Below are 72,089 nucleotides of genomic sequence, written 5' to 3' on the forward strand. Positions count from 1 at the left end.
GAAGTACAAACTGAGAAGAGGTAGAAGATCTCATCTGCAAAGAAATAGGAATAATAAGACTATCCTTACTTCAGAAGGTAGAGAGAGACTGAATAGGATGGCTCAACGAAACCTCTCCCGAACTTGTTAGGCCTTGTCGTTTCCCGGACACTTTGGACAGGACATCAGGAGATGACTGCTCTCCCCACAGTACAAATATAATCTATTTCTAAATCTTCTCCCACTTTCTTCGGCCGATAGGCGACTTCTTCCTTATTGCATAGGCTCCTCGGGAGGAAGTACGGGCGTCTGGAAATTAGGAGCCAGACGAACCAAAGTGCGACAAGATTGCTCCTTTTCAGAGTTACGTTCTTTGAAACGTAGATCAATCTTGACACAGAGGGATATGAGATCATCCAGGGAAGTGGGAAGTTCCTGTGAAACCAGCTCGTCCTTTATACAGTCTGAAAGCCCCTGCCAGAATGTAGCCATGAGAGCCTCGTTATTCCAACAGAGTTCTGAGGCCATAGTCCTAAATTGGACCAAATACTGGCCCACAGACTGGGTTCCCTGGGGTAGATGTAATAAATCGGTGGCAGCGTTAGATACCCACCCAGGTTCGTCGAAAATCTTCTTGAATGTAGACAGGAAGGTAGCATAATTGTGCAAAATGGGGTCATTTCTCCCCCACAAGGGGGAAGCCCAAGCCAACGCTTGACCGGACAAAAGTAAGATCACATAAGCCACTTTGGCTTTTTCAGAAAGGAAAATCCTTCGGCAGAAGCTCAAACTGAATGGAGCATTGGTTCAGGAATCCTCTACATAGTTTAGGGTCCCCATCAAATTTAGGGGGATTGGGTATGCGAAACTGAGAGATAATATCAGCGGCTGTGGGGGGGTGGTCAGGAGCAGAAACCAGGTATTCCGGATAGTATCCATCCGGGCAGATAAACTCTGGAGAAATTTTAGAAGCTGCTCTTGATTAGCCTCTTGTTTCTCCACTCTTCCTACCAAGTATTCCAAAAGATCCCTTGCCGCTGGATCCATGGTCAGAGCAAACGGTAACGCATAAGCTGGATCTGATACTAATCTTGATTGGCACTGGCTTACCTGAGGCGCAGAGTCTAATGAACTCCCCAGTGTTCACCAAGAACTTCCGCAAGGTGGGATGGGCTTAGCTGCCGGGAGCCGCAGGTTGCGGCCCTCTGGTTCGCTTCAAGATGTAGCATAGCGGAAAAGGAAGCAACTTGAGAACGTAGTCAGACAGCCGGGACCGGTACACTATAGAGCAACGCAGTACAGAATCAGCAGGAAAAATCAGCATGGTGGAAATCCAGGTTCGGTAAACATGCTGGCAGCAGAGGTACAAGACAGGACGCAATAGCAGAGTCAACAAGCCAGGTCAGGAGCACCAGAGAATGGTCAGCAAGCCGGGTCGGTACACAGGGGCAGGAGCAGAAGACTAGTCACTCAGGCAATACTGGAACACAGGAAAGAGTCAGGAACTGGAGAGCAAAAAGATTTTCGTAGAGAACTGGAGTCAGGAAGCACACACGTTGCTCTGAAACTTACCGAGTGTCAGAGTGAAGTTTCTATAGACAGGTAAGGACAGGTAAGTTCAAATTCCCCGCCCTGGGTTGTGATCATGTGACCGCCGATACCAGAAAGCGCGGCTTGCGACATGAGACGGGCTGCGCTGGAACGAGGGAGAGGTAAATTGATCTTCATGTGACTATCTACTATCAAACCAAACACACTATATGTATGCCCAGTCACAGGACTGATGTGTGTCTCCCAGTCCCAGGACACTGTATGCTATATGTATCCCCAGGCACAGGACACTGCATTCTATGTATCCCCAGTCACAGAACTGCTGTGTGTATCCCAGGCAGGGCCGTAAATAGGGCTGTGCGACAGGGGCGACCGCCCAGGGTGCAATGCTGAAGAAGGGGGGGGGGGGAATGGTGGCGCAATTTAAGAATATTTTAGGTTAATATGGTTAAAATTGAGGGCTAGGGGGGGGAGGCATTTGTCTTTCTCGCCCCAGGCGCTAGAATTCTAAGTTACTGCTATGTATATCCCCAGGGACAGGACACTGTATTCTATATGTATTCCCAGTCACAGAACTGCTGTGTATATCCCCAGGGACAGGACACCGTATGCATTCCCAGTAATAGGACTGCTATGTGCATCCCAGGCACAGGGCGCTGTATATGTGATTGCCCTAAGCATTAGTCTCTCGTATATCACACACCGAGAGCGCGCAGTGTGCCTGCACGTGCCCGCTCCCTAGCTCCGCCCATCCACGTCACCAGACAGGCCGGGGCAGACATGGCGGAGCGGAGGAGACTGAAGAAGCGTATTCAGGTAATTATGATCCGGGGGAAGGTTTCTCTCTCTAGGTTTGTCCGTGTGAACACTTGGGGCAGAGGTGACCTGCGTGCCCGGGCTGCCCTGTGTGGGCTGTAGATATGTGAGGTACAGTGCCCCTCTCACCATGGCGTACAGGAGGCCCAGCTCCTGGTCTGGGGATTACACCTCCTATAATAAGTGCGGACCCCTCTCTGTGACCAGCGGTGCCCTGTGCTAGGACCGGTGCCCCGCGCTAGGACTGGACCTGGATGTTGTCTTACAGCTGTGCCATCCGTGCAGTCCGCTTCCTGGAAACAGCTGGACCCGTTCTATGTGCGTGTAATGTAGGTGGTGTGGGACAGTGGCTCAGGGACATCCATCTCTGTGTTACTGTGCTAGAGAAGCTTATATAGGTGGGAGCAGTTATTACCTACACATTGCAAGTAAACAGCAATTCCAGGCTTGTCACTGCATTTAGGTACGGATTATGTTGTGGAGTATTTGACCCCAATATACAGATATATGCAGAAAATAAGTTATAGTGTATTGTTTGTAATAGTTATATGCTCAAAGTATGTGCTTTTGTTTTTACTCCATTGTACAATAGTGTTGCTCTCTTTGTGAACCTGATTAATGTTGCTGTAATGTTTTATTTAGCCATATTTGCTGTGGTCCGGAACCCACATTTATCTCCAAGAAAACTTGAAGTATAGGGACTAATTTGAACAGTTCGGGAACTGGCTAAAGAGATATACATATCAAGAATATGTAACCATATCAAGAATTATACAAATTACTCAAAAATTTATATGTTTAGGTGTCGCATTTAAAAATGTCATCCATTTATTTCAAGCTCTGGGCTATTGATCATGTATATAATGAAAAGAATCATGATATGGATGTTTGTTGTCTGTTTACCTTTGAATTATGAGCTGCCTAAACATCATTGATAGCAAGGTGTGCTAAGCGAATGCCACGTCATAATCATGATGTAATTGTGAATGTTATAAGTAAAACATATTTCAGAGAATGGATTGACTGAAAAAGCGTTGTGATATACAGGGTCCGTAACTACACTCACTAGGGTGAATAAAAGTAAGATGCTCTGGAACTAACATGAACTTGAACCTCTGCTATCAAGATTGGGATTACATAACACTTTAGTTTTATTTATCATATAAAGTATGCAAAATCATACAGTATTATACCTCGGCTGCTCTTACCACTTTTAAATCTCATTGGGTGATGGGAAACATTAACAGATGAAGTAAATTATATTCCTGTCTTTTCCTGATAAAAATGAACTATACATTATTATTTTTTTGGGTGGTTTAAATGTACTGTCCAGTGTAAAACTATTTTCAGTAACATTTATTTATTATTAAACTGGAAGTAAAGTAATAAAACAAAACGCTGACATTTTTTTTTTAATGGATAATTCCCAATTTAATTTTAGGTTCTAAAATGTAACCCCCACACCTCTAAATGCCTGTTAGCTTAACTAGGTGAGGTGGGGGATCTTGAAATGTGGACAAAGGTGCGGCTTTGCTTTTTTAAACATTACACTGAAGAGGCAGAATTATCCTTTTAATCCTAAAACTTATGTATGAGATACCTCATGTTAGTGATGTCTCTAAGAAGTGGAGCATGCTAGATCCTATATGCTGGAAACAGATAAAATTGTATAATGCAATTTAAAAAAAAAGTGCATATTGGAAGTGAATCAGAGTTGTATTCATGTATTAAAGAGAACCTGTCGTCTGTGGTGAATGGTATTTATATAATGCTTTGTGCACATGTATAAAAGAACCTGGTCTCCCTTGTTGCGTCCTAAAGTTTACAGATTAGTTCTTTTATATAAGCCAATTTGTATATTAAGTATAGTGGTCACTGACTTTTCTTGAGTACCACTGTAGAGCTAGTTCCCTCGGTTCACCATCTCATTGAAGTTTTTCTCCAAAGTAGCAGTAAGCAGCTGATGCTTTTCAGCTTCTTAAGCAAACTCATGTGTACAATGCACTTACACCCAAGGGCACATCTGTCTTCTTAGATCCTTGCAATTTTATTTGGGCTAGTAGATAAGCACCCAACTGAATCATGTGAGAGAGAGAGAGCAGTTCAAACCTTAGATTGTTTAGCATTAAGTGATGCCAAGCATTTGATTGTGTTCTCTTTGGTTTGTTGGCCCCTCTCTTCATTTGTTCATTTGAACAGTAGAGCTTCAGCTCACTATGCAACCTCTCTCCCTCTCAGTAAGAAACCTGATTAAAATAATAGGAAGTAAAATGCTGGGATTTCTTATGAAGCAGAGTGGACTTTCTGCAAATGATTTGTTGTTATTGCTGGTTACTGTGCAAACATAGCAACCCCACCACCTCTCCGTCTTTGCCATGACAGGCAGACCTCAGAGGTGAGCAGCTGAAGATAGTTGGCTAGAGGGTAGGTATTTAAATTTTATTTTGAGATTATTTTATCTATCTATATATATATATATATATATATATATATATATATCTCTGTCCCATTGTTGAAACAAGTTCTTGTTATTAGTCTGTCCTAAAAAAAACAACCCTGAATTCAGATCCAAACTGGCCTTCAGGGCCATACATGTTAAAGTGCAAGGGGCATAGTTCGGTCCGACTAGCGGCTGCGCGTGTAAGTGTGTCAATACGGTACCGCAACACTGCGGATTTTCATTCGCAACCCTATAGAGTGTGAACGGAAATCCGCGTTGTTGCGGTACCATGGATTACCTTTGCGGGCCGTTCCAGAGCGTAGCCGCGATACCCACACTTTATTGACTATGCCCCCATATGTCGCTGAGTTTACTTTCTGGATTCAGTAATGTAACATTGATCCATATGCATGTGAATTTCTTGTGGAAAGACTTATTTTAGTTTATTTTTCTTTTGATTCTTCCATGCCCTGCTTGCATTCCTTGTATAATGGCTTTGGCTCCAGGATGCAAAATAAGTGGTAGTTTACCAGCTTCTTAACATTCTGGAGAATAAACCAGTAAGACAACCACTGTGAAACAAGAAGTTGCTCCTGTATGGTAGACCTCTCTCAGCTGTCCAGCAAATCCTGGTTCAGCTCTCCAGTCCATGTGGCTTCTATTTATGGCTGAATGGATAATTTTCTGGATTATATAGCACTGAAAATAACACTATAAACCTTGCTTTCTACACTTGGCATAATCTGCTTTGAGTGACATATTCCTCTGCATTGCTACAGAGGAAAGTAAGTAAACATTCACCATAATCTTGCCTTTGTAACATGGTTTCTGATATAGCAATTGCACTTGTTTACTTCAAAGACGAAACACCAGGTGCTGTAACACAGCATGTTTCCCTTATCATTTATTTATTTTTTAAGTTTTTCTTTTTTTAGCAGAATGTGTTGTGTAGTGAGGGCAACATCATAATTGCATGCAAAAAATATATAGCCCAATACAGAACAAGTTTCACATTAGAAAATGTTAAACGGTTATGCAAATACTTGTAAAACATATTTTTGAAACAAAATTTATTACAAATTTCTTTAACCATTACGTTTATTATCATCATCATTGTTTATTTATGTAGCACCACCATTCACATAAGTCCCTGTGCCATTGGAGCTTACATTCTAAATTCCCTATCACACCATTTTGTCAAGCCAATTTAGCACCCAGAAGGAATCCATACAAACTCCACACAGATAGGGCCCTGGTTGGAATCAAACCCATAGCTCCAGCACTGTGAGGCTCATATGCAGTTTGTGCTTGTCTGCATAAACATGCAGTATTAGTTCTGTATTAAATGCTGTGAGATAGTGTTTGTCATGTCTCATCTCTCTAGTACACTTTTAGGGGCTAATTTAAAAGTGCAATCCAAAATAATTATTTAGAAATGAAGGCATACAGTATAGCTCCATATCTATAATGCAGTGATCCTGGTTGTGGAAAAAGAGATGGCTTACAAAATGTAAATACTTGTTGCAACTGTGCAGTGTTTTTGGTTTTAAGATTTTTTTTCATGAACTTCCTGTTGCTCAGTTTTTGCATGCATTTTCTGTTCAGAAGGTCTGATAAATGTATATCTTTTTTGCAGTTGACATTAAAAGTAACAATCACACATAGGATGTTTGTTTTTCTTTTTAAGCAGCAAGTCCTATAGTTTGTCTTTTTTCTTAGTTGTCCTTCAAATCAATATCTCATTTTCAAAACCTCACTGGGAAGCAGACAAGTATGGCTGCCAGTGACACACACAGACTCAACTCTCAGCATGTCATGTCATGTCATGGTAGAGTGTGGAGAATGAGGGCCAGGATCTTACAGTGCGTAGGGCATGTAGAGCTCAGAGAGCTGTTCCAAGTCCTCTCTGCTCACTACATCATGTGCCATGTGTTTGTGGTTGCCATGGAAATTCATGCCACTGTATAACATTATAAATCATTAATAGCAGGCAGAAAAAATAAAGGGAAAATTGTAATTGTGAAGATTTCTTATAGTGTTTTTTTTTTTTTTAAAAACAAAATGAAACAACTCATTTTATTTTCATGGGATTGCTGCTTTAAATATGCCCTTATTAAAACCTTATTTTTGAATATTGGATACTTAGACAAGTTATTTTTCCTTTTGTTATGTGCTTGTAGGCATGTAGTGTTAGTATCTGCATACTGTAGATTTCAGCATTTTTGGTATGTTGTTGTAGCTTGTATATGCGAAGACTTGCTGGCCTTTGAGACATTTATGTGATCTTTGGCATCAGTAATGGCCTTTTCAGCCTAAGGGGTAGTTCACATATATGCGTTGTTCATTCATTGTTAGTATGCTTTGGATGCAAAATAAATAGAACAGATTGATTTCTATGGTACCATTCACATTGACAGTAAAGTGTTTTTTTGCTTTTTTTCATTGAAGTGTGCTGCATTTTTAATCAACAAGTTTTTTTAGTTTTTTTTATTAGTGAGTTGAAATGGTCAGGCTTAATGAATGCATGAAAAACATGCATATGTCCAAATATAAAGAGGAGGAGAACGGGGGATTAAAACCTCAGTCACACAAGTGATGCAAGTGTTTTAACCCTATCAGAGCTTCACATCATTCTCACAGATTTGAGTAGATCCTTCTGCGGTCCAAAAACTGTATGGTAAACCAAAGCAAAGTCCAGTTTATACATAACTGCTAGAGCTTTATTTAGAAAATAATAATAATAATAAATATATACACACACCGATCAGTCACAACATTAAAATCATATGCCTGATATTATGTAGGTCCCCCACATGCCGCCAAAACAGCTCTGACCTGTTGAGACATGGACTCCACAAGACCTCTGAATGTGGTATCTGTCACCAAGACATTAGCAGCAGATCCTTTAAGTCCAGTAAGTTGCAAGGTGGGGCCTCTATGGTCTGGATTTGTTTTTCAAGCACGATCGGATTGAGATCTGGGCAGTTTGGAGGCCAAGCCAACACCTTGAACTCTGTCATGTCCTCAAACCATTCCTAAACAATTTCTGCAGTGTGGCAGGGTGCATTATCATGCTGATAGAGGCCATTGTCATCAGGGAATACTGTTGCCATGAAGGGGTGTACTTTGTCTGCAACAATGTTTAGGTAGGTTGTACTTGTCAAAGTAACTTCCACATGAATGCCAGGATCCAAGGTTTCCCAGCAGGACATTGCCCAGTGCATCACACTACCTCCACTAGGTGTCTTCTTCCCATTGTTATCCTGGTGCCATCTCTACGCATACGCATCTGGCTGTACACATGATGTAAAAGAAAATATGATTCATCAGACCAGGCCACCTTCTTCCATTACTTCATGGTCCAGGTCTGGCACTCACGTGTTAACGTGTCCATTGTAGGCATTTTTGATGATGGACATGGGTCAGCATGGGCACTCTGCCCGGACTGCAGCTATGTAGTCCTATATGCAGCAAGCTGCGATGCACTATGTGTTCCGACCCCTTTTTATAATCCGGCGTTAATTTTTTCAATTTGTGCTACAGTAGCTCTTCTGTGGGATTGGAACTAGCCTTCTTTCCCCACATGCATCAGTGAGCTTAGGCAACCAGGATCCTGTCTCCGATTCACCAGTTGTCCTTCTTAGACCACTTTTGGTACGTACTAACCACTTCATACCTGGGAACACCCCACAAAACTTTCTGGTTTGAAGATGCTCTGACCCAGTCGTCTAGGCACCACAATTTGACCCTTGTCAAAGTCGCTCAGATCCTATGCTTGCCCATTTTTCCTGCTTCCAGCACATCAACTTCAAGAACTGTCGGTTCACTTGCTGCCTAATATATCCCACCCTATTGAATGGTGCCATTGTAACAAGATAATCAATGTTATTCACTTCACTTGTCAGTGGCTTTAATGTTGTGGCTGATCGGTTCATTTGTGTTTGTGTATATAAAATATATATATTTATTGTGCAAAGGTTTTTTAGGCAGCTGTGGCGAGCAGTACAATAATGATTGTCTGCAGGCCACAGTGAAGCACGGAGGAGGTTCCTTGCAAGTTTGCGGCTGCATTTCAGCAAATGGAGTTGGGGATTTGGTCAGCATTAATGGTGTCCTCAATGCTGAGAAATACATGCAGGTACTTATCCATCATGCAATGCCATCAGGGAGTCGTCTGATTGGCTCCAAATTTATGCTGTAGCTGGACAAAGGCCCAAAACATACATTCAATGCCATTAAGACCTATCTTCAGCATAAAGAAAAACAAGGAGTCCTGGAAGTGATTGTATGGCCTCCACAGAGCCCTGATCTAATCATCATCGAGTCTGTCTGGGATTACATGAAGAGACAGAAGGATTTGAGCAAGCTTACATCCACAGAAGATCTGTGGTTTGTTCTCCAAGAAGTATGGAACAACCTCCCTGGCGAGTTCCTTCAAAATCTGTGTGTATGTGTATATAATATATATATATATATTAGTGTGAACACATGGTCATTTATATCACATGATATGCGTCATTTGACACATAGGAGAGTATTGATTGTGTGCACACCTATTTCTGCAACTCTGAAAAATATTTACGACCATAGAGAGATCACAGGTATCATGTTTGTTTATTTATTGATTCCTATGAACTTTGTATTTCAGCGTTAAGTGAGGAGTAATATGTAACTGCCTCATTATGGATCATGTTCTGACCATGCAAATTACCATCTCAGGCTCTTTATTTTAGCTCCTCTTAAGTGTGTTTTATTTGTATTAACATTAGCATAAGTAAGTTTTGATTGTTTTACATGCATTTGTCAATATATTTCCTTTTATGGGCTTCTCAGTTTTTAATGTTGGCCACAATTCTTCTCTCTGAGGGCTTTATATAGTCAATTGGAAGATATTTGTAGCGTTAAAACAAAATCTACATGATTATAGACGTTGTGTTCTCTCACAGGAGGTAGGTGAGCCAACCAAAGATGAAAAGGCGATTGCAAAGTACCTACGTTTCAACTGTCCATCAAAATCGACCAACATGATGGGCCACAGAGTTGATTACTTTATTGGTAAGCTACATTATGTTTATGTATTATCGGGTTTCTTTGCAGTTAGTCATATTCACTTTTCTAAAATTTCTAAGGTATGCAAGTTAGTAAACGTTCAGTGTGTGCTGAACTAATATACATCCATATGCAGCATATGCACCGGTCCTGTGGTTGCATGTGTATGGCCAAATTTATGCTGCTACTGACCAGCTCCTTGATTGAATGTATTGCAGTGATTAGTCTGATCCGTTGCGCCTATCTCCATGTTTAACTGTCTCCCCCTCAGTTTGTAGCATTCACTCCCTCGGTCTCCCCTTCCTCCGTGGGTGACAACTTTCCTGCTCCAAGTGTGACTGCCCCATCCCTTTTGTTTAACCTCCCCTCTGTGCTACAGTGTCTCTCTCAACACGTGACCCTATCCCCTAGGGTCTCCAGCACCCCCTTCCACAAGTGACAGCCTCTCCGCTCAGCATACTCCCTCCTACCTTCAGATGGCACAGCCACTTCTTCTGTCTCCCCTCCACGTGTGACACTATCTCTGTCTACCCCTCACAAATACCTGCAGTGACAGCATCTAGCAATGTCTACCTCTCCCTCCACTCAGTGTGTAAAGACTTCTTTCTTTATCACCCACGTCTGCAAGTTTGTCAGCTACCCCCTCTGTCTTACTGTCCCTCCCTACACCAGTGACAGCCTCTTCCTCTGTGTTCCCCTCATCATGTGACCCCCTTCCTCTGTCTTCTACTTCTTTCCCTCCGTGACCGCTTCTCCCTATGACTTCCCTCCCGTCTGAGTGTGACAGCCACTCCCTCTCTCTCCTGCACCTCTGTATGTGACAGTGTATCCCTCTGTCTCCCCCTCCATATGTTACATCATTCATCTTCCCGTCCCCTACTCTGTATTGGTCCCTTAGTAATTTCTGTGCTGGGATTCTTGGATCCTATATCTGTATCATAGACCGTCATTTCTGCACACTATATATTGCACCTCTGTGATATCCAGAAGACTATAGTACATACTACAGAATATTACACAATTAATTAACCCAATGCCCTTACATAAACACACGTACATCCCACTAAAAAGTACACAATTTAATTAACAGGTAATAAGTCCTTTTTAAAATATCAGTGGTATTTTTAATAAAGTGATATCTTTATTAGGTTGTTAGTTGATATATGAATTTTTCTCCAGTTGTTTTTTTTTTCTTTTTCTTTAAACTTGTCAAACAGTAATACATTGTTCCATTTTTTTTACAGCTTCCAAAGCCGTGGATTGCCTTCTGGATTCAAAATGGGCAAAAGCAAAAAAAGGGGAAGAAGCTTTGTTCACAAATAGGGAGTCTGTGGTTGAGTTTTGCAACAGGTATGTTTAGTCATCAAAAAGAGTACATTAAGTGACTATATCAAAAGTTGCTCCAATCTCTTCTCCCTATTTTGATAAATCTTCATTACACCTTACAACACCCAGCTTGCTCAAGAGAGCTGTCAATGTGGTTGGGCAGTAGATTAAAACTCTGAACTATGACAGCATGAAGAGCAAAGTACTGTCAAATGCAGTGGACAGGAAATTCACATAGTCTGTCCTGGACAAAAAGGTTAGGCAAAATAACTTGTATCCTGCAAGCATGCACAATTGTTACAATGTATTAGTCAGTAAAAAATGGTTATTTATGTGATCAAAAACATCTTGAATGGACACTAAAATTACTCTCTCCCCATCCAACCCCCCCCCCCCGGCACATCTCCAACTCCCATTCCCTATATAAGTATTATATACACACATATCTATCTCTATATCATTTTGAATGGAAAGTTATAGCTAAGTAACAGAGAGAAGAGAAATTCTGATTGGGGCACTCTTTATTGCAGGCCAACTTTATATTAAATTGCTTTATTAAGTAAATTAGAATCTACTTTTTCTAATGTTCTGAACCATTTATTAAAGTTTGTTAGCAAAATATAAAAGAGTAACGTGCAAATGTAAAGAATGTTTGTACTCTGTGTTTTCTAGTTAGTGCCCAGTCCTTACAATGCAATTTTACTAGATTAGGTCTTTTCTTTTAACTTTGGAAGAGGGTAGATTAAAATCTAATCTGATGGTTAATCAGTCATCATCAACATTTATTTATATAGCGCTAGCAAATTCTGTTGCAGGAGGAGAGTTTGTTTCAGGAACACCAGTAAGGAGAGAATTGCAATAGTCAATGCAGGAGACGAGTTCATGAATTAAAGGTTTTGCAGTGTCTTGCATAAGATATGTATGTATTCTGGAAATGTTTTTTAATGTATGCAACATGATGTAAGTATAGAGTTGATGTGGGGAACAAAGCATGGTTCTGAGTCAAGGATCACACCTTAGCAGTGAGGTTGTGGGGTTTGCTTTATGGTCATGTTGTCAACAGGAATAGAAATGTCAGGTAGCTAACTTCTGTTGGTGGGTGGGAATATAAACTGTTTTTGAAAGATTGAGTTGGCGAGAGGACATCCATGATGAAATGACAGAAAGACTGTCGGTAATGTGAGACGACTCAGATGGCGAAAGATCAGGAGAGGATAGATAAATCCGGGTATCATTCGCATAAAGATGATACTGAAGTCCAAAGGAGTTTTTAAGTTTTATTAGAGAAGTGGTATAGATAGAGCACTTCTTAGCACTGAGCCTTATGGTACTCCAACTGATAAAGGAAGTGGAGCAGAGGATCCAGAGAAAATAACACTGAAAGAGTATTTAGTTAGGTATGATGAGAATCGGATAGGACAGTGGCTTGAAGACCTAGGGATTGTAGCGTTTGTATGAGGAGAGAGTGGTCAACCGTGTCAAATGCAGCAGAGATATACAGAAGAATTATAAGCGAGTAATGGCCTTTATTTTTTAGCAATGATCAAACCACTGACGACCGTTAACACAGTCTCTGTGGAGTTTTGGGAGCTGAAGAGGATGTTAGCAGAAAGGAAGTATGTGAGACAAGTGTAGACAAATCTCTGGGCTCCCATGCCCCTCCAAGTTTCTACAGAGTTGGGACAGTAATTTGAGAGAGAGTTTGGTTTGGATTTTTTCTCTCCTCAGAATATAAGTAATCACTGCATGCTTGTATAATGACTGCATGTTACCAGTAGAGAGAAAGGGATTATAGATTTTAGTTAGGGGTGATATGAGTACAGTAGACAGGAATCTACTGATTTGTGAGGGAATAGGATCAAGAGGACAGGAGGTAGAGTAGGAAGATAAGAAGACAGCAGATACTTCATCTTCATTTGTGAGATCAGATGAAGAGAGGGTGTCAGAGGGTGATGTAAGAAAATGATCTGATTGCTTGTCCTGGAAGAGGATACCATTTCCAGTCTGATCTTATCAATCTTGTCCTTGAGGTAGGAATCAAGATCATATATGTAGGAGGACATTACTTGTAAATGTGGAAATAGACTTATTTATATTTAGTTATACTTGAGTACACTAGTATATGCTGCTGAAGCACATTTGAAAGTATATTGCCCTCAAATGGTTAAAGAAGCTTATTACAAATGTAATTGATTGTCAATTGAGAGGCATTTTGTTATACTAACCAATCTGTAATAATACATCCCCCCCCCCACCTCGAAGATACCACATCATACCCCAACAAGAAACATTTATGGGGGACACTGCATCTGCTATTGAAGCTTTATGAGATCATGATGATCATATTTTGATTAAGAATTGGTTAAAAAAATAATTCAGCAAGCATAGACCTTATTATAATCAACTTATAAGTGAAAATAAATTGTTGTATAAATGTAAATTAATTTAAATGGATAAACTGAGAAGGCACTAACAAAACACCAATACTTCTCACTTTTGCACTTTACTCTCATTTATTTCGTTAACAAATGGTTCACAACATAAGAAAACGGTTTTAAATGTATTTTATCAATATAATCTGAACTGTATTAAAGTGCCCCAATTAGAATCTGTCTCTTCTCACTTTGTTACTTTGTAGATCCAAGTAATTCCGATAAGCAGCACCTTATTTTTTTTTTCTAAGTGGAAAGCCGTTCAGAATTTCTCCAGTGTTTTCTTTTAAATTAAACCTGATGCAATGTTCTATCTCCTGTTTTTCTACTGCTGATATTAAAGAAGCAATCCTCAGATCTTTCTTACTACCACCGTCTGACAGACTTTATAAGGCCACAATGTTGGAAATCTTTCCACTACCATTAAGGATACATTTGATCAGTTTCCTAGGCTAGTATAGAGTCAACTGTACTAAATTTTGGATACCTGCCAGACAGTGTCTGGCAGGTATTACTGTCTTACTAGTTTATGCTGACTTTTAAGATCTTGTTGTTTGTGCTAATCTTCAAGGATGATCCACTCAAAAATGTTACCTCATTAAAGTCACCACAGTTCACTGGAATAACTCCTGATACTAGCAGTTGAACTTCTGCCCTACATCAGCACTTGAAGAGTCATAGAAGTGGTCTCTATGATCCACTGTTCCATGGTTAGAGGTTGCTAAGTAGTGTCAGATGTCCACAACCTGTACATGGCTGCAATGGCCATGTCTGAGTCTTCCAGTTGATGATTTAGGCCTATTTCAAGTATTAGTAGTTACTTGGTAAGCTGTGGTATCCAGCATAATGGTTTTAATGGGCCACAATTTTTAGTTTGAGTGGAGCCCTTGCTTTGTGGCCTTTATATTTTGCTCTTGTTAATTGAAACCAGGACAATTTTAAAATATATTTAAAAAAGATCAAAACAACCGAAAACGAACTGAAGTAGCAAATGAGTGTGTTGGGTCAGGCATTTAGTTTTGCAGTGACATTGCTGGTCATCCTGTTGTGTCCAACAATCTGTGCTAATCATTCTTTTTACTTAGACTGCAAGTCATTCCACCAATGTATCTGAAGTGTCCCTTGCTAGTGATGCAAGGTAATAAAAATGATGGGCATATTTAGTTAAAAAAGAAATCCCACCCAAAAAAACAAAACCATAAAATGTAAGAAAAACAAACAAACAAAAAAAACAAACTATTGTAAATTGAATAACTGTTTAAGAGGCATCCCGGGAATGCCAGATTCCAGGTAAGTTGCATTTGGTTTTGGACTCAGGCTAAAACAGAATTGTTAGCTTTGGGTGGAGTTATCCTTAAGTATAAACACTTAGTTATTTAAGGTTGTTTCCAGAATATAGTTTTGCTCCGTAATATGCTGACTTTTATATTATGTATTAAAGGTCCATTGAATCTAAAATACAAGTTGGCTTCTATGAAAGAGCTAATAACATTCACAGACATGTAACAAAATATAAGTAGCTTAATTTTTATTAAAGAATAATTTAAATCACTCTTCAATATTAATATATATTAAAAATTGCTAAGCTGAATAATATACCTTTTAAATAATTGAAGTGTTCATACTTGGCTTAATGTCGATCATGCTCTCTTTCAGCCATCTGCCCCAGGTTGCCATGTTAAGAGGAAGTGCTTCTATAACAAACAGGCAGATAGTAAGTCTCACAGAATTGTGTACACTAGTAGATTTATACATCGGGGCAGGACCAGTGGTTTCACAGCAACTCCAATACCTGCATCAGGTCCCATTAATACACTGTTCAAAAATGTGGGTGGGGGTTCAGATGTCTGTAGTGGTGTGAACAGGTAATGCTTTAATTTAAGAATTGTCTATTCTAAGGCTTCTTAAGAAACAGTTCTTTCACCGTGCATTAAAAGTGATGAAAATGAAGCCAGAGAAAGATCCAAAGAAGGAAAAGGAGAAAGAGAAAGTAAAGATGGATAGTGGGAAGGAAGAAAAGAGAGAGAGCAAAAAAGATACTGCTAAGGAGGAGAAAATAAAGAAGGATAAAGAGAAGAAAAAGGAAACGGAGAAGGAGGAAATTAAAAAGGTAAGTAGTTAATTGATATTCCACAGCTGTAGATCATGGAGTTCAGTCTAAAGTGGATGTAAACTATAAAAAATAAAAACAACTTATTTTAAAAACTCCCAGTTATGAGGCATGGTAACCTGTGAAAGTGATAGCTTGTTGATGTATAAGGACTTATAATTCCTGTCTAAGAACTGTCTTGATGTGAGAGACACAAATGTTTAATAATGTAAATGCTTTTCTCTCCTCTGCTCCCTATCCTTTTCAGATGTGTCAACAGGTAAAAAAAAATAAAAGAAATAGTGAAATAATTCTGCTGCATACATGGCCTCTCACAAAAGTTTGTTTGTTTATTTTAATTAAAGTCAATATCTAGGAATGCAGGAAGGTGTTGAACAATGCATACACTGTCAGCAATGCAGCAGTTAAACTCAAAAGGAAATGCAGTAGTTGTTGGAGATTGTAAAACTGTCTGTAACCCCCTGTCACTGCGTGTAGGGTGGGGTGCAAAGACTATACAGTGCATCTTCTTCTCAAGCCCTGGCTAGCTGATGGGCGTGGGTGTAGATAGCCAGGGGGGTCCCTGCACATGCAGATGTTTCTTTGTAAGTAGTGGGACACAGGTGATGTCACTTTGCGGTGCAGTGCAATAAAAGTCACAATAATTTGGGCACCAGACCATCTCTTATCACAAACTGAACTCGTTATTTACACTTCTCTTCCTAATAGTTGCATCAATAAAGAAATATATATACAGCTCCTTACTTCTGCAGCACAGTTCTTTATGAGCAATATGAATGTTTGCAAATATACCTCCTTACTTCACTACAGCTCCCCCCTCCTCTGCGGGGATGATTTCTCCTTTTGGGCTCTGACACTTTATGCACACAGCCTCTGGCTCTGACACTTTACTCTGTGTACTCTCAGTCCCTGAAGCTTTGGCACTTCAGCTACCATGCCTCTTGCAGCAACCCTCACTCCAGGGTCTCTTCCATGCAAAATATTTCCCTCACACATCAGCTATGCTGGTCCTGTCCCTATCTCTGGGTGCTAACTCACCCTCTAGGTGACCCGTCCTGTATTCACTGGGGTGCAGAGTTTACTAAAACGCCACTAGGGGGTGCTACATGGCTTATGCAAATGTTTATATTGCTGCATGTGAACCTGACCGTATCAGAGTCAAATGATACAGAAACTTCAATCTCCAGTGTAGAAGACCTGACATGAGTTCTGCATCTGTGGCAAAGGTTAATTCTACTTTGACACTTCTCACACCCTTGTATAATTTCACTAGTCTGTAGAAAATATTTCATGAATCCAGGTGAAATCCAATCACTAACATCTATTAGTTTTTAGAATTCTGTGCCCTGCCCCCACCCATCCTTCATTTTCCAGTCTAGTAATAGTATGTTAGGAAGATTTAGGCTAGTACAAACAATTTATTTCAAGTTTATTACCACAGTAATTCCCTAGTCTCGAAAAAGAGGAGGCGCCCTATAGCTGGCCACAAATTTGGTGATTTAGTTATAGCCAGCTGGCTCATTATGAAGAAGATATTTTGGCAGAATGCGCTACTGTTGGCCACATCACCATGATCTATTCATTCAACAGAAATGTTTGCAGTAGCAGAATTTCAAGGGAGGCAACCATAGCAGGATAGGACAGAGAGGAGCTCTATTCTGATCAACCCATTGAAGGCATAAAACTGCTTTTACTTTTAGTTGTGGGGGAAAAAAAAATAGTAAAATATGGTTCTTCGCTTAAAAAAAACCAAAATGAAAAATAAACCTCTGCCTTTCTGCATGTATTTAAAAGAATAAGATACCACTACTATTACAAAGTCATTTAACTTTTTACAGGATGAGACTCCTGGAACTCCAAAGAAAAAGGAAACCAAGAGAAAGTTTAAGTTGGAGCCACATGAGGATCAGGTATTCCTGGATGGTAATGAGGTGAGGCTGCTATGTGGAATTTTAACATAATGAATTTAGTGACTATATTTAATAGTACGCAGTCATGAGAGATTCAGTAATGTGGAAAGAACTTCTAGAATTATTAACAGATTTCTGGAACTACTTGGGCAATAGTTAATTATAATATGAATACTTTTATGTAGTATTTAATAAAGCCAAATAGAGTTTTTTACCATGTAGTATAATAAAAATATATTTAAAAGGAAAGTATGCATCTTTAAATTTACCATTTTGTCTCAAGTGGAATCAATTGTGCAAAACCGGGTGACGAAGAACAGATTTTTTTTTTAAACCTAATATGTCTACTGAGAGATATAGAGAGAAATGGAGGGGGATAGATATCTATAATATATAGTCTTGGACAAAAGTTTTGAGAATGACACAAGTATTGGTTTTTACAGTTTGCTGCTTTAGTGTTTTTAGACCTTTTTGTCAGATGTTGCTGTGGTATACATAATATTACAAGCATTTCATAAGTGTCAAAAGCTTTTATTGACAATTACATTGTTTATGCAAAAAGTCAATATTTACAGTGTTGACGCTACTTTTTGAAGACCTCTGCAATTTCGCCATGGCATGCAGTCAATCAAGTTCTGGGCCACATACTGACTAATGGCTGCCCATTCTTGCCCAATCCACCCGCCTCTTGAGGATTGGCCACAAGTTCTCAATGGTTAAAGTCTCTTGAGTTTCTTGGCCATGGACCCAAAATTTCGATGTTTTGATCCCCGAGCTAGTCAGTTATCACGTTTGCCTTATGACAGTGTGCTCCATCATGCTGGAAAAGGCTTAGTTCGTCACCAAACTGTTCTTGGAAGGTTGGGAGAAGTTGCTCTTGGGGGATGTTTTGGTACCATTCTTTATTCATGGTTGTGTTCTTAGGCATTATTGTGAGTGAGCCCACTCCCTTGGCTGAGAAGCAACCCCACACATGAGTGGTCTCGGGATGCTTTACTGTTGGCATGACACAGGACTGATGGTAGCGCTCATCTTTTCTTCTCCGAACAAGCGTTTTTCCAGATGCCCCAAACAATCTTAGAGGATTCATGAGAGAAAATTACTTTACCCCAGTCCTCAACGGTCTAATCCCTCTACCTTTTGCAGAATATCAGTCTGTCCCTGATGTTTTTCCTGGAGAGAAGTGGCTTCTATGATGGTGTTCTTGACACCAGGCCAACCTCCAAAAGTCTTTGCTTTACAATGCGTGCAGATGCACTCACATCTGCCTGCTGCTATTCTTGAGCAAGCTCTGCACTGGTGATGCCCCAGTGGATGTTCTTGGGCGCCCTAATGCCTTCTTCACAACTATTGAACACCTCTCCTTGAAGTTCTTGATGATCCGATAAATAGTTTGATTTAGGTGCAATCTTACTAGCAGCAATATCCATGTGAAGCCCTTTATGTGCAAAGTAATGATAACTGCACATGTTTCTTTGCAGATAACCATGGTTAACAGAGGAAGATGATTTCGAGCACCACCCCTTTTTTATTTTATTTTTTTAAAGCTTCCAGTTTGTTATTCTAACTCAATCAGCATGACAGAGTGATCTCCAGCCTTGTCCTCGTCAGCACTCACATGTGTTAACGAGAGAATCACTTACCTGATGTCAGCTGGTCCTTTTGTGACAGGGCTGAAATGCAGTGAAAATGTTGTTTTTGGGATAAAGTTCATTGTCATGGCAAAGATGGACTTTGAAATTAATTGTAATTCATCTGATCACTCTTAATGACATTCTGGAGTATTTGCAAATTGCCATCATAAAAACTGACGCAGCACACTGAGTGAAAAATGTTTGTGTCATTCTCAAAAATTTTGGCCACACACACTTAACTCATTGGTCTGTCTGGTTATGCAATCGGACACCCCTGCACTGGTTCGGATGAAACCAGCGTAAGGTGGTCCAATTGGATCCTGGCCATGTTTTAAGGGGTTTGAGGTTCCAGTCGAAACTTACATTGGTGTATGCTGGACAGAACTTTGACACAGGGAGCCAGTTCTGGACCTTCCACTGGATGGATTTGTATGACATCTTAGCTGCTAATTATTTTTAACATGTTGGCAGTTACATCTAACTCATAACATGATAACTTAATAACTTGAAGATTTAAACCCGGGTATAAATATATATTTTAATATAATATAATTTTGCTAAACCTTTTCAGCTCTTTTTTTTTTTTTCTTTATTCCCAAGTCCTTCTTTCTGATCATCATCATTTATTTATATAGCGCCACTAGTTCCACAGCGCTGTACCGAGAACTCACTTGCATAAGTCCCTACCCCATTGGAGCTTAGTCTACTATCCTTAACACACACACATTGACAGACACACACACAGACTAGGGTCAATTTGTTAGCAGCCAATTAACCTACCAGTTTGTTTTTGGAGTGTGGGAGGAAACCGGAGCACCCGGAGGAAACCCACGCAAACACAGGGAGAACATACAAACTCCACGCAGATAAGGCCATGGTCGGGAATTGAACTCATAACCCCAGTGCTGTAAGGCAGAAGTGCTAAACACTTAGCCACCGTGCTGCCCTTTTCAGATCTGTTTCTTTTTTTCTTTATTCCAAAGTCCTTCTTTCTGATACGTGTCTTCCTTTGTTATAACTTGTCTGCTTTTAATTCCTTAATTCTCATACATGTTTTTAGGTGTATGTGTGGATATATGATCCAGTCCATTTTAAAACCTTTGCTATGGGCCTCATCCTTGGTAAGTAGGTGAAGTAAGTTTATTCTGGTTAGGACTATCACAATATACTGTATTTCTCCATTATTTAAAAGTTAAAATTTAAGTTGATTGATTGTAAAAAGACTGGTGTTTAAAAGTTGCAGTTCTCGATGTAAAAACTTTTGTTTGTCCCCTAGTTTAGTGACAAGATTATTCAATTTACCCATCATTATAAGGCTGCCTGAAGCTTTTATCTGTAGCATATTACATAGTCTCACTTTGACAATTTCCTGAAACCTTTCTGATATTAGCTGGTTACCATTTTACATTTACTGTGAACATCCATTTAAATTGCCACAAAGTAAGATCTCCATTTAAAGTAGTAATAAAATATTGCTTACCTGTGACTTGCCTTTTTAGGCTATGTTTGGTTAACAAGTATAGAAAAAATGTCTCAACTGATGCTGAAACCTTAGTGTAGATAACACACACAATATTCTAAAAATCTAGGTAACCAATATTAGAATGACAGTTTTAATCTTGCATCTTATGAAAAAGAAAATTAAGCAAATAATGCATGCATTAGGACATGTTGGGATTCGTCTACTAACCAAGTATTTCAACAGGAGCCAATGTGCCTGAGGAACTGTCTTCTGTTATTGGAAGATGTTACATGGTTAAATCTCTTTAGATTACTGTATATCGCCAAGAAGCATTGCTTCCTCAAAATTGTACAGTTTGAAAGTCTCCCATACCTGCAGTGTGCTGTACTTACTGCAGAGATGTGCTTTTTTTTTTTTTTGGATATTATTACTATAAATATAGTCAATTTCATTTATTTATCAAGTAAGCTTATATGTCATAATATTCTTTCTCCAAGTAAGATATGCTCTGATATGTTGTTCTGAATTCTATTTTTTTATTTTTTTTTTATAACATTTTAAACAACAAAAAAGCCCATAACATTTGGCTTAATCCCCAATTATAACCCACACAGTGTTACAGGTATTATCAAGTAACCATACATAATAGTATCACAAAAGAAAAAACATTGACATTCAGATATACAAGCCAAGGTATGTACACCTCCCACCATTTCAAGATGCAATGAAATAATATTACAGTTTTGATAATACAGAATATAATCGTTGACCTTAATGACTCAACAATAGGCGGCTGGATGTCTGCCCCGAGCATTCATTAGGAGAGCTCCACCTCCCTCAACCCTTCTGTAACATATGGGGATATCCTCCACCTATACCATATTCTTTCATACTTATGCACTAGTTTTCTGCTGGTGTACATGAACCTTTCATGGCCGACTGTATCGTTAACAAGGTCAATCCAGCTACTCAAAGTCGGGCCTTCAGGTGCCATCCATTTTCTAGCTATCACCACCTTTGCCAACATAAGGAACGTGTTGATAAGCAGTCTAATAAGTCTACGGGTTTTTTTGTTTAAGCCCAAACCAAATATAGAGAGTTTTGGAGTCAAGGCCACCACTCCCACCTCCAGTCTTTTAATACAATCCTCCACCTTTCCCCAAAAGGATGAAACCAGCGGACATTCCCAGATCATATGCCAAAAATCTCCTTTTTCACTCTTACACTTGGGACACAACACCCTCTGACCCCCACTAAACTTAGAAAGCCGAAGAGGGGTGAGATACGCTCTGTGTAACAGAAAAAACTGGACCTGGCGAAATCTGACTGATGCAGTGACCTCTTTCGGGCTACACAACACCATATCCCATGCCTTGTCACTAAGTCTCCCCAAATCCTCCTCCCACCTGCATCGCAGCTCCGGCAAGCCCCCTTCACCAGATCCTTCCACCAATATTGAATACAAAAAAGAGATTTGCCGTCTTTGGCCCAACCTGGACAGTTGCACCCTTAAGGAGTCTGCACTAAAGCTTGGGGCAGCTCCCCGGAACTGCGAGGCCAAAGCATGTCTTAACTGCAAGTATCTATAAAAGTAACCCCTAGGTAGCTCATATAACCTCTGAAGTTGCTCAAATGAATATAATACCCCATTTTCATACAGTTGCCCAATCTGTATTATATTGTAGATTCGCCAGGCTCCAGCTCCCTCCATCCTAATCATTTCTCCAAAATCCAAGTTATCCCAGAGTGGAGTGCACGGATCTAAATCCAATCCACCCCCAATCTGGGCTGACAGTCGCCAAACCTTCATGGCCTGAATTAACAAGGGGGGGGCAGAGATGTGCTTTTACATGATAGGTCCAATGTGAGGACAGATGAGACGTAGTTGTCAGCACTGAGGAGTAGCAGGCAGTAAGAGCAGAAACAATGATAAATAAGTGGCAAAAACAAGTGTTGGTGTGGACAAATAGGAGCGTAGAGCCTCCGAAAAGGGTGGGAACTGGCAGAGAATATAAAGAAGACAAATAGGACATACAAGGGGCAGCAGGAAAAAGACAAAGGGGGCAGATCATGGAACAATGTGTGGTAAACATGACATAAGGTCGGGAGACTGACAAGAAGTACAATGACAAATAATGGCGGCACATATCAAGCAATAAAAGTAAGAAGATAATGTAGAAGGGGACATAGCAGAGCACACAGTGGGAAATTTAACATAGGGGTAAAAATACAATGGAGCATAGAGGGTAAAAAATTATATTAACTCTGTACTTAACCAAAACAAAAAACAATTGGGGCAGTTTTATCGTTTAAAAGATAAACTTGTTTGTAAAGAAGCGTGTTAAAAGCAAATGCCACGTTTGTGGTGATGGATTTTGAGCTACATGTGTGTCTAGTGATTTGAACTCTTGCACCAGGAGAAAATGTTTCTCTTTTGTGGACACTTCACGTGGATTGCAAATAGCTGTCTAGCTGAAATGGTAGAAATTGAATGCGGGTTCCAGGAAGTGACCGCAACGTTTCACCATCCCCTCTGGAGGTTCCAGCCCTGCTCTTCTGAGCATGAGCGGGCCGATGTATGCGCAGTGAAGCTTTCAGTTCCAGCCCTTGCACTTGCTCAGAAGAGCAGAGTGGGGACCAAGGTGGCAACTGGAGAAGAATCGCTGAGCTCCTGAACACCCCCGCTCCCCCCACCCGAAACCACCAGCCACTCCCAAGCCAGATAATCCCATGTCCATTAATGTTGTGAATTCCCCTTTGAACTCCCTAATGCTGATTACATCAATACTAGCTTATCATGCAATGTGTGTGTGTAATCGCTGTCTTCTCTTGTTGCAGTAATTGCAGTGATCGCTGCCACCCTCTTTCCTCTGTGGCCAGCTGAGATGCGTGTTGGAGTTTATTATCTCAGTGTGGGGGCCGGGTGTTTTGTGGCCAGTATTCTTCTTCTTGCTGTCGGTATGTCTATTCTTCTAAATAAGTACATGTGTATCACTGAATCCAGTATTGCCTTACTGCAAATAGCCACTGAGTGTCCTCCGTTAGTCACCTTGTTTCCTCTGATTTACGATCTAACTGTAGCAAAAATAAATATTCATATTACAAGCTTATATGGTGTTATTAAAAAGGAAAGAATTACCCTGATTAATTCTCTTTTTTTAGTTTTTTGACAGCATTAACTGCCTGATTTGAAGCTGTTGCTAAATAAAAAAAAAACAAGGGTTTCTTCATCAGTCTAGAAAGTCAGTAGTACATAGTGCTTTTCATTCCTGTCCTGAAAGCTGCAGTAATAGAGGCCATCTTTCTTACACTAGAATAATCTTCCTTACTCCTCTTTGCATACAATGCAATGGACATTAGCTGCAAACAAAAGGATGAGTATTATTCATTACATTATTGAAGGTTATGTTTATATGGAGCATGGTTTGAAATTTGGAGTGGAAGGTGGGGGAAACAAAGGACAAAACAAAATGCCTTTATCTGAAGTCTCCTTATCAGGCCTATGTGTCTGTATTATATATACATTTGCCTGTGTAGGCATACATACTGAATATTCTGGTAAATATTGCCATGAATGTCTTGGCAATTTTTTTTTTTATTTTTATTCAGAAAAGTTGACTAGCAGTAAGCTCTAGTGATTACTCTTGGAATTGAATAGGTTTTATTACACATGGAGCTACATAAGTAAAATGTAGTAAAATTTAGAATAGTCAGAAAATTGTACGTGAGGTGCAGGATTTGTGGTTTTCAGGCTAGGGCTGTACCCTTTATCCAGTTAAAGGGGGCAAGTTTCTGGTCATCTGATGACTCTACTCACAGGCTGTTGGGTACAATCAGCAATCCAAATTTTGCATTCTGAATGCTGAAATACAAATGTATTCGATTTTGACAGAATCATTACTTGGCAACATATAGTGCTAGGACAATTACCAGATTGTCTGAGCAGTTGCACACGTGCATGACAGCTTAATGCCACAAATCTGGAGGGTTTGATTTAAGGGAGTAAAATGGCTGAGAATAGCCTTTGATCTCTAGTGCTTATGCTAGGCTGGTTTCATCATGAATGAGTACAGTCACACTTATTAAAGCTCTAGAGAAGGTATTTAACGTTTTAGTATGATTTTCCTTTAAAACTGTCCACACATGCTTTTCCGAGTTTTAATCAAGCAGTCGAATTGTTCAATCTTCTGACTTAATGTTTTGTATACTCGACAATCGGATAGGATAACCTTAAGGTTTAGAACATGGGCAGAAACATTAATATGTTTGCACTCGCAGCAATACATTTATTTTCATGTATAAAGCGAATGACCAATCATCGCATTTATTCATGTCTCTGGTTAACCATTTCTCGGCTTCTGAATCCTTTTAGATTATTTTGTGTGTGCCACACAAGTAGATTTTTAATTATGATCCCAAATATTATGAAATTGCAAGTAATAACTGTGGCATGTCGGCTCTTCTAGTTTCTATTTTTGTATTCGTTTTACATAAATAACCCACTGAAATAAATGTTATTTTGTTGATTTATTATTTATTTGTATTATTTATAAAGCACCAACCTGTTACGCACAAGGTAGTGGAATAAGTTTTATGATCTTCTATTAAATCCAAACAATTGTCTGCTGCATACGACTCTCTTTATGCCTTGAAATGAAGGGCACCTAAATACATCCACTTAAATTATGACATTTAAAACAAAACACATCTCATCTTCTGTGTACTTTTTATATAGATGCAATGGAAAGGACAAATGGTCTATGCTTTATTATGTTGTCTCAATGTTTGAATTTCCTCTCTCTCCTATTTTTAGCACGATGCATTTTATTCCTTATCATTTGGCTCATAACTGGAGGAAGACACCACTTTTGGTTCCTGCCTAACTTGACAGCAGACGTGGGCTTCATCGACTCCTTCCGACCACTTTACACACACGAGTACAAGGGACCAAAGGCCGAACACAAGAAAGATGAAAAAACAGAGTCCAAAAAGCCTGTAAAGTCTGACAGTGAGGATAAATCTGACAGTGAGAAAAAGGAAGAGGAGGAGAGTAAGGTGGCTGAAGCAGCAGAGGGATCGGGTACAGAAGGGTCTGGTGCAGATAGGCAGTCAGACACAGACAGTGACAGAAGGGAAGATGAAGGCTCGCAGCACAGTAGCGGCAATGGCAATGATTTTGAGATGATCACAAAAGAGGAACTTGAGCAGCAGACAGATGACGGAGACTGCGAGGAAGAAGAGGAGCAGGAAGAAACAGCAGAGCCTCTCAGTGAAAAATCTTAATTCATTGACTAGCCGTAGGACTGATTTATGTGCATACGAAAGGATTTATTTGTGGAGTGATCACCAAAACATTTACACACATCTCTTCACTGTCATCTTTCCGATATGCAGGATCTGTAGGGATCATCAAATTCACTAGACTCTAAAGTTGGTATTTAAAAAAAACAAAACAAAAAAAAAAAGTTTCAAATTTGACGTTAAAGATCTTTTTTGAATTCTTTTCTTTCTCTAGTTAAAATGCCAAAATGCCAGGGGTAAATGCTTATTTTACTCCTGCTCGTTCGTAGTGTTTTCATATATGAGCCACTTGTGTTGGGGTTGGATGATGGTGGTCTGACCTGCATGCTGCTTGCACTAATTGTTGCCTGTCTTGTGCACGTAATGCAATAAGGTCTGTTCATTTCAGGAAATGTTTGGGAAAACCCCAACAACTCTCAATTGTAGCAAGATATTTAATGACACCCTGCATTTTTTATTTTTTTTTGTCTTTTCTTTTATATATGCTCTTCCTGGTCAGTATGTCTGGCAATAGCGTGCTATTCCATTAGTTTAACTGGAGATCTCTTTTTCCATTAACATGTATGTCCTCTGAATAAATGTTCTTTTTATGATTTTGATGATCCCTATTTACATTTAATTCATAGTATGTCAGCCCTTTATGTATATTAAAGATTTTTTTTATATTTTTAGTACAACCCTATTAACTATTTTTGGCAATCCTATCTAGCAGTTGGAATAGCCATCTTCTCTTTGTTTGAAAGCTAAAAAAAAACTGCTTTGTATTGATGGTACTTTTGCTATGTGATCATTCAGTATGTAGGTGGTAGTTATTTAAAACCAAATCTCTGTATACAAGAACTGTCCAACAACGAGAAAAATATACATTGGCTCAAGTTATCTCCACATACAGGTGCAGAAGTACACTGGGTATGTGGTCAGGCTGGTCAAACTGCACTGCAACTTTACCATGAATTATTTCCTCTACACTATTACACATGTTAAAGTTCATTGCTTGTTATAGTGTAAATGGAGGAAGTGTCTGCCATCAGGGTCAATGATCCTTGTATCTCCTGTAGATTCAAGGCAATACTTGTGCTCCATGCACTTCAGCGCCACCTATGGGTGAACATACTGTAAAATTGACTACAATTAAAGGAAGATGCTGGCCTGTATCTGAGGCTCACCTGTTCTGCCACACCCCCTCATTTGATGTCAGAGACAGCCTTCCAATTGGCCGATGCCCATCTTAAAGTGGCTAAAAACCAAAACATGTCCGTTTTGCCTAACAAACCCCACGCGTTTGACGTAAAGTGCACCTTTATTATGCATATAAAGCAGCTGACACAGTCTGGTAAAGGTGTCTATTACCCTTTGACAAATCAACTTATAACTATGCCCTATGATAGAGTATGTTGGACAGATTATATTAATGACCATGAATTTCTCAGCATAATTGTTCTTTGTTTATCCACACCTTTTCTTGACCAAACTAAATACTTTTTCTGTCAGCTGGCTACTACTGTTAGATGCCCCTTTTAGCGTGATCAAGGTGCATTTGCTGTTTCACACAACTTAACTTTTCAGAAGAATGTGTTTAAATACCTATTTTTCATTGTTGTATTGAAATTGTTTTTAACGCTCAAGCAGATAATAAGCGTTTTGCTGGAGATTGTCTTGGAAAGTTTGCTCTGCGCTATATTCCCTCTAATATAAAGCCTACCAGTTAGTATGTGTAGCTGTTATTTGTGTAAACAAATGTCACCAAGCAGGCCCAGGGGATGGAGAAGCAGCAGATGGCGACTTTCTTTCTGAAACATTACCTAGAAATTATAAAAAGAAAAGAGAAGTGAGAATTGTTATGATGTATTTGTAAGCGTCTGTGCACCTTTTAAGACACCATTCTGTAATAGCTGAAATACAAAAAAAAAAAAAACTTTAATGCAAAGATTCAAGTTGGTTGTAATTCAATAAAATGTAATATTGATGGTCGTTGCAAATGTTTGTAAACATAACTGAACTAGTTAAACTAGCATAAGAAATATTTCTTAATATATACCCTTATACCATGGGGACAATGAAACAGACATTGCTTTGTTTAAGCTACCACCTGGTAAACCCTGGCACTATGCAATATTCTAAAGAAAGTATCACTAATTATGAAGTTAGACTTAAGTTGTGTTGGTGACTGCTTTCCCCCTTCCTGGGAAGTGCCTCTCACAAAACCGTACAACACAACATGACACTTGGGGAGAGGAATTGTGCAGTTTCTATTATGTAGTTTTGTTGTGGTGATAATATATATGCTGCATTAGTCTTTTTATTATATATATTTTTAAATGCCTTAAATTATATATGTCACAGTTAGTGATACTTACAGAGTAATATATTTCTCTGCCAAATATATGTAAAAGAGCTTTGTAACTAAAAGTTCTTGTCAAGAGTCAACGTCATCTCCTGTTTAAAGTGGACCTGCCCCCTACACATAGTGGAGGCAATCATTTTGTTGGCTGAATGATTATTCACTAGAATACATACTATCAATTCATTAGGAAGTTGGCACCAATTCCTATTAAATTGACATGTTTAGTATTGGTACTGCCAAAGAAATGGCTGCTGCCACTAGTCTACTTTAATGTTGGTCTATGATCTGCTAAATTCTGTATGAAGTGTATAATGTATACACAAATGTAAGCCTTTCTAAACTGTCTTATATCCATTTGTATAATGAGTGTTCTATGGTTTGTTGCCTGAACGATATTGGCCAACAACATGCTCCAGAACCGTTCAGGATTGTGACGAAGCTTAAGCTATTTAATATGCTTTTTTCAGAAAAAGACAAGCCCTGGAACCTACAGGAAGTGTGTGAGGAACATAGATGTTTTCACAGCTTAGGTTTGTGCCAACATTCCGTGTATGTAAGTATAAGTCAAACTATGCTATTAAAAGTAATGGTGACAAATTCTTTATGTGGTGTAGTGTGAAGTTTTTAATAAATATTATAGTGTTTTATGTTAATATTAAAATATCATTAATAATACCACTATTACTAACCCACTTATATATCAATCCTGGCTATATGGGAGTATAGCGATGAATTACTAGATTATGTTTAAGATATGACTTTTAGCCAATGGCTACATTTATTTAAACATTAATATTTCTGTAACTTGCACACTTCCGAATCCAAACTCTCATTTTCTCCTTATTGCCTATTGCAGACCACGTTATTTCTTCTCTTTAGTTTGTTTCCTTATAATTGTGACCAAGTGTGACCATCACTTTTGTGTGTACGGAGAATATTTTTACTACAGCCAAAGATGAGCTGTGTTACCTCTGGAGAGCATCCCGGTGAAGCCTTTGTGCCATATGGGGGGGGGGGGAGGGAGAGAGCAAGGGGTAACAATTACAGGTTTAACAGGAAGGAAAAATGGCAATTTCAGTACTGTTAAATAAATAGATCAGTAAACCTTGGTGATCACTCTTTCCATCTGTAAAAATATATCTTTTGAACTGGCGTGAAATGATTAACGTGGTTTCTGTTCAGTGTTACAATACAGCAAGAAGGTTGGAAACCTATGGCTTATTGCAACAACTTTACTATGTATTTTAAATAATCCATCGTACATTACGGGCCGTATTTGTAAGTACAATAGTTCTTACTTCCAAACTGTACACAGATGAGTCCATGTTTGGGAATTGAACTCATGCCCTCAGTGGTGTAAGGCAGAAGTGCAACCGATGCAAACCACCATGCTACTCGACTGTGGTCAGCGTTCTGTTTGGATAAAGCCGAGTACATCACGTAACCTGTAAGCCGTAGATCCAGATTAAACTAGGTTTCCTGCCAATGTTGCATTTAACTTCAAGGAGCCTGTCCCCTCCAAATCCCCCCCTTCCCTTTTAGGCCATTCCTAGTAATAAATGTCAGCATGCACATAATAACTGTGGGCCATGACGCTTTTGGAAAGTTCAAAAATTAACATTGTCAGCCATGAAGAAAGGAACTTGCCGTAATAAAGTTGCAGTAGATTACAATACATGTTAAATATGAGGCCAGATTTGACATTGTGGTCGAGCGTGTAGAACAAAGTTTTAAAAAAAAAAAAAAAAAAAATTGGGGCAAGTTCCTGAAATGAATGATTAAAGTCCACAATCTGCACACAAATGTTATGGGTATGCTTGGTATTTGAACTCATGCCAGCAGTTTTGTAAGTCCAAAGTGCTAACCACTGAGCTACCTGTGAGACTCCTATTTTGTAGGTAATTTGTCTGGATAATGAAGAGAACTATTAACTATCACTTTCCTGTGTAGCACGCATGCTGTATTGTTGCTCTTCCTCCTGTTTTTTCAAATTGCAGTTTGTGTTAGTGGTTAGCTACCCCACTTGCCAAAAAGGCAGTTATGAGTTCTAATCCAGACACACACCCTTTATTTGTGTGGAGGTTGTATGCACTCTACTGTGTGTGTGTATCGCTTATGGAAGAGTATGCTATGCATTTTCATAATGACCCAGATGGAATTATACAACTACATACATTTTCAGAGATTCTTTATTCATTTGATTTTAATCGAGCGATGTACATGCATTTTGCTTACTATACGGCCACTTGAACTCCAAAGCGCACAAAGCCCTTCTGCAATCTGTCTTTTAGGGATAAGTGTTGATTACACTAATTAATAGCAATCCAAAAACATTGTTCAAAGTGTACCACGTCTGTTAGACTTGATAACGAATAATTAGGTAACCGCTACATTGTTAAATTAATCACAGGAATTGTGTTTTGATATGTGTAAACAAACTCATCGGACCTCCCACATTGGCCGGCCGTGACGTATAGATTGCTTAGCTTAACGTAAAGTGCTTGGGATCCGTTGCGTATTCTTCTACGTTGTCTAAATGAGCGCAGGTGGGTGTGTTTTTTTTTTTACTTTGAGCTGCTTATTTCTATAGCGTAAGTGTCTGCGTCCCTTAGAGTGCGCTACGCAAATTCTAATGCGGAAAGATACGTATCCATTCCTTAATGATTCAGGCACCCTAAGACTAAAAATAGGGACTGGGCGGGTAGGTAAACTCTCCAGACGGCAAGAGGAAGTTCATTTCTTGTGCCCCTGAATATACAGGAACAGCTGGGACCCCTATGAGGAATAGGGGGGGGGGGGGTTAGGCAGGGAAAGGGTGTTGTTTAACTGTGGCCACAACTCTGTTTCTCCCCTCCCAGCCATGCTGTCAGACAGGCATCAATGGGGGAAGGAGATAAGCAGCCCCCGAATCATTGGTGGCAGCGGAGAAATCGCGGGCAATGGCCTGGAAGAGCCCGCCAAGCTGTTAAAGATGCGCCCGTTTGACTGATACCCAGCAAGCGAGGGGGGCGGAGGGCACCTCCAGCGGCGAGTCTTGTACCTGGACTCACCGTTTAGCACCGCTGGGGGGGAACTGAGTAGCCTCAAAGAGATTATGGGGGAGGGGGCAGACCTCTTAACCCTGAGATATTAGGATAGAAAAAAGGGGCGGTTTATACAGGGGGGGGGGGGGGAGGAGGAAAGAAAGGGATAAGGGGAATGAAAAATGGAGGGGTGGATGGAAAAGATGAGAAAACCAAGAAACAAAACTGTGAGAAAGGACATTAAATGAAGAGTCAAATAAAACAATGAAAAACACTTCACAATATATATTCACCAAACCAGCAGGGCGGGATATACTCACCAGAAACTCTCCAGGTGGCAAGAGGAAGTTAACTGTTCTTCCCATACGGTATAAGCCTTCTCCCTACATCCCTTCCGCTTGGCTGACTCACCTTCCCATGGTTACCTCTGTAAGAGTTAACTTACCAACATAAAATATAGACACAGAGACTTGTTTTGGTGAAATGAAAGGTCAGAAATTTATTGAAAGATAAATATGCTGAAAAGAGGTGGCATTTATAAGCAGACCAATCAGCCCCCAGGCCACACCTGTAAGTTGCAATCTCTGTCCAAAATTATTTAGACAAATCTAGTCGTTAAATCTTCCCCATTTGGCACATTAGCTGAGGCCCGCCTGCCTAAGTGGAGCCTCAACCCCAAAAGGTTATTCTGACTAATTGCCCAATCCCTTTAGGCGAGAGTGCCTTCCATGCCTCGAATGTAACCAAATTGGCCGCTGATTGGGCTGCTTACCACCACAGCTAGGTTCCCGAATCTAGGAACCTAAGACCGCCACCAACTGACCTCTCATAGTCAAACTACCAATCTGCTTGACAAAATAAGCCATACCAATCTCTGACAAGTCTACCCCATCTGATCTATAAAACTGTAAAATGAGCTTTAATTGACGGATAAACTCCCCTCCTACTTCCATGAAAAATGTTCTCACTGCCCTGTTAACCTTCCATGTGCCTATTTAATACAAGCTGGTCTATCTGCTCCCCTCCAGTTAATTCTAGGGATGATGTAGGACTAAACGAGGTGAACCGCTGGCCAATGTAATTTAATTGCTCCAACATCTGATTTATTACTATCAATGAGTTCTAAACCCTTCCACTTGCCCAAATCGTTCACCCGAGGTGAATTATAAGCACAGAAGGGCGCCAAAACTTTATCTCGCTATCAACCTGCAACATGGAGTAAAATGTACATGAAGCAAATGTCAAGACATAATACATAGTAATTAAGGAAAAACCGCTACTACAGTCGCGCGCAAAGCAGGGTGACCCATGCGGAGGTAAAACCGGAAACCCAGAGGAAAAGATATGGAAAATCCCTCCACGCCTCCTTTTAACAAGACAAGCAGCGCATGTCATGGGTCAGCCTTACCAATTCACATCAATTAATCCTAGAGCGCAAAGGATGGCCTAATATACCGTCTAAAACACCTTGACATCCACCCACCCAAAGCAATGATATTCTGCTCCGAAACACCCTCCTCCGCTGCTACTGTAGCCGCTCCTATTCTAAAAGAATGAGTCACAAAATCTGCTTTATTCAAACCGAACTTAGCAACACAATTCCTAAAGACAGCGGAAAACTGGAACTTTATAAGGGGGTACCCATCACGATGCCTAAGCCAATTGCAACCAGAGGCAGGGGTCATATCTCTATACAACCTTGTTAACTCAACCGGGCAAACTGCAATATCCTGATTATGATGCAAGCTAATCCACCGCTCCCCACCCAACGGATCAGTCTTCGATCTATGGATCTTACAATCTATGCTATCATTCTTTACCACAACATTGTTATGAAACAGCCCTGAACAATTGCCAATCTAGAGGAAGCCAACGACTCGCCTATTCTAAAACACCGAAAAAATTCATTGCAAAAGCCACCCGAAACACAGCAGCCTCAATCATTGTTAGCGACTAACGAAACAAAATTCAACAGATCGACTAACAATCCTTTGTCAATAGGTCTACGCTTGTCTTCCATCCCAGGGGAAATCCTAGCCCAACCTCTTAAAGCTTTATGAACCAAAACATTCTTAGTAACATCCGATTACCGTTCAGCTGAAGAAAAGAGGAAATACCTGACAGAGCCGACACCATATAGGGCTTAGATCTGAAAACAATGCCACACAAAACACAGGATCCGCTGCTGCTTAGTCTTACCTCGAGCCTCCCTTGATGCACAAAACCCTCGCCAAGACGACCAAGCCTCCTGATATTTCTTCAAGGTGCCTGGTGATACCGAATGTTTAGCAAGCTTCTTTATACCGGCCTTATAATCTTCCAAACAAAATCAGGGCATGTAACCCCAACATCACTAGCATAAGGGGCTAGCAATCGAAACTTCTGCCAATCAAATCTAGACAAAGCATCTGCAATTCCATTAGCAGCCCCAGACACATGCCTCGCCCTAAAGGTAATGTTACACGTTAAACATTTATACACCAAACGTCTCAATAATCTCAAAGCCGAAGGGGAGGTAGCCTTCTGATTATTAATAGCATGCACAACCCCTATATTATCACACCAGAAAGTTTATACTTCTAGTGCGAAGAATATTATCCCACAATTCCATAGACACAATAATAGGGAACAATTCCAACAAGAGATTCCTTGTGAGACCCTCCTGCCGCCAATAAAGGGGCCATGATGCGGCACACAACTCCCCGCCCAGGTAAGCACCAAATCCGGAAGAAGCAGCAGCATCCGTAAACAATTGAAGCTCATTATTGGCGGCAGGCAAGGTCCACTAACAAACTCCATTGAACCTTTCCAAAAATAAGCTCCACATAGCAAAATCGTCCCTAATCTCCCTGGATAGCCTTGCAAAATTACAGGCTTTCATAACACCAACTGTAGCTCACTCCAACTTCCGACAAAAAACCTTATCCATTGCGATAACACGACAAGCAAAATTAAGCAGTCCAAGCAGCGATTGATCTTGCTTTAACTGCACCTTACACTCACCCTGAAACGAGTCAATCACACCCCTCAACTTAGCCACTTACTCATAGGAAATAAATAATGAGATTATTAGGTGAATTAAAGAAAGGGTTATATTTATCAATGAAACATGAATTATCAACATGAGCACATGTATATTCAAAACATTAATCGTGATATGGCATGTAAATGATTGACATACAATATCAAAAGGCAATAGAAAATCCGTAATACAATAGTATGGTGCACAATGCACTAATTCCAGCATAAGGTGGATTGCTCAAAGTGGAGATTCAACTAAATGTTAGTCCTGGAAGATGGTATAAGTCCAGCGTAACGTGGCTATGTGCCCAGGATATTAAAATTGGATACTTGCGCTTGGCAGCGTTCCAGGGTGAAGTGGCTGTTCCGGGGAGTGACCTGTTCATCCAATGTGTGGTGATGATGGTAAGCGGGCGGTCCGGACAGTAATATTACAGTATCCAATGTGGGAGTCTGCTGAATAGTGGTGATCTGAATCACCGAGTGTTGCGGCGGCGTGCGTACCAGCTTGGAACGCACGCCTAACCGGAAGTTTGGAAACCGGATTTGCAGAAGCCGGAAGTGCCGAGTGATTGACTGACGCGTTTCGTCACCTAGGTGACTTTCTCAAGGCAGTAATTGGTGTGTGCAGGGGGACGGACCATTTATACCGAGTTCACTGATGATTGCCAGTTTGTCCCGGATGTTGAATTTTGACAGTTTATTGCAGAAACTAAATAACTGCAGATCATAGCTTGAAGTGCCGTACATACTTCCATGAAGCAAACATATAATAAACATATGAATGTGGATAAACATTTGAATGTGGATAAACATTCCTGCGTTTACAGCAAATATGAAAAAAGTGGTATGAAAATTTTATCCACATTGGATACTGTAATATTACTGTCCGGACCGACCGCCCGCTTACCATCATCATCACACATTGGATGAACAGGACGCTCCCCGGAACAGCCACTTTACCCTGGAACGCTGCCAATTGCAAGTATCCATTTTGATATTGTATGTCAATTGTTTACATGCCATATCACGATTAATGTTTCTCTTTCATCCAGTCTGGGGGACACTGCTTACCATGGGTTGTGGAGGGGAGCTTGAGGAGTTGGCACCTAACTAGTTAACTTTTAGTGCTGCCGACAGACCCCTCCCCTCTACAATCCCCCTGCCTCTTCCTCTTCCTGTCAGTTTTTTTCAGGTGCCCTGGAGTTGGGCAGTGTTTTTTATAGCTAGTATAAATTTAAAAATTTAATTTTTTTTTATTTATTTTATTTTATTTTTATTCACTACTATTGGTGGCAGTGCTGGAGTGTGTTCTATAATAGAGAACACACTCACAGCCAGCAGCGCAGGCATTCTCCTGTCAGATGGGAGCCAGAGGCTCTCACTGACAGGGAAACTTTCAGAAGGGTGCCTAAACTGAGGAGTGACAAGCGGTCTCATGGACTGCTGCACTCCTCCAGCCTCCCCGATTACAGGCAAAGAGTGCCGGTTATCGGATTAGCAAGTAGCGGCGGCCATCTTGGATTTTCGGGCCAGCAGCGCTACGGAGAGAGGAGGAAGGGGGCTATACCACGGTTCCCCCCTCATGCATAGGAAGAGGGCACCGGGTATGTCGCTGCGGAGACCTCTTTATTGGAGGTCTCCACTATCTGCCACGCTCCATTTTTGATTTTTTTTCTATTTTTAAAACTGTTTTTGGAGCTATTGAAGGGGGGGGGAGCTAATGCATAGAGTTCCCCCTTCCTTCCACAGAGAGATGGTATATCCCAGTCTTCTGGCGCCAAAAGAAGCCCGGGAAGAGAGGCCAGAGCTGAGGGAGAAATCAAAGGACAGACGGCCGTGGACTTCTCTCCTTTGTGGCCCCTGGCTAAGTATCAGCTTATTAAACACACATTTTTGATTTTTTTCTGTGTAAAATAGTAGGCTAGTAAGGTTTTACATATAGTCTCCTACTTGCCTACATATATATATATATTGCTGTTTAACTTACAAGTACAACTTTTATTATATAGATTAGTTGTTTCTTGTTATGCAATCTGTTTTTTCCTGCATACATATCTCTCTATATTCTCTCTGTTTACACAGCTAGATTAACCCTTTAATCTGTGTGGTTGGTGTGCCTTCCTTTTTAATAATAATGACAGATAAGGGAAAGGGCCCTATTGCAAAATATTTCACTTGTTCAAAGTGTCAAGTTAAATTACCGTGTGGCGCTCTGTTCTGCATGTGATGCAGGGGCTTCCACTGTGCAGACTCATCAGTCCACAGCCCCACTGACGGAGGAGCCGGCCTGGGTGGCCTCCCTGACACAGTCGGTTTCCTCCTTCGCTCAGATGGTATTACAATCTAACCAATTGCTATCTAATATGACTACTTCGGTGGCTTCTAATAATAGCACTCAGCTGGGCCTCCCTGTTACCACAGGCTCCATTGGAACGTCTTTACCAGGACCTTCCTCTTCCTTTTCTGACCTAACCCCTATCCCCACAGAAGCGGCATGGTCTACAGCTTTCCTTAAAGGTTTAAATAAGCTTAACTTGTTGCTTGAGTCCCCAAACATCCCGCCCGCCAGAAGAAAGAGACCTAGATCAGATAATCCTATCACGGTCCTTTCAGATTCAGAGGAATCTTCTGAGGATGAGGGGGCTGTTTTATTCCGATTCTGACCAAGTTCAGTCTTCGGAACAGGAGGATAGTTCTAAAAGCCAATTTGTTAACGATTTGGTCTTTGCGGTTAGACAGGCGTTGGACCTCCCAGAACCGGAGGATCCTACGCCTAAAGACAGAATTCTGTTTAAAAAGGCCAAAAGAAAGGCTTCCCGTTTTCCCCCTTCTAGGGAACTCAAAGACATTGCAGAAGGAGCATGGAAACAACCTAAGCAGAGGTTCTCAGTTCCCAGAAGATTCTCCTCCTTGTATCCCTTACAGTAGGAGGAGGTAATTCGTTGGGAAAATTCCTAAAGTAGATGTTCCTATAGCCCGTTTGGCTAAACACACCTTACTTCCAGCTCCTGGTTCAGCGTCCCTTCCGGATGCCAATGACCGGAAGGTTGAACCCCAACTGAAATCTATTTTCGCGGCTGCAGGTTCGTCCTTTAGACCCACATTTGCTTCAGCTTGGGTTGCCAGAGCCATGGAAGTATGGGCAGACCAGCTGGCAGAGGCCTTACAGGGCTCTGATTTACTCCCCCTGGCCTTACATTTGAAGGAGGCATCGGGGTACATTTATGAGGCGGCCCAAAATTCAGCAGCTGTCTCCTCCTCTATACAGGCTACATCCATTTCAGCCAGAAGAACTCTATGGCTGAAATCCTGGGAAGGAGATGCGGAATCAAAAAAGTCTGTTGAAATCATTCCTTTTTCAGCAGCAGGTTTGTTTGGTCCGGAATTAGATACCTTGATATCCCAGGCAACTGGGGGCAAGAGTACTACCTTGCCGGTTTTCCCAGGTAGGAGCAGGAAACCCAGGTTCAGCTCCTTTTTTGTCAGCCCTTTCGTGGACCCTCCTTGTCCAGGGGACAGTCCTTTAGGGGTAAACAGCCAAATGCCCGAGGCTCTTCTTCTAGAGGGAGATCCTCGTTTTCGGCCAGGCGCCAGGCCTCCAAGCCACAGGAGAAGCCTGTGTCCTGACGACCACTCGTTTCCCCGGGGGGGGGATACCCCCTTGGGAGGTCGTCTGTCTTTGTTTCTTCAACAGTGGACAGCGTCCTCCCAAGACTCTTAGATTCGGGGCATTATATGAAGGGGATACAGGATAGACCTGCTGGGCCCCAGGCCCCATCGTTTCTTCGTAACCCCTCTACCCCGAGATCCATTCAGAAGACAGGCAATACAGGATTGTGTCGCCTCTCTTCTTCTCTCAGATAGTTATCTGCAGGGTTCCAGAATTCCAAAAGGGACGGGGGTTTTATTCAAACCTGTTCCTTGTGAAGAAGCTGGACGGCTCCTTCCGACCCATTTTAAACCTAAAGAGCCTCAATGTGCACCTAAGAGTCGACACATTTCGGATGGAATCTCTGAGGTCGGTCATAAACGGTTTAGAGAAAGGTCAATTTATGACTTCCATAGACATAAAAGATGCATACCTCCACATTCCCATTTGGAAGGGCCATGAGTCCCTCCTCAGATTCACTGTAGGACCCTTCCATTATCAGTTTCGGGCCCTCCCATTCGGCCTCTCCACGGCGCCGAGGGTTTTCACAAAAGTCATGTCGGTTATGGCAGCTCGTCTTCACCTTCTGGGCATCCAGGTCGTGCCTTATCTGGACGACCTGCTCTTCAAATCCTCCTCAGAGAGTTGTTTGCGTTATCACTTGTCCCTTGCCTTGGCTGTTCTCAGGGGCCACGGATGGCTCATCAACTTGAAGGAGTCTCAGATGGTTCTGTGTCAACGCATGGTTTTCCTGGGTCTCATCATGGACACCAGCCAGCAAAAGGTGTTCCTGCCTGTCGAAAAGGCTACTTCAATTCAGGAAATAACATCCCAGGTCTTGTCCTCTCCCAGCCCCTCAATCCACTTGTGCATGCGGCTGCTGGGAAAGATGGTGGCCTCCTTCGAGACCATTCCATTTGGTCGAGCCCACTCTCGCTGTTTTCAGTGGGATCTGTTGAAGAAGTGGTCAGGATCCCACCTATGCCTGGATCTCCAGAAGATCTCTCTATCCCCGAGGTCCAGAGAATATCTCCAGTGGTGGCTGATTCAGGATCACATGACAGTGGGCAGATCCTTCTCTCCGTGGGCGTGGGTCATAGCTACGACAGACGCCAGCCTGAAAGGTTGGGGGGCGGTTATCCTACACCTCCGGCTTCATGGCATTGGGTCGGTTCAGAATCATCCCTACCCATAAATGTGTTGGAGCTGAAGGCTATTCTTTTGGCCCTCAAAGGAGGACAATCCCTCCTCCAGGGCCACCCTGTCAGGATTCAGTCCGACAATGCCACGGATGTGGCATATGTCAACAGACAGGGAGGAACCAAGAGTGCAGCGGCAATGAAGATTGCAGCCCAGATTTTGTCTTGGGCAGAACTTCATGTTCCATAAATATCGGCAGTATTCATCCCAGGAATACACAATTGGAAAGCCGACTATCTCAGTCGCAACCAAATGATGCCGGGGGAGTGGTCTCTCCATCCGGAAGTCTTTCAGTCCCTAGTACAGAGGTGGGGTCTTCCGGACATACAGCTTATGGGCTCCAGACACAACAGGAAGGTCTTCAGGTTTTGCGCAAGGTCAAGAGACCCCTTAGCGGTGGCAGTGGACGTCATGACCATGCCATGGGAGTTCAGGATAGGAAACCTATTTCCTCCCATCCCCATGCTTCCTCGCGTTCTCAGACGAGTAAGGCCAGGGAGGTCTGCCAGTAATTTTAGTAGCTCCCTAATGGCCACGCCGAGTCTGGTACGCAGACATAATCTCCATGGCAGAAGGACCCGGGGTTCGTCTCCCATCTCGAGACGACCTTCTCCTTCAGGGTCCATTCCGTCACCTGAATTTACCTCAGCTCAGTTTAACGGCATGGCTGTTGAAGCCAGCCTCTGGAGGGCTAGAGGTTGTAATCCTCCAGTGTGGTGAACACTATGATGCGAGCCAGAAAGCCAGTCTCAGCTCGCATCTATCACCGGATTTGGAAAACCTATATCAGATGGTGTGAAAATAGGACATGTCACACGTCCTCTTTCATCTCCCTAGTTTATTGGCGTACTGATTCTCTGTTTGTTCTTTATGATGCTAATAAGAGGCTGGCCAGCCTCAGAACAGTCCATTGCAAGATGGATTACGGATACTATTAGGCAAGCTTACATAAGGCTAGCCGTCCGGTGCCAGAGAGACCTGGTCCTCTGTCTACACCTTTACAAAAATTTTACCAGTATAATGTATTTGCATCCGTGGGTGCAAATTTCGCTCGTAATGCTTTGCGAGCGGGATTTTCAGAGTAGTCCCACCCTTAGGGGGCTGCTTTAGAACGTCCCCATGGTAAGCAGTGTCCCCCAGACTGGATGAAAGAGAAAAGAGGATTTATGTACTTACGTTAAATCCGTTTCTCTGTTTCCGTCTGGGGGACACTGCGATCCCTCCCTTCTGCTTTTCCTCTGTGTGCTCTTGTTTGACTGCCCTTTTTTCTCCTTGGGCTTTTTAATTAACTGACAGGAAGAGGAAGAGGCAGGGGGATTGTAGAGGGGAGGGGTCTGTCGGCAGCACTAAAAGTTAACTAGTTAGGTGCCAACTCCTCAAGCTCCCCTCCACAACCCATGGTAAGCAGTGTCCCCCAGACGGAATCAGAGAAACGGATTTAACGTAAGTACATAAATCCTCTTTTTTAATATACATGTGCTCATGTTGATAATTCATGTTTCATTGTTCTATTGATAAATATAACCCTTTCTTTAATTCACCTAATCATCTCATTATTTTGTGTTTATGTATATCAGGTTCGATTTCCCTACTATTCCGTTGCTAACCTATCTTATCCCGTAGTGCGCTTCCCTCTCTACAATTTGACTTACTCATAGGAAGCCTACAACACCCCGCTCTAGTGTCAATTTTAATGCCCAGGTATCACAATTTCTACGTCTAACCTTCTGACTTGTTCGCCGCCACTGGAACTCCCATGACCCTAAACAATGAGTGAGCGGAAAACAACAAATCCTGGTATAGCATGGAACCAATTGGCCCAATGAACACGAAATCATCTAGTTAATGGGCCACACCCTAATGCCCCAACCAAGCAACAATACACCAATGAAGAAAAGTGCTAAAACACTTAAGAAATCAAAAAAACACTTAACAACACACCGAACCACCCATAGGCAAACATTAATCCACATAATAACCACCTGGCAAACGAAACCCCATGTACCTAAAGGAAGATGGATGCAAAGGCAGAAGCCTGAATGCTGACTCAATAGCAAGTTTCACCAGCCCCGCAACGCTGCACTGTCCACAAACCTTCAAAGGATTAATACACCACCAAACACTCAGATTCAGCCATCGCATCATTCACAGACATACCATATGGGTGAGACAGATACTGGATCAGCCTAAATTTACCCACTTCCTTCTTCGGTACCACACCCACCGGGAAAATAACCAAAACCTGAATCGGAGGGATAGAAAAAAGGGGCCACACATTCTACCCAACAACACTTGCTTACTCACTTTCTCCTGCACAATCAACGGCAACGCCAGAGCTAATTTCAAATTTATGGGTAACCAAACTCCACTGTTCCACTTTCCAGCAATTTAACCTATACATAAAACTGTCCCATTGAAATTCTGAGGCCGACCTATTGGGGTATCATCTCAACCCCTTTACTTAGCTTCGACAAAACAATAGGTGAAAAAAGGCATTAACAAGCAGGAGCTCCTGTGATGGGTCTGTCAGTAGTAATCAGGCCGCTCATCCTCGGGCATTCTTTTCTGGGATGCACTACTCCACACGTGGCACAGGCATGCTTAAAACCCACAGGCCACACCTCTATTACCATGACCTCCATTGTAGGCAAAACAATTACCTCAAAAAGGCTGACCATATCTATTTGGGAGTTGTCTCTGTCTCACACTCGCATCACTCACTCCCGACCTAGGCTGAGTAACCTCTAGCCACACCTCCACGTCCTTACAACCCAGATCCATCATCACAGACTATCCTTCTGTCTGTGAAATGCCTCATCATATCGCCTCCACATGTTGCCTCTGGAGCAAATATACATCCCCTGAATCAAGTATTTATATTTGATAACATTCATGTGCTCCTCCGGCCTGCTCTCCAGGTAACCAGCCTCCAACGCCAGGAAGCCCACTAACCAATTGGAAAACCTTCAATAGGCCTCCTCACCCACACCATAGCGTAACCTTGCAGCTGCCAAAGCACCCTTTGCCTTGCTAGTGATGGCACATATATCCACAAATTGTCCCGTGCGCATCTTACCACGCCCCTTGCCTCATGTCCTGCAGGACGGCTGTATTGGAACAGTGCACCACATCATCATCTATTATCCTGCCCTTGGAGCTGTCACTTTCACTTCCCGCTCCACGGCGACAGTGGCGCACGCCTCGCATGCGCGGCAGGTCTCTAGGAATTATTATTTTTTCGGGAGCGGAGGAAACCCCCCCCCAAAAAATCCTCTGTGCGCCCCTGGGCGGGTACCACCCAACTTACTCTCCAGCAAACTTAATAATCTCGTGTCCAAACTTCTGGAACCTCACTCTCAGAGGAAGAAGAGCCTGAATTAGCGTTAACACCAGACACCCTACTGGCAAGCTCACCGACTGATTCACGTCCACCACCGTCCACTCGCGATGATGGCCCACAGTGGCCATAGATGCGGCTTCTGCATAAGAAGCGCACCCTCGGAAAGGTTAGTGACAATATTCCCAGTTGCTTGGGGGAAGTGGGAATATTGGAGAACAGGTGGGAAGTTGAAGGCTGAAATACACCTGGGAAATCGGAATGGGAGAGGGGGGGATGGACTTAAACAATTTCTTGTGCCCCTGAATATACAGGAACAGTTGGGACCCCTATGAGGAATAGGGGGGATTAGGCAGGGAAAGGGTGTTGTTTAACTGTGGCCACAACTCTGTTTCTCCCCTCCCAGCCATGCTGTCAGACAGGCATCAAAGGGGGGGGGGAGAGAAAAGCAGCCCCCGAATCATTGGTGGCAGCGGAGAAATCGCGGGCAATGGCCCAGAAGTGCCCGCCAAGCCGTTAAAGATGCACCTGTTTGACCGATATCCAGCAAGCGAGGGGGGCGGAGGGCACCTCCAGCGGCGAGTCTTGTACCTGGACTCACCATTTAGCACTGCTGGGGGGGAACCGAGTAGCCTCAAAGAGATGATGGGGGAGGGGGCGGACATCTTAACCCTGAGATATTAGGATTGAAAAAAAGGGGCGGTTTATACAGGAGGGTGGGGGAGGGGAAGGAAAGAAAAAGATAAGGGGAATGAAAAATGGACGGGTGGATGGAAAAGATGAGAAAACCAAGAAACAAAACTGTGAGAAAGGACATTAAATGAGTCAAATAAAACAATGAAAAACACTTCACAATATATATTCACCAAACCAGCAGGGCAGGATATACTCACCAGAAACACTCCAGATGGCAAGAGGAAGTTAACTGTTCTTCCCATACGGTATAAGCCTTCCTGAATATAAGCCTTCCACCTACATCCCTTCCGATTGGCTGACTCACTTCCCCCTACAGCCAGCTAAATTAACTCTTGCTATACCTCATACTTTTGACCTACATGCACCCTCAGCGTTTATATCACTTCAGGCTAATTCCATCCCTCTGTTATTCTTGTTGTGGTTGTCTCCAAATAGATCTTTTGAGGATGTTCTTCGATGCCCTATATGATGAAGATGTGATAAAAGAAGAACCAGTTTACAAGTGGGAATCTAGCAGAGACCCAGCGGAGCAAGAGAGAAAAGGTGTCTCCCTCAAATCTGTCACCGCCTTCTTCACATGGCTGCAGGAAGCAGATGACGAGTCTGATACTGATCATATATATATATATATAATTTCTTTATTACAAATTATTTTGGTTGGAAGATGGCAGCATGCCATTTTTGAATCTTGTGTCCTCGTGTCAAACTCACCCAAAGTGCAAGACAGGATAGTCCTTTTTATTTATTTTTTTGCTTTGTAATAATCAGACTTGGTGGATGCTCTACTACCAACAGCTGAGATTATTATTATTATTTTTTACATTTTTATTTTATATTTTTTTGTAGATCAGATTTTCCTTCGCAGCGAAGATATTATTTGTATTCAGATGACCATGTGTTGGAAAGGCAAGTCTAAACCCAAGTAAATTTTGCACTTATAGAGAAAGCAAAGCCTTTTGGTTATTTGGCCTTCCAAAATGTTTTGGAGGTTCTTGTAATTATTAAACAAACCGAGGATGAATGAAATTTGTAAACACTTTTTGCTTTCTTTATTAAGTATTTAATGATTCTGACATACAAATTTCCCCAAAACCTCTTTTCACAGAAACTGGAAATAAATAAGAACCTTATATACTGTGTCTTCTGTTCTGTGTGCACCAAAATTGAGCTTAATCTCACATATTAACGATACTTTAGGGTAGGGAATAATCTTGTTCCTTATCAGTCAATAAGTTTAATATTGGCAAGTGTAAATGGTCTACTGTGAGTCGATACATACATACAATTACATATATTAGAAAAGACTAATAAACATAATATTTGCTATGTGGGAAAAACAAATAATTTCAGTATTCTGCAAGACCTATGGTATAAGAGGAGTACTGTTCTTGTGTGCAAGTTGCATCCAATTGGTCTTGCATACAGTTAAAATAGAGTTTTTACAAAGGGCTATTGCTCATTAATGCTGGATTTGTATACAAATGCTGGTTTATTCACCTCTTGGGCAAGCTATTTCACATGTGACATATGTCCAAGTCAGGACACCCACACACACACTAACACTACACCTAAAACATGAACAGAGTGATTACATTTCTTCCAGCACTGTAAGGTCCTGGGACTGGTCCAGGAGACAGATATTGTAATTTTTTACTGAATTATATTTAGAGACAAACAAAATTAACTATTTTTACTGTCTATAGAATTACCAACCTTTGACAATTCTATGAATAACAGTTTTACTTACAATTGTCTGTAGTGATGCAAACTATTATGTAGAGCACACTTGAAGGTACAGTGAAATCCAATCTTTTGTAATACCAATGAACACCACCATCTCCTCTGTCACCCAACTTCGCTGCCTGGGTGTCACCCACATTCATTCCCTTGCCCAAGCCTGTCGCTTCCAACTACGCAACATTGCCCTCATCCGTCCTTTTCTCTCTCAGGATGCCACCAAAACTATCATCCACGCACTCATCATCTCCCGCCTTGATTATTGTAACCGCCTCACTGGCCTCCCCCACTCCCGTCTCTCCCCCCTCCGCTCTATACTCAATGCGGCCGCAAGACTCATCTTCCTCTCACGCCGCTCCTCCTCTGCCTCCCCTCTCTGCCTTGCCTTACACTGGCTCCCCTTCCCCTACAGAATCCGTTTCAAACTCCTCACCACCACTTACAAGGCTCTCTCCAACTCTACTGCCCCTATCTCTAACCTCTCCATTCACACTCCTGCCCGCTGCCTGTGCTCGGTCAACGACCACCGCCTCTCCTCCACCCTTATTACCTCTTCCCACTCCAGAATCCAAGACTTTTCTCGTGCAGCCCCCCTTCTCTGGAACGACCTCCCTCGTTCCATCCGTCTCCTACTCTGTGTTCCTTCAAACGTGCACTCAAAACTCACCTCTTCCTCAAAGCCTACCAACCATCTACTTAACCCCCATCTCCTCACTTTGCTCATCCTCCCCTTTTTCCTCTTGCCTCAACTGGCTCCTCTTGTGCCTGGTCTGTTTACCCTCCCTTAGGATGTAAGCTCGTAGGAGCAGGGCCCCCTCCCCTCCTGTCTCCATACCTGTTCTTCCGCTCCGTCTTTACTGCATATGACTAGCCGGAGTTTCTGAAGTATTGGTACTTTTTGTTCATTGTTCTGTATGCTTTCACCCTGTATAGTCTACTGTTAGTACTGTGTGCGGCGCTGCGGATACTTTGTGGCGCCTAACAAATAAATGATAATAATAATAACTACCAATAATTCACTTACCCTCAGTGGCCATTTTATTAGGTGCATCTGCTCGTTAATGCAAATATCTAATTAGCCAATCATGTAGCAGCTTTGTTCACAAAAGCATGCATACATGGCGAAGAGGTTCAGTTGTTCCGATTAAATGCCAGAAAGGGTAAGAAATGTGATATGTGACTTTGACCATGGAATAATTGTTGCCAGGTCTGGTAGTTTAAGTATCTCAAGAACTGCTGATCTCCTTGGATTTTGAAGCGCAACATTTTCAGAAAATGGGGAGTAAAACAAAAAATAGCTAGTGAGTGGCAGTTCTGTGGGTGAAAATGCCCTGTTAATGAAAGGCCCGAGAGGAATGGCCACACTGGGTTAAGCTGATAGGAAGGTGACCGTAACTCACATAACCACGCATTATAACAGTGGTATGCAGAAGAGCATTTCTGAACACACAGCACGTTGAACTTTGAAGTGGACGGAGTACACCACCAGAAGATCACACCGGGTTTCATTCTTGTCAGCTAAGAACAAGAAACTGAGGCTACAATCGATACAGGCTCACCAAAACTAGATAGCTGAAGACTGGAAAAAGGTTTCCTGGTCTGATGACTTTTGATTTCTGCTGCAATAAGTAGATGGTAACCAGAATTTGGTGTGAACAACATGTGCCTCTCTCCTGTCAAACTGTACCAAGCATTCTCATACCCACCTAAATCTTAACTCTATTAATTTTCAACATTTTTCCATTCCCCCTTACCCTCTTTATATGGCAGTACCTCATTTCCCCCACACCCTAGCAATAGTCCTTAATCAAGTGGATCCAGCGAATCGTCATGCTCCACATCGACTTCTACGTCAGCTGCGGCACACTAAAATAACACAATCTTTAAAAATTATTTCCAAACATATACTGCTATCTAGCACTCCTATTGAAATGATCTGAACCCTGCTAAACAAACATACTTTCGATCTCTCATCTATACTCGCTGTTCTAACCCTAAACACCTTTTAAACGCATTTAAATCTATTCTCAACCCTACCACATCAAATCCTCTGACTAATATCAGTGTCCAGGATCTTGCTTCCTACTTCAAGGACAAGACTCTGACCCAAACTCTCAAATTACCATCCCATCTCTCAGCTCCTGTGTGCCTTTCAAGCTTTTAGAGAGAATTGCATATGCTCGTCTCATATGCTTTTTCTGCAAACAACCTATTTGATCCTCTTCAGTCATGCTTTTGTGCTCAACACTCCACAGAGACTGTGTTGACTAAAGTTGTCAATGATTTGATCACTGCTATAACTAAAGGCCATTATTCTCTTCTAATTTTCCTGGATCTCTCTGCTGCATTTGACACTGTTGACCACTCTTCTCATACAAACATTACAATCCCTAGGTCTTCTAGACACTTTCTTATCCTGGCTCTCATCCTACCTTGCTATTCCCTCATTCAGTGTCAGCTTCTCTGTATCCTCCTCTGCTCTGCTTCACTTATTAGTTGGAGTCCCACAAAGTTCAGTACTAGGTCCCCTGCCATTTTTTTTTATCTATACCACTTATATTAGAAAACTAGTAAGCTTCTTTGGATTTCAGCATCATCTCTATGCGGGTAATGCCCAAATGTATCTGTCCTCTAATGATCTCTCACCATCTGTGTTATCCTGCTTTACTGACTGTCCTTCTGCCATTTCATCTTGGACGTCCTCTCACCAACTCAAACTCAATCTTTAAAAACACATAGTGAATATTCCCACCCATTATCGGAAGTTACCTACCTGACATCTCTATTTCTGTTGACATGGCCGTAAATCCCACCCCACAAGCTCGCTGCCAAGGTGTGATCCTTGGCTAAGAACTATTCTTTGTTCCCCGCATCAACTCAATAAACAGGATATCTAAAAAACATTTCCAGAATACACACATATATCAATGCAAAACACTGTAAAAACTTTAATTCATGCACTCATCATCTCCTGCATTGACTATTGCAATTCCCTCCTTACTGGTCTTCACCGAATCAGACCCTCATCCCATAAAACTATTTTGCATGTAGGAGGCTAGCAGGTGAGGGCTGGCAGACTTTAGCCCGGGGGGCAAGCACACAGCACTGGCCCGTAAGTAGCGCCCCATCCTTAAAAGGTGGTTTTTGGTACAATATATATTTATCTATATAAAAAGAGGCTATTTTAGTGTTGCTTAATCCATATATATATTTTTGTGCCAAGGCCCAGAGCTGAATTAAGGCTCTGGGTGGCCTGGGCACTTTAGACAGGGTAACCCCTATGATGTAGCATGGTTATCATTTTAGACAAATACACAGGCAATACTGTGTGCACTAATGTTAGGTACACACAGTTCTGCCTTCACGAGCAGTACACGGTGAAGCGGGACATACCTCCCAACTGTCCTAAGCGAAACAGTCACCCAAATTTGGGAATGTCCCACCAGATTAAGGACAGTTGGCAGACTGTCCTGCTCTCTCCTACCTGTTCCTGTCACTGTCACCACTTGTGACTGCTGGTTACTTTAGCTCATTTGCTGGTTGTCTGGATCCTGTAATATTGGAGGCCCTATTTGGGGAAAAAATGGGTACATAAAATGTAGAAAACTCCAACCAGTCCCAGTGTTAAATCAATAGCACCCACATGTTATAATTATGCCACAACATTAAAATAATATTCACATTTGCTAAATAGATCTCTTTCCCTCCAACCAACCCTGACATTAGATAGCAAACACATTTAACAATATGCAATATGTAGCACTTAACCTCATGTATTAAACTCCTATTGTCTTCTTACCTCTCTCTATTGCCCAGTATTGTTTATTAATGTGTTTAAATGTCACAGTCTATCTGAGTATTGTTGCTGACCATGTGCATCCCTTTATGGCTACAGTCTACCCATCTTCTAATGACTACTTCCAGCAGGATAATGTGCCATGTCACAAAGAACGCGTAATCATACACTGGCTCCATGACAGTGAGTTTAGTGTAACTCAGTTGTTCAATCTCAATCCGGAAGAGCAACTTTGGGATGTGGTGGAAGGGGAAACTCGCAGCATGAATGCACAGCTGCCAACTCTACAGCAAATAGGTCATGATATGTCAACGTAATCTTCTGTTCTGAGGGCAAAGGGCGGGTCCTACTTAACATTACCAAGGTGTACCCTAATAAAGTGGCCACTGAGAGAGTATGCAAAAACTATCTATCTTTACGCACACACACTGAGCAGCCAGAACTTTAAAACCACCTGCCTAATATTGTGTAGGTCCCCCTCGTGCCACAACAGCTCTGACCAGTCGAAGCATGTACTCCACAAGACCTCTAAAGGTGTCCTCTGGTATCTGGCACCAAGACGTTAGCAGCAGATCCTTTAAGTCCTGTAAGTTGCGAGGTGAGGCTCCCATGGCTCGGACTTGTTTTTCCAGCTCATTCCACAGACACTCAATCCGATTGAGATCTGGGGAATTTAGAGGCAAAGTCAACACCTTGAACTCTTTGTCATGTTCCTAAAACCATTCCTGAACATTTTGTGCAGTGTGGCAGGGTGCATTAACATGTGGAAAGAGGACACTGTCATCAGTGAATACTGTTGCCAAGAAGAGGTGTACTTGGTCTGCAACAATGTTTAGGTAGGTAATATGTGTCAAAGTAACATCCTCATAAATGCCAGGAATCAAGATTTACCAGCTGGACATTGCCCAGAGCATCACACTGCCGCCTTCGACTTGCCTCCTTCCAATAGTGCATCCTGGTGCTGCAATGTACTGTGTGTTCTGACACCTTTCTATCATACCCAGCATTAACTTTTTTCAGCAATTTTTGTTACAGTAGTTCTTCTGTGGGATTAGACCAGACGGGCTAGCCTTCACTCTCCACGTGCATCAATGAGCCTTGGGCGCTCATTACCCTGTCGTCGGTTCACTGGTTGGCCTTCTTTGGACCACTTTAGGTATGTAGTAACCACTGCATACCAGGAACTCCCCACAAGACCTACCGTTCTGCAGATGCTCTGACCCAGTCGTCTAGCTATCACAATTTGGCCCTTGTCTAAGTCACTCAGATCTTTATGCTTGCCCATCAACTTCAATAACTGGTTGTTCACTTGCTACCTAATATATCCCACCCCATGAATGGTGCCATTGTAACAAGATGATCAATGTTATTCACTTCACTTCTCAGTGGATTTAAAGGTTTTGGTTCGGATTTAAGGTTTTGGATTCGGATTTATTTTGAAAAAAACATAAAAAGTGTTAAAATCAAGTTTTTTGGTTTATCTTCACTCCTACGCTATTATTAACCTCAATAACATTCAATAACAATCATTTCCACTAATTCCCAGTCTATTCTGCAGAATCAGTGAACTTTGTAATATTGCAGTACCAATGGACTTATACTGCAGGATTGTTTTTGGATATTTTTTTTTAATTTCTTTTTTTTTTACAACCTTTTTAAAAATTTTCGTGCTGGGCTGGGCTGGGCTCTGTTGGGCTGTGTCCTTCTAAGGGCATTGTTATTTCCCCAGCACAGCACAGCACGAGATATAGCAGGACAGAGGACCACCTAACACACCCTCCCTCTACCCTGATCTATGCCCGAGTGAAGATGGCGGCGACTAGCGGGGAATTTATAGGATCCGAGTATCGCAAGATCCGACAGCGGGATTATGACTCGGAGCCTCGGTTTCAGTTTTGCAATTGGCGGGAATACCCAGATCTGTCTCGGATCGGCAATGTTCGGGTGGGCTCGGATTTCAGATATCCGAGCCCGCTCATCTCTAGTAATTTATACTTATAGCTTAAAGCTTGTATTCCTGGATCACAATATAAATAATGAAACTCTAAAATTATTTATCTTACCTGCCATTGGGGGGCTGTGGCAATTGGTTATAGTAGGTGGATCTGCAGTAAAAACGCTTTAAAATTCAACCTATTGAGTGGATAGTTCCTCCTCTACTATGCCTCCCATCCGGAGCCATCCTCCATTTTAATTAATGTGCTTTGGAAGTAAGACATCATATTTTACATACAAGTACCTTTTGGGCTTTGCTTCAAATGTAATACCCAAAGTAAATGCACAAAAAAAACACAAGTAAACCATTTTTTATTTTTGTATCTTTATTTTTTGCATTAGGGCAATCAAAAAGTGAGAAACAAAACCAGACATTCAAATCTCAACAACAAATTATTATTAACAATTATTAACATAATTTTTTTTCATGGCCATGTTTGCCCGTTGGGTCGACATTACCGTGGTGTTTGCCTTTCCCTGACTTCTGGTTACCCTTCATGTAGATTGCAACAGTGGTGGAGAAATGGAGGGTCAACAGAGCTGGAGGGATAAAAATGATGGAAAACTTGGGTCATATGGGCCTGGAGAGAGAAATGTGGAATAGGGGAAGGAGTGGTAGCATGTGGCATTGGGGCAGGAGGGTTAGTGGTGACATTGTGCACACATGTTGGAAAGTGTGAAGGAGATGGGTTAAGGTTGTGCTGAAGTCATGGGTGGTGTTTCCTAGGAATTGAGTTGTCTGGAACATTTTATGGAAGAAATCTTGTATATTGAAAGGCTGCCAACAGATTCCTCATCCATCTGTGTCTCTTCCACATGACGGGTCCTCCTCTTCTTCCATGGTGTCTTCAGCTAACAAAGTGGATGAAAAAAAGTAACATAAACATCTATGTGACTGAGTAACATCCATGTGTTTGCATCATATTAGTAGATTTTTTTTTATTATACATGTAGAAAGAAATGTATTGGGCCAAAAGGTCACATACTAATGACAGAAAGCTACCCAGCGCTAATACTTATTTTGAAGACTTAAAAAATTATTGCAAAGTAGGAATGATAATTTACAAGTTTTTAAAGTTATTAAAAATGTTGGTCTACCATACCTTGAACAATGATTTTAAGGTTTGGCAAATTCACAGAAAACTGTACTAGGTATACAAAGCACAATACGTATAATAATTGAGTTTTAAAAATGCTTACAGTTTATTTTCACGTCTGTCATCGTTCCTCTAATTGGAGCCACAGCATTGACCAGCTGTAAGACTCACCACTTCTCTGCTCCGGGGTTGTCTCCTGTGTGCCGCGATCAGCACTTCCGGGTAGTGGGTTTCTGGACTTGCTGATTGGATATTCACCTGTCACTTGCTCCAGCGCTGTGTTCCAAGTGCCACGCTCTGCATTTACTGTGGCGGGTCACATGACTCATCAGGCAGGGCGGAAGTTTCAAAACGTACCATATATAAATCCTTCAGTGACACTAGCAAAGTTTTTATCTATCTTTTATTTATCATTTATTCCATAGTCTGTATTATTGCAATAGTATTGCAAGTCATCTGTTTATTGCAATTAGGTCATACTTACCTACTCTCCCGGAATGTCCGGGAGGCTCCCAAATTTCAGGAAGTCCTCCCAGAAGTGCAGGCGTTCTTCTGCATCCCAGATGGAGGCACAGCAAATGACGCGAGTTGCGCCGTTAATCCCCATCCCTGCAATGCTGCTAATTGTTATAGGGGTGGGACTACGGTCCTTCTCACACTTGCCAACTGACAGCAAGAATTGGTAAATATGAATTAAGTTTGTGCCAATATCTAGATATACTTGGACAAAAACATTTTATATAAAGTGGTAGTGGTTCTTTTGATATGACTTGTCTGCTTTCCGAATTTGGAGTGCTTTTAGGAAGTAATATTTATTAATTTAATGCAAATCAATTATTGTCTTACTCATTTCAAGTTGTAAAAAACACTGACTTAGCTCTGTTTTATAATTAACATTTCAGATGTTTTTTTGATTTAACATTTCAAATGCACCATAGTGCTTTGGAAATTGTTTGCAATAACTTCAGCAAAGCCAAACACGATAGCAAACACAACACTAAAACATGAGCCTCTTCTTTATGAAATTCATTTAAACGCTGAAAACACCAGCTCTTCAAGGTTCTTTTAAAGGCTGTCGGTTATTTAGATTCAACAACAACTGGTTTATTACCAGGAAAAAACAACACATTTTCAAAATGCAAAAATAAATCAGTTTCTCTTGGTAACTGTGCTAACCTTTTCAAGTTTCAAGTCAAGCAACATCATTTTACCCAAAGCCTTGTATATAGCCCCTATGCAACACTCACATGTCAAGATGAGCAGAATTTGCAGCTTGTTATGTATTTGGTCACAAACATGTAGCACTTTTTTTCCAGCAGAATTTGACCTTAAGGGAGGAATTCAATTGGCCGTGTTACTATAAAAAGTAACGTGACTTGCGCACTATTACCGTTATTGCGGTAATAGTGTACTTAAATACCGTTATTACGATAATTTCAACGCCGGCTTTTTGCTCAGAAAGTGAGGTTAAATTTACCTTAATAACTTTAGTAGGAGTAAAACTGTGTTAATCTCGGGGAATTTAATTCCCCCTAAGTGTTCCATGCACAATTTCCCCTCTCATTATTGTTCTGGAGGAACAAAACACTTATAATACATAGAGTACTGTGTAATAAACAAAATTACTAAATTATTAAAAAAACATGCAGTATTCCCTGTCTGCAATATTCCAGAGCGGTGGTTTCCATCATTACAGGGAGACCATGAGAGGTCCCCCATTTATAATTAAAATCAGTCCTAGGTTGGATCCCTGGGAAGGCTGCAAACAGTGTGCCCGCCTCTCAGATGCTACTAGCCATGCACTCGGGCCCTTTCCAACTGGGCTGTGGTTATCGGGGTAAATAACAATATTGGGATTATGGATCGGCAGCTTTGCCACACCAGTGGTCCCCCTATAATAAGCAAGGGCCTTTATATATATAAAAAAACACGCGTACAAAATTTTCAAATACATTTTAAAGGAATAAATGACACACCAAATGCTTTGTTCATAACTTTAGTAAATACAATTTAAATTCTTTCTTGATCCATTATGGTCCAAATGGGGGAGAACACAACCCATCCACACACTACTCGTGACTGGTGCTAAATGATCATAGCTGAGATTTACCAGAACTCCTCTTTAATGCCAGCCAATCACAAGTGTGTTCTCAAGCTGCACATATGTGTTTGGCTTGTAGCATACGACTCCCGGTTACAGTACTTTCATATGTATTGTTCATGTGACCAGGAGGATTGTTTTTTTATGAAATTTTATTTTGTCTATTTTCCATTTGGACTATCAGATCCAGAAAAAAAGAAAAGAAGATTTGATTTTATTTGTAATAAAGTGGTGAACAGGGTTTTTTTTTTCCTATTAAAAGTTTATTTCAAAACTGTGTTTAATTTTTTTGTTACTCTTTTGGTATAACAGGGGGGGTCTATGTGTTTTGGGGAAAATATGTGCAAATTGAGGCAAATGGCTGTTGAACATCAACTGTTTATAACATTGGGTGCCATGGGAGCATCACAGCTATCTATGTAGGGAAGTGTTTAGTACTCAGAAGGTTATTTTACAATTTATATTTATAAATCTGTCCACACTCACAGCAATTGCTTTCATGTAATGGGCAAACACAATTATCAAGCTTACATTTCTCAACAATGCCTTAATATCACATTATTGATGTGTGGAATATATAGCTGTAAGTGTATGTTCCACAAAAATTATTAAAAGATAAAATTGAGCATGCACATTCAGCGGTCTGTTTATGACCCCAGTGTGGTAGCGATCAATCTGTATTGCTGCAAATCGCAGCCGTACATAATAAAGTACCATTGCAATTTACTAGGCTGGAGCTGCGAAGGAGATCCGATACAGACCCCCATCTCAACAAAGACTTTTTTCTTGCATCGGCATGGAGGGGTCTATGGGGACAGCAGTAAGTGGCGGTAATAAGATTAAATCTGTGATTTGTCCAGCGTTAGTCCTTTGTTAAATAAGAAAAAGTGGTGAAAGAGCCTTTTGACTGCGCTTCATTTTGGTCCTTCACCACTTGTTAAATAGACCCTGTAATCTGTGAATGAACATTGTAAAAGTGCTGAAGTTTATATAAGTTCCATGTGTAAATAAAACAAATTTTTGGGGTAATGTGTCCAATTTATATGTCAGTGGCAGAGATTTAAATCAAACATCAATGACATTTACCCTAATAATCAAATGTAAATATGTTCACAATAATAATAAAAAAAAACTATTCCATATCTTTCCAATATAAATAATCTCAGTGTGAAATAAAGGCACATAATTAGGCTTCTTGTAACATGCATGAGCCAGTGACAGGTTATACACTTGTACATAGTGGCCACATACAGTGACGTGACATCACACTAGCCCCTTTGTGATGTAATATCTTGTACTAGTCAGGGCCCCTTTGTGATGTAATATCTTGTACTAGTCAGGGCCCCTTTGTGATGTAATATCTTGTACTAGTCAGGGCCCCTTTGTGATGTAATATCTTCTACTAGTCAGGGCCCCTTTGTGATGTAATATCTTGTACTAGTCAGGGCCCCTTTGTGATGTAATATCTTGTACTAGTCAGGGCCCCTTTGTGATGTAATATCTTCTACTAGTCAGGGCCCATTTGTGATGTAATATCTTGTACTAGTCAGGGCCGCTTTGTGATGTAATATCTTGTACTAGTCAGGACCCCTTTGTGATGTAATATCTTGTACTAGTCAGGGCCCCTTTGTGATGTAATATCTTGTACTAGTCAGGACCCCTTTGTGATGTAATATCTTGTACTAGTTAGGGCCCCTTTGTGATGTAATATCTTGTACTAGTCAGGGCCCCTTTGTGATGTAATATCTTGTACTAGTCAGGGCCCCTTTGTGATGTAATATCTTGTACTAGTCAGGGCCCCTTTGTGATGTAATATCTTGTACTAGTCAGGGCCCCTTTGTAATGTAATATCTTGACTAGTCAGGGCCCCTTTGTGATGTAATATCTTGTACTAGTCAGGGCCCCTTTGTGATGTAATATCTTGTACTAGTCAGGGCCCCTTTGTGATGTAATATCTTGTACTAGTCAGGGCCCCTTTGTGATGTAATATCTTGACTAGTCAGGGCCCCTTTGTGATGTAATATCTTGTACTAGTCAGGGCCCCTTTGTGATGTAATATCTTGTACTAGTCAGGACCCCTTTGTGATGTAATATCTTGTACTAGTCAGGGCCCCTTTGTGATGTAATATCTTGTACTAGTCAGGACCCCTTTGTGATGTAATATCTTGTACTAGTCAGGGCCCCTTTGTGATGTAATATCTTGTACTAGTCAGGGCCCCTTTGTGATGTAATATCTTGTACTAGTCAGGACACTGGAGATTTCTCTTCCTTTCTGAGCGACCGCTGGCCTGTACACAAGTGTTTTAGAGTGCGAGAGTCAGATTTTGCAAGAGTCAGATTGTGCGAGACGATTTGATGTGGCGCCGGTGGGTACCTGTCAAGGACCAGTCTAATGATGTCTCAATGGAGGTCAACACTTCTCTAGCAGATAAATTTGCCAGGTTATCGCTGCGTGAGAAAGGTGTGTATTATAGACTTAGTAGCCCCAAATCAGATTATTTGTGTTTCCTCAGTTTCCGTGTGTCACACCCGGGATACACAGGGACTGTCCCTCATATCAGTGAGCTGTTTGCTGGCACATGTGTGGAATGTAGTTATAAGAGGGACTAGTGGCACTTACACTGGTCTAAAAGGCCACAGGTTATCCATTCAGTCAATCTTCTCACACCACAAATACCTGTCTCACATTAATATTCTACATCAGTAATGCAATGACAACGGCCTGTAGTGATAAAAGTGAGAAACAATTACCCATCATTGCCATCCATTGGAAGTCTTTTTGGTGACACTTTTAAAGTAATTTCCTGACACCCTACAGTCTTTACTGCTGTTTATGTACATATTTATGTATGCAGCATATACATTGTCCTGGAGTCAGTGACATCACAGGTGCTGCAAGACTAATATTCATGATGCCTCACTTCTACTTATGAGGTTTTGTAGTTGACAGGTCCACTCTAACATTTCTTGTGATGGCTGTTTCCTATTTGTTCTGTTTTATTCTTTTGTTTCATTTCTGTCTACGAATACCTGATTCCACTTAGAATATATTCCAGTGCTAATTATAAGCTACATTGCTCACCAGTGGGCTATGTAAAGTTATATTAAATGCTGGTTTATTTACTTTTTGCTGCAGATGAAATAATCAAGAAGAATGAGTCCAGTGTATCCCAGCAATTGGCACAAGTTGGTGACAAGCCATATGGGAGAGAGTCTAAATGGCACAAGGGTATATATATTTATTTATATATCAGCCTGTACTACCCCACTCCTTGGATTGTTTTAGAAAGCATAAGAACAATATCTGTACATGTTTTCCATAACTGAGTAATGTGTTTGCATTGTTCATCAAACACAGTCCCTATATTTATTCATACCTTTGTTGTAGAGAAAAAAGTCTTCCAGTTAAATAAAAAAGACACTGGTACTTCTGTTTATTCTTAAATTGTAAAAATAACATTTTCAGATCATATATCTGAGAAACTGCAACCAGGTATTAATTTGCAATTTTTGTTGCATAGTATAATGTGTACTCAACCTTATGCCTTCATCATTTTATATTTTGCTTGTTTTTTCTTATAGATGCTTTCAACATGCATGGACGTGAAATGAATAAGCGCCCACCATGGAACGCTGTGAGCCCCTTCAAGCGTCCTCCACTTAATGTGAGGGTGAGACTGCAATTATTACCGAGCCCATCATAATAAAATAAGCTGTTCTTTTTAGTTGAATGGAAGGATCTTTCTTTTTACAAGATTGTTTCCTCTTAGTTGAGGAAAAAGAGACAGTGTTTATTACAGAATAATAGTTGTAGCAGTTTTTTTTCAGAATTAATTTTCAGATTTCTGTTTGTTTTGTTCTGCATTGATAGGCTGATATGGGTTGGTAATGCACAGGTACCTACTTAATGCTTGTAATATACTTTCACTGGGATCAGGATTACTGTAGCTCACTCGCTGTAATATAATTGTTATGGCCGCACAGTCTGGTATACAGGAGGCCAAATACATAATAATAACATTCATTTTCAAGAAACTATAACCAATTATTTTTGGGTAAATTTTGATCCTTTATATACCTTGACTTCCTTCTTCCATAAAAACCAGTTTTGCTTGTGTTCAGTATAATTGTGTCTGTACAAACACTTAATATATATATTTTGCTTTTGTAGAATCAAACTGGTCAAGGCCAGCCCTTCAGAAGGAGAAGGAGAAGCAACTATTCCAGGTCTTGGAATTTCAGAAACATTCCTTCATCTTCAATGCACAGCGAATATGTGACTGGGTAAGCTGGAGATATTGCTGACTCTGATTAGTAAAGGATGTTCTTTGGTTCATATTAATAGTACACTGGGACAACTAGGACTACAATGCAATCACTTTAGAATGTAAAGGATTTACTACTGGAAGAAGAAATGCCATTCATCGTACATTCCACTGACACAATTAAGAAAACATTCCATCAGTTGATGTTTTGTTGATGATGGAAAATGCCGGCTATCGGAGTGTCAAATTGTTATTCTGTTTTGTGACTGAGATGGGCATGGTATATTTCATACCTACAAACGTAATCTATGTACTCTTAAACCTATTCATTGGCCACTCTTGGCAGCTGAATTCAAGGACAATGGATCTATTTCCAGTGATCACACAGCTGCCTCTTCTTTTTTCAACACTTAACTCAGAGGTGGGTATTCAATTGACGGCGGGATCGCCGAAAATCCCGCGCTCTAAAGATATTACCGTTAATACGGTAATATCTCGCTGGATTTCAGCTCGCGGCTCCCTGAGCTGCGAGCTGAAATCCAGCGACTAAATTACTGTATTTTTAAATCCAGTATTTTTATTGAAATTTTTTAAGATATAAATATACCAAACAACAAAAAGAAAAGAAAAACAATCGCATACATATCAGAATTAAATGATGGAATTTACAAGATTACAAAAAGCATAATAATAATAAATGTGCTATATTCATTCAGGATCATACATCGTAAATGCTTATACATAAGTATGTTACACATGCAGGGTTTATTACATGGACTCAGATACTTATTATAAGAACTGCGGGAGCCATACATTTAAGTAGATAGAGCATATGTACTAGATGACACAGGATAGAATGGAGACTCTAACCATCTGTACCATATATTCTCAAATTCCTTCAGAGCCTGTCTGCTAGTATAAACAAATCTCTCGTGCCTTATGGTGGTATTGACCAGTGCCTTCCAATTTTTAACCGTGGGACTCGTCGGGGCCAACCACAGCCACGCTATACAGACCTTAGGCAACATCAATAACTGTGAAATGTACATTTTTGTGAGTTTATTAACTTTCCCCTTCAATCGGAGCCCAAAGAGACAAGTGGCCGGTGAACTAAGAGACACTTCAATTCCAGTAACCTGAATACATCTCCTGATCCTTCGCCAGAAGATTCGTATACATGAACACTCCCATAGAAGGTGACAAAAGTTAGCATTGATCGAATTGCATTTCGGACAGTTAGGGGTAACATCCGGACGAAATTTTGCCAATCTAATAGGGGTAAAGTAGGCCCTGTGTAAGATAAACACCTGTATTTGTTGAAATTTTAATGATGAAGTATAACCTTTAGTACTGTCTGTAACCATTCCCCACTCCTTGTCTGATAAAGGGCCAATGTGTATTTCCCACTGATTCCTCAAACCATCCAAATCATCTGCAGTGGATTCATACAGAAGACATGAATACATTCGAGAGATCAGACCCCTATAACCCAAGGCCTGTAATTGTTTCCTCAGTGGATCCACCCCAAACACCAATGTCTCCCCTTTAAATTGTGTGTTTAGGGCGTGTCGTAATTGAAGGTAAGAATAAAACATTGTCCTGGGTACAGAGAATTCCCCAACCAACTGTTCGAAGGATTTAAGTACATTTGTGTCATAAAGTTGACCTACCGACACCACACCCAAACGAGACCACTCCCTGGCCCTCTTCACTGTATTCAACTTCTCAAATTTCTTTGCCCCCCAGATAGGCGTACATGGATCAATGTCAGTTTGTTTCATTATTTTATTACAGATTGTCCAAATCTTAACTGCCTGAATCAGGAGCGGAGGAGAACGCATACCAAGCCGCCCTGCCAGCAGTGACTGTAAGGGAGTGTGATTAGAATTAAATTGGTGTACCAACACCCAATGTAGCTCATGGTAATCGGGATCCGAAACCCATGCCCTAAGGTGGACCAACTGAGAGGCAAAATAATATAGTTTTAAGTTAGGAAGTGCAAATCCACCAGAAGATCTGGATCTATACAGCGAGCTGAGCTTGACCTTAGCCCTTCCCTTTAATTACTGTATTAACGGTATTTACGCGCAGGATTACCGTATTAAAGGTAATCTTTTTCGAGCGCGGGATTTTCGGCGATCCCGCCGTCAATTGAATACCCCCCAGAGAGTGTATTGTTAGGTGTAATAATGAGTTTTGCATGATCATAGGAAAGTTCCCAATAAACTGTTCTTGATGATGCTGCCTGGTTACACCCTAGATTGATATTTGCAGACATGTGATTCATGGTTGTTTTTCTTTTCACCTTGAGCCCCTCTCTCCATGTATGAATTCATGAGTTATATGAATTGCTAAACCAAATTATTTGGTATATTGTTTATATATTTCATTCTATTTATTCATGTTATATTTGAGATATCCTCTATGTATTAATATATATTAGCAAGTTGAGCAGTCTCTGTCATTGTATCTCATGCCCCAACAATCCAGCCCTTTCTGTCACAGGTCTATAAATAAAATAAAATATAAATGTTTGATGTATAAACCAGCTGAGCATTTTATTACATGATTGTAAGTGTGGTATATTGCTTATTTAATTCATGAACCTCACCGACATGGAAACACCTACATTTAACAATATTCTGTATCTCTCATGTAGTTAGAGTCACAGTGCTGTTTTTAATTTCTTTGGATAATGTTACAGGATTTCTCAGGGAGGTACTTTTAGAAGAGAAGTGAAAATACAACATCAGAAAGAAACCCGAGATGTCACATATTGTGCACAAAGAGGCTTAATGGTAGAGGTCTGGAACGAACGTCTGCAAGTGGAGACTAAGGGCTAGATTTACTAAGCTGCGGGTTTGAAAAATTGGGGATGTTGCCTATAGCAACCAATCAGATTCTAGCTGTCATTTATTTAGTACTTTCTACAAAATGAAAGCTAGAATCTGATTGGTTGCTATAGGCAACATCCCCACTTTTTTAAACCCGCAGCTTAGTAAATCTAGCCCTAAGACTATGCAAGTTTATTACAAATAAAAAGACCTTGTGTAACATTTACAAATGTATAAGGTCTCATTGCTTTACAAAACTTAATAAAGAATACTGTTTTGTTTTTTTTCATTTGTCATGTAGCTGAGTGCAAGCTTTAGTTATCTGTCGGTGCTTTAAGGTGCTGGGAAGTTCTCTGCAACATCCTTTAATAGGCTAATGCTTCCCACACACAATGTTATTCAGTCATTTAGATGACATAATCTGCTTCTGGTTTTGACAACACACTGAAGCCTATCTCGATAGACATGGTGTTTTCACGGATGGACAATTTGACAGATCACAAGGGTTACCTTACAGTTACAGTAAACCTATGTAATAGAGAGAGTTCTTATCCGCACAGGACTATATAATTATAATAATACCAGTGTATTTATCCTATTTATCTTTTCAAAAACATATTTTTGACCATGTTTCTTTATGTCATCATATCATCAATCTTGTTCATAGAGAGCACTCCTTCAGAATTATGTATACGTTCATTCACTAAGGATGAATAATGGTTCTAATGTGGTGGCACTCACAGCTCTACAATAATAGTACAAATAACTAAAATCATATCTTTATTAATAATCTTTCAAATATTCACACTAGTCTTCTCCCAAGTGAAATATTAAAATGATGTGATAAGTAAGAATTTGAAAAAATTTAATAAAAATAGGAGGGAAAGAACCTTAGCCCTATAGGTCCTCAATGCTCAGCCAGTGTATGTGACCAGTGTCGGACTGGGGCATGAAGGGCCCACCGGGGGAATTCAGTGATAGGGGCCCACTATATTGGGGTGTGGCCAACTTTGAGTGGGTGTGGCCAGTAAAGGGGGTGTGGTCAGGCCATGGAGGACAACTTATAGCACTATTTTAAATGTGCACCTTTTTGGATGCAATGCATTAGACCCTACCCATTCTACTGGTAGGGAACTACATGGGACCCATTAATAAAACACTTGTGGTTTGGAAGAAACTCCAGTAGCAGCTCCTGTCGTCTCCTAATGCACCAAGACAGTTACTTATGATAAGTGCATCATTTTGTTACCTCCAACCCTCGCCTCATATGTTGTTGTTGCCCATCATGTATTGAGCTTATTAAAAGCCATTACAAGGGCTACACAAACCAAATAATAACATCATCAATTAGAAGACATGAACTGCACAATTAATTTTTTAGTACAATGGTTACCAACCTGTTGTTGCTGTGACATGTCCTGGAATAAAAGTAAATTCATAAAAAACAAGTGATTGTAATTCTCAACAAATCTCAGTGAAATCCATCTCATTTCATTTTAAATATGGTTGATATATGCCTATAATACTTTCACTATATCACCCCTAAATTCTAAACAGGACAATCATCAAAAAGAATGCACAATAGGCAAAAGAAAAAATATATAAATATAATTATGTTCCCCTATGCATGTGCCTTTCTACACTAACATACAATATAGACCAACATATTATACAACCCTGAATGATTATATTTTCAACTGGATGCAATTGGAATACTAGACTACATGAAAAGCTCCCTTCATTTGCCAGATCTTGTATACACAGTCTGATTATTAAAATGACTCTTTGTTATAATTATTTTTCAAGGACTCTTACAGAATATGCCACTTGTCAAAGACCATACACACAGCATCAGTGCTACTACGGTTGCGTACTTCACCAATGAATGCTTGTTGAGAAGGGAAATTTTAAAAACCAAAAAAATGAACAGAATACAGCCCATCCAAAGCCTGTCACATTTATTCCATATATGCTGGTATGCTGCCAGTGTTGTATGAAAGAGAATATAAATATCAAAGGACGGGGGCAAATGGGGGAAGGGTAAAGAAAAACAAGGATTGGGTCAATGAATAAGTCAAGGGGAAAACGGTCCCAAAGTCATTAAAGGATGTTGGTCTTCTAGTTCCACCTATACCGATGTCCCAGATGGTAAACTTACATCAATGTGACCTTTTCTATTCCATACAGTATTTGAATAATGTGTCCTCTTGCTTCAAAAAGCAACACCACAATGTACTTTTACTCCCCTCTAAACCTGTTTCTTCTCCTCACCAGAGTGCACATATGGGAGACCAGGGAGAGAACAGAGAAAGATCTCATGGTGTTTTACGTTCTCTATTTATTAAGTTAAAACATGGGGTTAAAAACACTCACATTTTGTATGTTAAAACCGCTCATATAAAGGTATCTTTCAGTCCATCAAACGGCAGTATCCAGCTTCTGTATCCCAGCCACGATCAAACTGGCTGGGCTTCAGATAACCTGGGGAAACTCTGCAGCGTCAGAGGGGGCGTGGTCTATTGCGTCCAGTGTTGTATGAACCTATGATGACCAAACTGACCTTGGATCAGTATGTTGATATCAGGACGTCCTCCTCCCCTGCTCAAACTGCTGAAAAACACACTACCGTGCAGATGCAGAGAGCCTGGGCTCTCTGCATCTGCGCGGTAGTGTGGTTACAGGAAGTGTCACCGCCGCCGCCATCTAAACAAAGTTCAACATCAAGCTCCGCCCTAACAACGGAGGGGGCGGAGCTTCAACCCCGCTGGGCCTACCGGTGGATTGACCGGCTGTCCGGCGGGCCAGTCCGAGGCTGTATGTGACTCTTTGTTGGAGAGAATACTTTATAAAATTTCCACCTTATAAGTATAAGACATAGTTGATGCCCAAATACCACTAAGAAAGTATTATAGTCAGAGAAATGTGTGTTATTTATGCTTCGGTGATGCACCTATCGGCAGAGAGACCAACGAACCACAAGTTAAACACAAAATATTTTTATAACAAATAAGAAAATTTGTCTGTAATTTAGTTTGGTTTCCAAACATATTCATTTTCAGCTTTGTAATATATTAACATTTGCATGTAATGAAGAGATGAATCATGCAGCATCCATATCTCAGCATCATGAAGATTGGAAGTGAATGGAAACAATGTTAATATGTGAAGAATAGATAATGCTGCATTCTAAAATCTTCATCAGTGCTAACATTTCAGTACCCAGCAGTGAGAACTGCTTTTGTCTGTATATAAACAGTTTTGAAGATAAGGTTTTTCTAGCATACATTTCTGAGCCACCTGAATTTATAAGTGTTAATGAGAATATACTCTAAGAGCTACTTTATTATATTTGGGTTCCAAAATGAAGAAAATAAAGAAAAATAAATCAAATACACAAAGTTCTGGTCAAATTAATTTTTCATTTCTTTAAAAAAGAAAAATTAATTTAGAAATGCATGAGTCTAAATCTTTCCATGGCTTCCAATACCAATATCCTCTGTAGCATCACAAAAACCTATCCTTTCCTCTCTCAGGAAACAAGCAAAATCCTGATCCAGTCACTCATCATTTCTCATCTCAACTATTGCAACCTCTTTCTTCCTTCCTAGGCTCATCTTCCTCTCTCGTCACTCATCTTCCACTACTCCTCTGTGTAAATCCCTTCATTGGCTCCGTCTTAGAATTCATTTCAAGCTCTTTACCCTCACTTACAAGGCCCTCACCAACACTTCTTTCCCTTACATCTCTAACCTTGTCTCGGGTACATACCCACATGGCCGCTTTACTCTGCCTCTGACCTCTGCCTCAACTCACCTCCCATTACCTCCTCCGATGCTCGCCTCCAAGACTTCTGTTGTGCTGCCCCCAAACTTTGGAACGCCCTTCCCCGCCTCACTCGACTTGCTCCCAACCTTGAATCCTTCAGCAGCTCACTCAAGACTCTCACCTTTTCAAGCTTGCCTAACCCATCACCTCCTATTCCTTCGTCTGCCAGCTCCATTTTCTCCCAGTTGGTCCTACTGTCTCTCACCAACCCTCATTCTAGATTGTAAGCTCTTGCGGGCAGGGTCCTCTCAATCATTGTTCCATGTCTGTCCGCTGTCTGATTCCCTTGTACGTCCTGTCATGTCTTTTGCTGCACTCTGTATGAGTCCCCATAATATTACTTACACTCATCTGTGCTACTTATGTGTATAACCGCGTCTATTTGTTACTTGCTTCTGTATCCCGCACCACTGAATCTTTGGCGCCTTATAAATAATAATGGTTTGCTTGTGTATTTATACAGTATTTAATATACAGTCTCCATATACTTGTTTGATTTCCACAAGTTTCTTTAATTTAGAAAGGGTTCCATGATGAAATACATAATACTCAGTGAAACAAAACACCTAGATATAGGGGTCATCTCATACATGTTATGTAAATATGTCACCTGCAAAACATGGCCAGCAGGGAGCAATACAAGGGAACCCACACTGGTATTGTGCTGTGTTTCGTAATGTAGAAGGATTCAGCATGTCCAGTTCTCTTACACAAAGCTGAATAGAAGCATCCAGCCTGCCCTGAAAGCTCACAGCATAATACGTGTCAAGCAGACCCCGGTAACAATAATGATTATACTTCCTCTTATTGAGATCTACATTGAGCTACAGTATTTAATAATATATGTCACCAATTTGTCTTGCAGCAGCAATGTTCTGCATGAGGGAGAGAAAAAGGATGGACTGAGTGAAAAGAAATTTGTGTATATCAGGATGTTCTTGTGCCTAGTAATAAAGATTAAACATAATTGTTTATTATATAGACAATTAATCACATTATGTATTATTTATAAGGAATTCAAGCACAAAGTAGACAAAATTTCCATGTTGCATACATCCTGTCATTGAGACATGCAGAATCGGGACAAAATCCCACTTTTGGATGAAAATCCGCCCATGTGTGTAGGCTGTGTAATTTGATGTCACAATTGTCCTGCTAAATTGTAAAGTTGGGAAGTGTGATGATGCCAGATGCAGATTTAATTTTCAGCTGGACAAGCACTTAAAGTGGAACAAAATTAAAAGGTATAATAGCTTTTTATAAAATTATGTAGTAAGCATCAATTTGCACATGTGAAAGGGGTAAGTCGATATTTATGCCAATCAATGTCAGATACACTGGTACTGAGAAAAATTAATTATGTGATAAAATTCTTTTGTGGGATTATCTACTTGTTTTTTTTAAAAAAAAAAAAGAATATAAAAAGGCTGCTTCACTAACACTGTAGCTACTAAGACCTTTTATTTGTTGATTCCAAAAACTCAACCGGGTGGTCCAGATGGACTAACAATCTTTTGTAAAACTGATCTTTCTCAGAGTTACATTCTAGACCACCTTATAGATTCTTTATAGATATTATGGAATACAACTGTTAGCATAAATTTGAATCATTTGTTAAAGATTTGTAAACACGATTAATATTTTTCAGCACCCACCTGCTGGATAGTTTGTCCTTGGAGGAGATGTTATAGGGAAAGACAGTAGTATCATGCAAACATGGCAGCAAATAAACAGGTCGCACACAAATGTTATAGGCTGGGAATCAATAACAACCACACAAAAGATTGGTCTCATGGTATATTACAGAGTCTAAGGACAGGAATCTTACACAATCATTTCAAGTATGGCACATTCTATTACACTTACTCTTTTATTAAAAGGAAGTTAATATAAATCCGTTTTTGTAAAGTCATGTAAGCTGCCTCCCTTATTGCTGTGTATACCTCACTGACAGAAGAACACTGAATAAATAGCTATCACTAGAGCATTTAATTGGCTGTTACTATTATCCATAGTCAGCCAGCTTCCCCCTTTTTAGGCACATGCTTACAATTCAGTAATTATATGGACCAATTTTCTAAGGGTAAAGAAAAGAAACTTGTGGGACAAATAAATAATAACAAATAAATACCCTTGGTGCAACTAGGCTTAAATCGCCCCCTCTACAATTACTTTCTAGATCCGCCCCTGGTTATGATAGAGGGCTGATATCCCTCTACAAAAGCCCCCTGGATCCCCATGCTCATCAGGGTATGCTGCATGAAAGGCCAAGCAACTCTATCAAAGGCCTTTTCGGCATCTAATGCGACCACCAGAGCAGGAGGAGATGTACTGTTAGCTACATGGATTAAGTTGATTATCATTCTGGTATTGTCGGAAGCCTGCCTACCCGGTACAAAACCAACCTGATCAGGATGAACTAATGAGGGGAGGACAGTACCCAATCTATATGCTAGTACTTTTGCAAAAAGCTGTAAATCTACATTAAGAAGAGATACGGGTCTATAACTACTCGCCTCAGTTGGATCTCGATCTGGTTTGGGTATTGTCACGAGCCGCAGCGGTACTCACAGCCGCCGTGGCTCGCTTCCTGTCGGTCCCAACGTCCCGGCCGTCACCATGACGACCGGGACGTCATTTCCTTCCAACTCCCGACCGTTGCCAAGGCAACGGTCGGACGCTTCCTCAGCGCCGTGTCCTGGCAGCCAGGCGCGCATGCGCTCTAGGGACAATCAGGCAGATTTAGCCTGTGGCTGAATTAGCAGGCATTAGCCTGCAGGTGTGGATTTCAGGGCTAAGCCCTGATTGGTCTTGCTAGGTGCTGGCAATTAGCCTACAAGTGTGGCCTTGTCTAGGGGCAGGTTCTGATTGGTTGTGGGTTGTATTTAAGGCAATGAGGTCTGCTGCCTCATTGCCGGTTATAGCTTCTGTGCTCCAGTCTGCTGACCTGCTTGTTCCAGTTCCTGTTCCTGTATCTACGTTTTGACTTCCCGTGTATGACCCTTGGCTTCGTATTTGACTTTGCTTGTGTTTCCTGTGACCCTGATCCTTGGCTCGTTTACCCGTTCTGCTACTTTGCCTGTGACCTCTGACCTCAGCTTGTTCATTGTTACTGTTACCTGCTGCCGACCTTTTGACCTCTGCGTGGACCTGACTCTTCTTGCCTGGGTTCTCCCCAGCCGGTACACACTTCATGACCCTCTGTCAGTCTGCAGCCCAGTCTGTCCCCACCATCAGGGGCTCCAGTGAACACCTGACTGGCAGAGTAGACTCCGGGTTGTGTTGTGCCGGCTGGAGGGGTTCCTAACATTATAACCGGCCCACTCACGGAGACAAGGTTAGAATGGATACAAGTGGATCCACACCGTCTCCGGCACAAACCCTAGCAGGCCACGTTGAGTCCTTGTATCAGATGATGCAGGGATTGGCTGAGCGTATGTCTGTTCAAGAAGAAGCCACAAAAGCTTCACAACCGACTCCAGGTCCCATCTGTGAACCCAAAATGAACTTACCAGATCGGTTCTCCGGAAATAGAACCCTGTTTCGGAACTTCAGGGAGAGCTGCAAGCTCTATTTTCGGATGAGACCCTGTCCTCCGGTTCAGAGCAGCAAAGAGTTGGGATTATTATTTCCCTTCTACAGGGTGACCCCCAGTCCTGGGCGTTTTCTTTGCCGCAGACCAGTCCGGCCATGCAGTCCGTAGACTCCTTCTTCGAGGCACTGGGTCTACTGTATGATGACCCGGATCGAGTGGCCTCCGCGGAAGCTCATCTACGGTCCTTGAAACAAGGCCGACGGTCGGCAGAAGAATACTGCGCTGAATTCCGTAGATGGTCATCTGATAGTGGATGGAATGACCCTGCCTTACGAAGTCAGTTCCGTCTCGGCCTATCTGAACAGATTAAAGATTCTTTGGTGCAATACCCGTCTCCTAGTTCTCTGGAGGATCTGATGCACCTCTCCATTAAAATTGACAGGAGATATAAGGAGCGGAAAACTGAAAAGGAAACATCATCACCTCCATCCGCCTTCGTTCCTGTTTCCCAGGATGGTGAGGAGCCTATGCAATTAGGAGCATATCGTCTCTCTTCTGAAGAGAGAGACAGGAGACGTTCGCAAGGTCTATGTCTATACTGTGGCATAAAAGGCCACTTCTCCCGTTCTTGCCCAAATAAGTCGGGAAAAGACCATGCCTAGGGAATGAGGGGAAAGTTCACCTAGGTCTGCAAATTATCTCCCCGAAATATGCTGTATTAATCCCTGCACAGCTCACCTTCCGGGCTCGCTCCGTGGACCTGTCGGCCTTCATTGATAGCGGAGCCGCAGGCAACTTCCTTGATATTGGGTTTGCCCACTCTGCCGGAATTCCGATGGTAAAACTCAACTCTGCCATTACTGTCTGTGGCTTAGACGGAGGTCCGTTGCCTGGTGGCAAGATTTCCTGGGAGACCCCGCCACTACAGTTGAAGATCGGAGCTCTCCATTCTGAGTCAATCACCTTCTTCCTGATCGATTGTTCGTCGGTTCCTATGATCTTGGGCCACCCATGGCTTTCCTGTCATAACCCTGTCATAGACTGGGTAAAAGGAGAGATTGTCAAGTGGAGTACTTATTGTACACAGTCTTGTTTGTCACTGTCTCTGCGTATGATTCAGCCTATTCCGGAGCGGCTTCCCTCACAGTATCATGAATTCTGGGACGTGTTCTCCAAGAAGGCTGCTGATACCTTACCGCCACATCGTGACTTTGACTGTGCCATCGAACTTATTCCTGGTTCCAAGTTACCTAAGGGGCGTTTGTATTCCCTTTCTGCTCCAGAAACAAAATCCATGCAGGAGTATATCGACGAAAACCTGGAGAGAGGCTTCATCAGGCCATCTAAGTCTCCCGTAGGAGCAGGATGCTTCTTTGTATCAAAAAAAGACGGAGGGTTAAGACCTTGTATTGACTACCGGGGATTGAATCATATCACAGTCAAGAACACCTATCCCCTTCCGCTCATCTCGGTATTGTTTGATCAGCTAAGAGGGGCTACTGTCTTCACTAAAATCGACCTTCGCGGAGCATATAATCTCATCCGTATCAAAGAAGGAGATGAGTGGAAGACGGCATTCAATTCGCACTCTGGCCACTACGAGTATCTGGTCATGCCGTTTGGCCTTAGCAATGCACCTGCAGTGTTCCAGGACTTGATCAATGAAGTTCTTCGGGAATTCCTTGGTTGTTTCGTGGTCATCTATTTAGATGATATCCTCATCTATTCCAGATCTTTGCCCGCCCATCAGACTCACGTCAAACAAGTTCTACATTTATTACGAGAGAACCACCTGTACGCTAAGCTGGAAAAGTGTGAGTTCGAGGTACAGAGGGTATCCTTTTTAGGCTATGTAATCTCTTCTGAGGGATTCTCCATGGATCCAGCTAAGGTCCAGGCTATTTTGGATTGGGTGCAACCCAACAATCTTAAGGCGGTGCAGAGGTTCCTGGGCTTCTCCAATTATTATAGGAGATTCATTCACAACTTTGCCGACATTGTGGCTCCCATTGTCGCTCTGACCCGTAAAGGAATGGATCCAACTAATTGGTCATCCCAAGCAGCAGCCTCATTCGAAAGCCTGAATAAGGCCTTTGTCTCCACTCAGGTCCTTAGACATCCGGATCCAGCTAGGACATTTATTCTTGAGGTCGACGCCTCTGACATCGGTGCCGGTGCCATCCTATCGCAGAAGGATCCTCATACTAATCGTCTGCACCCATGTGCTTATTTCTCCCGTCAGTTCTCTTCAGCAGAGGCCAACTATGATGTCGGTAATAGAGAACTATTGGCAATCAAATGGGCCTTCGAGGAGTGGCGGCATTGGTTGGAGGGTGCTTCACATCAGATCTCTGTCATTACCGATCACAAGAATTTACAATATATACAGTCAGCCAAACGTTTAAATCCCAGACAGGCCCGGTGGGCGTTATTCTTTACCCGGTTTAACTTCCTGATCACCTACCGACCAGGCTCCAAAAATGTCCGGGCAGATGCCCTTTCCAGAAGTTTCTCGGCACACCACATTCCAGTCACTATCCCAGAGCCGATTATTCCTCCTTCTGTAATCCATGCCGGGTTGACCCAAGATCTGAGTATCACACTTCAGAGATTCCAGAAATTAGCCCCTGATACTACTCCGGAGCGACGTCTCTTTGTTTCAGTCCATCTAAGGAAGGCGGTTATTGCAGAGGCGCTTAACAGTAGGGTTGCAGGGCATCCTGGAATTTTCAAGACGTTAGAAATCCTTTCCCGTACAGTCTGGTGGCCATCTATGTCTGCTGACGTCAGGAGTCATGTCCTCTCATGTGAGGTTTGTGCCAGAAACAAAGTTCCTAGGATCCGCCCAATAGGCCAGTTAGTTCCTTTGGCACCACCTGCAAAACCATGGACCCACTTGTCCATGGACTTTATAGTGGATCTACCACCTTCTGCAGGACACAATACCATTTGGGTCGTGGTAGACCGGTTCAGCAAGATGTCCCATTTCGTTCCCTTACCCAGACTCCCTACAGCTCGGGATTTGGCCGTCTTATTCATTCAACATATTTTCCGGCTCCATGGACTCCCTACTGACATAGTTTCCGATCGGGGTTCTCAGTTCATAGCGCAATTCTGGAAATCTTTCTGTACCCTTCTCGGAATCAAGGTTAGTTTATCATCCGCATATCACCCTCAGTCTAATGGGCAGACTGAAAGAGTTAACCAGTCCTTGGAAAAATTTTTGCGATGCTACACGTCAGAGTTCCATGATAATTGGTCTTCCTTGTTACCTTGGGCGGAATTTGCCTGTAACAATTCCTGTCATTCATCTACTAAAACTTCTCCGTTTTTCTGCAATTATGGTTTTCACCCCAGATCTAACTCCCTGTATTCGCTTAACCCAGTTGGTGTCCAGGAGATCCGTTCCACTGCAAGAGATCTCAGAGTTATCTGGAGGAAAGTACAGGCATCTCTGAAACAGGCTTCAGTTGTCGCAAAAAAAAATTCGGATCGCCACCGTACCATCTGCTCCTTCAAGGTGGGCCAGAGAGTGTGGCTGTCTACAAAAAACATTAAACTCAGACAGCCTTGCAAAAAGTTGGGTCCCAAGTTCATCGGCCCGTTCCTTATCATCAAGCA

At 41.4% G+C, this 72,089-nt stretch overlaps 1 protein-coding gene across 1 annotated transcript; it reads left to right on the forward strand.

The window, feature by feature from the left end:
* The first annotated feature begins 2,242 nt into the window (after nt 1–2,242).
* On the forward strand, nt 2,243–28,956 carry SEC62 (SEC62 preprotein translocation factor). Its single transcript, XM_075202101.1, has 8 exons — nt 2,243–2,346; nt 9,733–9,841; nt 11,080–11,185; nt 15,493–15,703; nt 17,542–17,634; nt 20,308–20,368; nt 23,548–23,667; nt 25,523–28,956. Exons 1-8 carry the CDS (start codon nt 2,311–2,313, stop codon nt 25,990–25,992), a joined length of 1,206 nt encoding a protein of 401 aa, XP_075058202.1. The 5' UTR covers nt 2,243–2,310; the 3' UTR covers nt 25,993–28,956.
* The last annotated feature ends 43,133 nt before the right edge of the window (nt 28,957–72,089 follow it).

The sequence above is a fragment of the Mixophyes fleayi genome, chromosome 3 (genome assembly GCF_038048845.1).
Source record: "Mixophyes fleayi isolate aMixFle1 chromosome 3, aMixFle1.hap1, whole genome shotgun sequence".
NCBI lineage: Eukaryota > Metazoa > Chordata > Amphibia > Anura > Limnodynastidae > Mixophyes > Mixophyes fleayi.

Bases quoted from the DNA above. Each gene is read 5' to 3' on its own strand.
- SEC62 (XM_075202101.1), top strand. From the start codon at position 2,311: ATGGCGGAGCGGAGGAGACTGAAGAAGCGTATTCAG. The intron at 2,347-9,732 runs GTAATTATGATC...GTTCTCTCACAG, and splicing joins GACTGAAGAAGCGTATTCAG to GAGGTAGGTGAGCCAACCAA. The intron at 9,842-11,079 runs GTAAGCTACATT...TTTTTTTTACAG, and splicing joins CAGAGTTGATTACTTTATTG to CTTCCAAAGCCGTGGATTGC.